The 72,089-nt window shown below is 51.5% G+C and overlaps 1 protein-coding gene across 1 annotated transcript; it reads right to left on the reverse strand.

Annotated features, from left to right (window-relative positions):
- Positions 1-11,197: 11,197 nt before the first annotated feature.
- On the reverse strand, positions 11,198-43,726 carry LOC137364566 (RAF proto-oncogene serine/threonine-protein kinase-like; the record flags this gene model as incomplete). Its single annotated transcript, XM_068027686.1, has 10 exons — positions 11,198-12,108; positions 14,101-14,235; positions 22,558-22,689; positions 24,711-24,829; positions 25,290-25,336; positions 27,927-28,103; positions 32,465-32,549; positions 36,179-36,296; positions 36,945-37,150; positions 43,702-43,726. Coding segments are annotated over 10 exons (1,185 nt in total), but the record flags the coding sequence as incomplete, so codon positions are not given.
- Positions 43,727-72,089: the final 28,363 nt, after the last annotated feature.

Genomic DNA, 72,089 nt, shown 5'->3' on the forward strand with positions numbered 1-72,089 from the left:
GAGGGAGCTTTACTCTGTATCTAACCCCCGTGCTGTACCTGTCCTGGGGAGTGTTTGATGGGGACAGTGGAGAGGGAGCTTTACTCTGTATCTAACCCCCGTGCTGTACCTGTCCTGGGAGTGTTTGATGGGCACAGTGTAGAGGGAGCTTTACTCTGTATCTAACCCCCGTACTGTACATGTCCTGGGGAGTGTTTGATGGGGACAGTGTAGAGGGAGCTTTACTCTGTATCTAACCCCCGTTTTTTTTTTTTTTTTTTTTTTTTTTTTTTTAGAGGGAGCTTTACTCTGTATCTAACCCCCATTTTTTTTTTTTTTTTTTCTCTTTTAGCAGCCAATCCCAGTTTTTTTTTTTTTTCTCTTTTACAAGGTGACCTTTATACCCCAGGCCCCTTTTATATTTTTCACATCGAGGGGGCCTTTATCCCTCAGGCCCCCTTTATGTACATATTTACAGTTTTAAAATAACTTTATTAAAACAGATAAATAAACAAAAAACTCAAATTAAAATGCCATTCTCGGCGTCGACGATGCACTCCAGTCCCTGCGGTGCCCACCGGTCGCGGAAGGCCTCAAGCATACCGGCGGACACCGCATGCTCCTTTTCCAGGGACACCCGGGCGCGAACGTAACCGCGGAAGAGGGGCAGGCAATCGGGGAGGACGGAACCCCCGACGGCCCGCAACCTGGACCTGTGAATTGCCACCTTGGCCAGGCCCAGGAGCAGACCGACGAGGAGATCCTCCTCCCGGCCCAAGCCCCTCCGCACCGGGTGCCCAAAGATCAGGAGCGTGGGACTGAAGTGCAGCCAGAATTTGAGGAGCAGCCCCTTCAGATACTCAAATAGGGGCTGCAACCTCGCACACTCCGTATAAATGTGGAACACGGACTCGTCCAGGCCGCAGAAAGTACAGCTGGCCTGGGAGTCCGTGAACCTACTTAAAAGCCTATTGCACGGGACTGCTCTGTGCAGCACCCTCCACCCCAGGTCCCCGATGTAAAGGGGGAAGACTCCCGCGTAGAGAGACCTCCATCGGGGTTTCCCCTCGCCGCCAGATGGCAACGCGGACCGCCAGGGCGTGTCCGGCCGGCTGACGAGGGCGAGGAAGTGGAAAGTGTGCAGGAGCAGCCCGTACAGGAAACCCCTCCGCGCCGATTGGAATGGCACGGAGGGCATTCCCAAGAGGCGGCTCGGGTTGTGCGGGACCGGCTCCCGAGGAGGGTTTCGGGGCCTGGGTCCGATGAGCAGTTCCGGCCCAGCGGGGGTCAGCTCGGCCGGGATCGCTCCGCACTCCCGAGCCCCCTCGCCACCCGCAGTGAGGGGCGTCCCGGGGGTTTCGGCTACTCCTCCGCCCGCCGGACCGTCCCGGGAGTCAGCCGCCCGGACAGCCGAGGCGCTCTCCTCCGCCGGCGGGGGAGCGCCCTGACTGGAGGCGACCATGTTCCAGACTCGGAAAAGATCCCGGTAAAAGACAGGCAACTCCCTCAGAGTGGCGCGGCTAACGGACTCCACCGGGAGCTGCGTGTCGTCTTGAAGGCAGTGACACTGGCGGAAAAAATACGTCGCCAGCGCACACCATCTGGGAGGACGCTCGACGTACAGGTATCTCTGCAGGGTCCGAAGGCGGAGAGTCGCAGCCTGGGTGCGGACGCACACCAGCGACTGACCGCCCTCCTCGATCGGGAGACTCAGGACCGCGGCAGAGACCCAGTGTTTCCTCTTGCCCCAGAAGAAATCGACGAGTTTCTTCTGGATCTTGGTGGCAAATACAGGGGGCGGGGCCAAAGTGACCAACCGGTACCACAACATGGAGGCCACCAGTTGGTTTATGACCAACGCTCGGCCCCTGTAGGAAAGCACTCGGAGCAGTCCTGTCCAGCGCCCCAGCCGAGCGGTGACTTTCGCCTCCAACTCCTGCCAGTTTGCCGGCCAGGCTTCCTCAGCGGGGCTAAGGTGGACTCCCAGATAGAGGAGGTGCGTGGTGCTCCACGCAAAAGGTGTCATCTCCTCCGGCAGGGAGTCCACCCGCCACTGACCAACCAGGAGTCCGGAACATTTCTCCCAATTGATCCTCGCGGAGGACGCGGCAGAAAAGGTCTGCTGGCAGTCGCGCATCCTCCGCAAGTCAACGGGATCTGTGATTGCGAGGAGCACGTCGTCGGCGTAAGCCGAGAGGACGACCCGCATGGCCGGCTCGCGCAGAGCCAATCCCGTCAACCTCCTGCGAAGCAGGCACAGGAAGGGCTCCACGCAGATGGTATACAGTTGGCCGGACATGGGGCACCCCTGACGCACTCCTCTCCCAAATCGAAGGGGCGCCGTCAAGGACCCGTTAACTTTGACTAGACACTCTGCGGCGGCGTATAAAAGTCGGACCCGGGCCACGAAATGCGGCCCGAGTCCGAAAGCGCGCAGAGTCCCGAAAAGGTAATCGTGATCCACCCTGTCGAACGCCTTCTCCTGATCGAGGGAGAGAAAGGCGACCGACTGACCAGTCCTCTGGGAAAGATGGATCAGGTCCCGGACCAGGTGGATGTTGTCCTGGATGGACCGGCCCGGGACCGTGTAGGACTGGTCGGGGTGGATCATGTGGGCCAGCACGGAGCCCAGGCGGGTAGACATAGCCCGGGCAAAGATCTTATAATCCGTGCTGAGGAGGGAGACCGGACGCCAGTTTTTAAGCAGGCGGAGATCGCCCCTCTTCGGCAGCAGGACGATGACCGCCCTGCGCCACGAGAGGGGCATCTCCCCGGTCGCCAGGCTTTCCCCCAGGACCCGCGCGTAATCGTCCCCCAGGACGTCCCAGAACGCCCTGAGGAACTCCACGGTCAACCCATCCAGCCCTGGGGATTTGCCCCTCGAGAGCTGGTGGAGGGCGCCAGTCAGCTCCGCCAACGTGAGCGGAGCCTCCAATCCTTCGGCGCCCTCCGGGCTGACCTGCGGCAGGTCCTCCCACAAAACTCTGCGCGCATCCTCGCTGGACGGATCCGGAGAGAACAACGCACTGTAATACGTCCGGACCAGGAGGCCCATTCCCTCCGGATCCGTGATGGAGGATCCGTCGTCGGCCAGCAGCTCGACGAGCTGCTTACGGACCCCCCGCCATTTTTCCAGCGAGTAGAAGAAGGGTGAGGCGCGGTCCAAATCTTCCAGGATCTGGATCCGCGACCTCACGTACGCGCCTCGGGACCCTATGAGCTGCAGGTTCCTCAGCGCGCCCTTCTTCTCTTTGTACGCCTGCCACAGGGCCGGGTCCGCGACGGCATGACCGAGGCGGGATTCCAAGTCGAGCACCTCCCTCTCAAGGCGCCCGACCTCGGCTTCCCGCCTCTTGGTCGACCCCTTCGCGTACTCCTGACAGAAGACGCGGATGTGAGTCTTGCCCACATCCCACCATAGCCTCAAGGAGGGGAAGCCCCCCTGCTTCCTTCTCCAGTCGGCCCAGAATCGACAGAACGAGTCCCGAAATCGTACGTCCTCCAGCAGCCGGTTGTTAAAGTGCCAGTACGCGGACCCCGCCCGCGTGCGGAGCGGAGTGAACTCCGCCCACACCAGGCGGTGGTCCGAGCACGGCACCAGCCGCATGGAGGCCGCCGAGACGCGGGAGACGTACGCCTGCGAAATGTAGAGGCGGTCGATTCGCGACCCCCCTCCTCCAGACCTCCACGTGAAGGCGCTGGAGTCGGGATGGAGATTCCGCCAGACGTCCACCAAGTTAAGGGAGCTGATCAGTCCCCTCAACTTCTCCACCGACGCTTGGCCGCGCTGGGGACCGGAGCGATCCCCCACCTCGAGGGTGCAGTTAAAATCCCCCCCGAGGATGATGCACTCGCCGCTATCGATGGAGCTCAAGAGAGCGGACACTTCTTCAAAGAAGCGCGCTTGCAAAGCGCCGGGCCTGGGCGCGTACACGTTCACAAAGTGGAGCGGCACGCTACCCAGGCGAACGGCGAGGTGGAGCAAGCGGCCCGGCACTAGCTCCTTGACCCCCAAGATCTCCGGCTGAAAAGTCGGGGCCAACAAGATAGCCACCCCACTAGAAATAGGGGTGAGGTGACTCATGTAGACCCCACCCTGCCACTCCAGGAGCCAGGTGGCTTCGTCTCCCGGAACGGTGTGGGTTTCCTGCAGAAAGCTCACCGCGTATCTCCCTTCCCTAAGGACTGAGAGATTGTGAAATCTGCGGTGAGCCCCTCTGCTGCCGTTGATGTTGAGGCTGGCTATGGTTATCTTCATGTCAAAGGTACGTAAAACCCGTCACCAACAGCTCACTGTGAGGAGGGAGTGGAAGTGCACCTGGCCCTCCACTCCCCCAGCAACCCATTGAGGAACACATTAAAACGGCGCCTCTCAACCAGTTTCACGTCCGCGCGCTTGCCCGCTATCTTAAGGGCGGCACGGACGGACTGGATGATCAGCGCCAGATTCGACCAACGGTCGAGGGCCAGCTGAACTTTATTGCGGCAACCTCTGCAAGCCGCGAGGAAATCCCGGAGTTCCGCCGTGGGGATGAGAGGAGATTCGGTGGGAGGCACGAGGGACTCCACCACCTCACTGGCGATGGAATCAAGATCATCCTCCGTGCCCCGCACCGAATCCCCATCCTCCTCCGGGTCGTCACCGCCAGCGGCCGACACATCCACCACACACTGTGGGGCGGACGTCCCGGCCGCGCCAGCTGGTCCCGCCTCCGTCACGATCCCACCCCCAGGATCGATGGCGGAGGAGTCCTCTCTGGGTTCTATTGTGAAACTGGAGCCTGTAGGCACCAGCGGTTCAGGACCCCCCTCCACCTCCATCCCCAGGCCAATGACTGGTCCAGGGGAGACAGAAGTTCCGGACTCCGGGAAACCAGCCGGAGCCGAGACTGGAGGCGGCGAGAGGAGGCCATCTCCCGCTCCGCCAGCACCCACAGGCCCAGCAGATGGGGCAGCATTCTCAGTTATAACTGGGTCGGGTGTCTCCTGGTTGGTGGTGGACTCCGGCTGGGAGGCCCGACCCTCTGGGGCCTCGCCCTCCCCTTCATTCAGGACACCCGACCCAGTAGCAGTGGCGGAATGGGCGGTTTCCCCAGGCTCCCCCACCACAAGCAGGGCCCCACTTACTCCTTCAGGAGGGGCCTCACGTACCGGGGCCATCCCCTCCCCTCCATCCTGAGGAATAGGGAGCACCTGCCCGGACTTAGCAGCCTTGGTGGTGGCGGTAGGGGGCACCTGAGGACCAGAAACAGGAGGCAGCTCCCCTCCAACAGATGGGCCCTGCACCTCAGGGCCCTGTGTTATTTCTGTGGAGGGGTGCCTTCGCCTCTTTTTCGCACTTGGGCGCGGAGACTCAGAGACCTCCATGTCATCAGAGGCCTCCGCCTCCGCACCCTTTTTTCCTTTTTTAGTCACCCTGGGCCTGAGCCCAGCCCTGGGACAGGTGGATTCCATGGGAATGGGCTTTGGGCTGAGCTCAGGCTCGGGTTGAGTCAAAGTGTCCAGGGGACGCGCCTCACGATGTTTCTTTTTTCCCCGCGTCTTCCTTCCGCTCGGACGGACGCTCCCCTCCCCGCCAGAGGCTGTGAAAACCACAGCCTCCGGAACCGACTGAGCGGTGTCTGTTGGATGTGCGGGGGGAGTGGGAGGAGGTGCTGTGGAACCACTCTGGGCCGCCGAGGTGGAGCTGGCGGCCGGGAGGTTGGGGCAGTTCTTCCGAACATGCCCCACCCCCTTGCAGACGTGGCACCGCGCCCCGTCCGAGGTCCAAAAGACGCGGTAGGCCGTCCCCTGGAACTCCACATTAAATTGGCCCTCCGTGTCCTCCTCCCGCGCCAGCTGCATAAATAACTGGCGGCGGAAGGAGTAGACATGTTGGAGGCTGTGCTCCCGAAGACCAAGCCGGACTGGGGTGATCCCCGACCTCACCTCCCCCAGATGGTGCAGGTGGTGGAGGAGGAGCTCACTGGGAATGAAGGGTGGGACGTTGGACAACATTATCCGATGCGCAGTGGCCCCCAGAGGGTCCACTGGCAGGAAGGTCCCCCCCACAGTGAGCCCTTTACTCAGGGCCAGGGACACCGCCCGCTCGGTCTTCAAAAAGAACACAGCCTTCCCATACATTTTTGAGGCCGCAACAATGGCCGAGGGGCCGACAACCACGGCCATTGCCTTAACGCAGGCCTCAATAGACATGTTGGGGTGGGGATAGCTCTTCACCCCATGGCTGCATGTCAATAATTTAAAGGGTGACGGGGCCACGTGGGCAGCCACAGAAGCTGCAGCTGCGTAGGTAGTAGAGGGCCCCGCCACCGGTGATGAAGGGCTTGCCATGGGTCCAAGAGCTAAACCCACCCCAAATTGTGGACTTGCACACTAAATAACAGATTCACAGAAAAATTTGAAAAGACAAACAAACAAACAAACAACAGGTTAGTGGAGAGGCTGAGGTAAGAGAGGAGAGGCAAAGGCAGGCTGGAAGGGATGACTTGCTTTCTGGAGGTGGTGCTCACAGTACACTTAAAACAAACAGTCTTTGAAGTTGGTCTTCCGGTCTTCTGGTTGGGGGAGTCGTCTTCACCTGGGTCAGCTGAAGCTGCCCAGGCACTATCTATCCCCTTCCGTCTGTTTAGCTGGGCAGCTTCAGCTGACCCAGGCTTGGCAATTGGGGTGGGGAGGGAGCTTTCCTGTGTGCTTTTGCAGCAGCACAGACTCCTGTTGAATTGGCAGCCCCACCCCTTGTTGTTCCAGCCACTTGTTCCTCCCCCAACAGTCCAAAGTAAATTACTGGTGTTCAGCACCCACCTCCAGACAAAGCCTTGTTTCCACAAAATGTCCCTTTCTTCTCTTTAATGGAGACTGTTGTTGGAGTTTTCCTCTGCTTGTTGGTAGCTGCTCTCCCTTGCTCAGTGCAGCTCCTCTCTCCACCTCTGCAACCTCCAACTGCCACCGGCACTGTCAGCTGCACCTCGTTGATGCACTCAGGCTCCCAAATCAGTGGGCAGCCAATCCCAGTGCTGTACCTGTCCTGGGAGGGTTTGATGGGGACAGTGTAGAGGGAGCTTTACTCTGTATCTAACCCCCGTACTGTACCCGTCTTGGGAGTGTTTGATGGGGGACAGTGTAGAGGGAGCTCTACTCTGTATCTCACCCCCGTTTTATTTTGAGCTTTACTCTGTATCTAACCCCCGTACTGTACCTGTCCTGGGGGTGTTTGATGGGGACAGTGTAGAGGGAGCTTTACTCTGTATCTAACCCCCGTACTGTACCTGTCCTGTGAGTGTTTGATGGGGACAGTGTAGAGGGAGCTTTACTCTGTATCTAACCCCCATACTGTACCTGTCCTGGGAGTGTTTGATGGGGACAGTGTAGAGGGAGCTCTACTCTGTATCTCACCCCCGTTTTTTTTTGAGCTTTACTCTGTATCAAACCCCCGTGCTGTACCTGTCCTGGGAGTTAGAATTAGAACATTACAGCGCAGTACAGGCCCTTCGGCCCTCGATGTTGCGCCGACCTGTGAAACCATCTGACCTACACTATTCCATTTTCATCCATATGTCTATCCAATGACCACTTAAATGCCCTTAAAGTTGGCGAGTCTACTACTGTTGCAGGCAGGGCGTTCCACGTCCCTACTACTCTCTGAGTAAAGAAACTACCTCTGACATCTGTCCTATATCTATCACCCCTCAACTTAAAGCTATGTCCCCTCGTGTTTGCCATCACCATCCGAGAAAAAAGACTCTCACTATCCACCCTATCTAACCCTCTGATTAACTTATATGTCTCTATTAAGTCACCTCGCCTTCTCCTTCTCTCCAACGAAAACAACCTCAAGTCCCTCAGCCTTTCCTCGTAAGACCTTCCCTCCATACCAGGCAACATCCTAGTAAATCTTCTCTGCACCCTTTCCATAGCTTCCACATCCTTCCTATAATGCGGTGACCAGAACTGCACGCAATACTCCAGGTGCGGTCTCACCAGAGTTTTGTACAGCTGCAGCATGACCTCGTGGCTCCGAAACTCAATCCCCCTACTAATAAAAGCTAACCCACCATATGCCTTCTTAACAGCCCTATTAACCTGGGTAGCAACCTTCAGGGATTTATGCACCTGGACACCAAGATCTCTCTGTTCATCTACACTACCAAGAATCTTCCCATTAGCCCAGTACTCTGCATTCCTGTTACTCCTTCCAAAGTGAATCACCTCGCACTTTTCCGCATTAAACTCCATTTGCCATCTCTCAGCCCAGCTCTGCAGCCTATCTATGTCCCTCTGTACCCTACAACATCCTTCGGCACTATCCACAACTCCACCGACCTTAGTGTCATCCGCAAATTTACTAACCCACCCTTCTACACCCTCTTCCAGGTCATTTATGAAAATGACAAACAGCAGTGGCCCCAAAACAGATCCTTGCGGTACACCACTAGTAACTAAACTCCAGGATGAACATTTGCCATCAACCACCACCCTCTGTCTTCTTTCAGCTCGCCAATTTCTGATCCAAAGCTCTAAATCACCTTCAACCCCATACCTCCGTATTTTCTGCAATAGCCTACCATGGGGAACCTTATCAAACGCCTTACTGAAATCCATATACACCACATCCACTGCTTTACCCTCATCCACCTGTTTGGTTACCTTCTCGAAAAACTCAATAAGGTTTGTGAGGCACGACCTACCCTTCACAAAACCGTGCTGACTATCGCTAATGAACTTATTCTTTTGAGTGTTTGATGGGGACAGTGTAGAGGGAGCTTTACTCTGTATCTAACCCCCGTGCTGTACCTGTCCTGGGGAATGTTTGATGGGGACAGTGGAGAGGGAGCTTTACTCTGTATCTAACCCCCGTGCTGTACCTGTCCTGGGAGTGTTTGATGGGCACAGTGTAGAGGGAGCTTTACTCTGTATCTAACCCCCGTACTGTACCTGTCCTGGGGAGTGTTTGATGGGGACAGTGTAGAGGGAGCTTTACTCTGTATCTAACCCCCGTGCTGTACCTGTCCTGGGAGTGTTTGATGGGGACAGTGTAGAGGGAGCTTTACTCTGTATCAAACCCCTGTGCTGTACCTGTCCTGGGGAGTGTTTGATGGGGGACAGTGTAGAGGGAGCTTTACTCTGTATCTAACCCCCGTACTGTACCTGTCCTGGGGAGCGTTTGATGGGGACAGTGTGGAGGGAGCTTTACTCTGTATCAAACCCCCGTACTGTACCTGTCCTGGGGAGCGTTTGATGGGGGACAGTGTAGAGGGAGCTTTACTCTGTATCTAACCCCCGTACTGTACCTGTCCTGGGGAGCGTTTGATGGGGACAGTGTGGAGGGAGCTTTACTCTGTATCTAACCCCGTACTGTACCTGTCCTGGGGAGCGTTTGATGGGGACAGTGTGGAGGGAGCTTTACTCTGTATCTAACCCCGTACTGTACCTGTCCTGGGGAGCGTTTGATGGGGACAGTGTGGAGGGAGCTTTACTCTGTATCTAACCCCCGTACTGTACCTGTCCTGGGAGTGTTTGATGGGGGACAGTGTAGAGGGAGCTTTACTCTGTATCTAACCCCCGTACTGTACCTGTCCTGGGGAGCGTTTGATGGGGACAGTGTGGAGGGAGCTTTACTCTGTATCAAACCCCTGTGCTGTACCTGTCCTGGGGAGTGTTTGATGGGGACAGTGTAGAGGGAGCTTTACTCTGTATCTAACCCCACGTACTGTACCTGTCCTGGGAGTGTTTGATGGGGGACAGTGTAGAGGGAGCTTTACTCTGTATCTAACCCCACGTACTGTACCTGTCCTGGGGAGTGTTTGATGGGGACAGTGTAGAGGGAGCTTTACTCTGTATCTAACCCCACGTACTGTACCTGTCCTGGGAGTGTTTGATGGGGGACAGTGTAGAGGGAGCTTTACTCTGTATCTAACCCCACGTACTGTACCTGTCCTGGGAGTGTTTGTCACTGACAGCTGATGCTAAAAGTGTGCACTACGCAAGAAAAATTGCGAGAATAAGTGAAAATGAACAGTCAAGCCAGGCAGCTGGATGCCAGCCCTGGGTCCAGCTGCCTGCCTCGAGTCACCCAGCACCTGTTGGTTAGGCTGGTACCAGTGTTTGCTGTGGAATGAGACAGGCCGCAGACATACAGGAACGTTCGTGCTGCTTCAACCATTAACTTTAAAATAGTTTTTTTTTTAATTCCCAACAATCGGGAACGAGAAAATTGTTATCCAAACTGACCCATGATAAAAAATAAACTGCCGGGGCATTTTCAAGCCAAGTCCCCATGTTTGAAGAGACATTACCTGCTGCGCGGGGATAGGGGATAGAGTCCCTGCTTCTGCTGTGGAATCAAGCGCTTTCAACACCAGGCACAGGAGAGCTGCAGAGGGCAGCCCTCAGGAGTACCCCAGGCTCGACAGATCACACCCTGAGGTACCTGGACCCCTGGTTCAGGAGATCCCGGGTGTACCTGGACCCCTGGTTCAGGAGATCCCGGGTGTACCTGGACCCCTGGTTCAGGAGATCCCGGGTGTACCTGGACCCCTGGTTCAGGAGATCCCGGGTGTACCTGGAGCCCTGGTTCAGGAGATCCCGGGTGTACCTGGAGCCCGATGTCAGGAGATCCCGGGTGTACCTGGACCCCTGGTTCAGGAGATCCCGGGTGAACCTGGACCCCTGGTTCAGGAGATCCCGGATGTACCTGGAGCCCGATGTCAGGAGATCCCGGGTGTACCTGGACCCCTGATTCAGGAGATCCCGGGTGTACCTGGAACCCGATGTCAGGAGATCCCGGGTGAACCTGGACCCCTGGTTCAGGAGATCCCGGGTGTGCCTGGACCCCGATGTCAGGAGATCCCGGGTGTACCTGGACCCCTGGTTCAGGAGATCCCGGGTGTACCTGGACCCCTGGTTCAGGAGATCCCGGGTGAACCTGGACCCCGATGTCAGGAGATCCCGGGTGAACCTGGACCCCGATGTCAGGAGATCCCGGGTGTACCTGGACCCCTGGTTCAGGAGATCCCGGGTGAACCTGGACCCCTGATTCAGGAGATCCCGGGTGTACCTGGAACCCGATGTCAGGAGATCCCGGGTGAACCTGGACCCCGATGTCAGGAGATCCCGGGTGAACCTGGACCCCGATGTCAGGAGATCCCGGGTGTACCTGGACCCCTGATTCAGGAGATCCCGGGTGTACCTGGAACCCGATTTCAGGAGATCCCGGGTGTACCTGGACCCCGATTTCAGGAGATCCCGGGTGTGCCTGGACCCCGATTTCAGGAGATCCCGGGTGTGCCTGGACCCCGATTTCAGGAGATCCCGGGTGTGCCTGGAGCCCGATGTCAGGAGATCCCGGGTGTACCTGGACCTGCCAGCCAGTCGATATGCAGGATGACGGGGCATTCCATTTAAGGAAACGCCAGGGCCTAAAGCAAATCCCCAGGCAGGAATTCAGTGAGCCAGAAACTGGCCACAACCACAGGCCAAGTCTCAAAGCCCAGCACACGTGGCCCCAGCGAGCACAGTCCCAGGGCTGAAACACAGCAGTGGTTTAAGAGATCCCCCACCCCACCCCCCCGGCCCCCAGCCACCAACGCCTTCACCCTTCCCACCATATCTCCAGCTACAGGCTAAGAGTTCCCACCCCGTCAAGGTACCTTCCATCGGACAGCTCGGAGGCTGGGTTTCCTCGCGAAAGGATGGCTGCGTCTTTGCCAAATCAAGGAAAATTTAAAGAAATAATTATATATAAAGGCGCTCCTGAAACCGCCTTCAGGGGCAGCGGTCTGACACGCACGCTGATGTCTGGTCCCCACGTCCATCGTCACTGATCAGAAAATTTACACGTGTGAGGTTCTGAGGCGGAAACATTTCTCAAGCGAAAGAAAATATTCTCCGGGTGAGGCTGCGCCGTACGTCGAGAGCAGTCCCCCCCACTGCGCTCCTGCCGAGGAGAGGAGGCGGCGGCAGCGGTGATGAGGCCGGCGGGTCACGGTCTTACGAAGGCATGAGCCGCGACGTGGTCAGCACAAAGGGGTTGACGTCCTCGGCCTGCACGGCCCGGTGCAGCGAGGGCTCGGAGGCACTCCGCTCGATCTTTGGGAGGGCGTGCTGTAGCATCTCGATGGAAGCCAGTATCTGCAGGGTTGGAGGAATTAGGAGGCACTCAAACACGCAGGACGGAAACAAAAAAAAAAAAAGAGAAGCGTCCCCTTTTAAACATTTACGTTAAACTCGCGCAGGACCCTGGTTCAGTCTGCCCTAAGCTCTATTAAAATGCTTTGATTTATTGTCTATAGCTAAACAGCAAAACTCATGGCAATCTGGCAACAGCAGAAGCAGAACTGACAGCAGGAGAGGTGCTTTTGCCCAGCACAGGCTGAGGAGCCAGGAATTGCTACAGTGCCACCACTGGCGGGAGGGTGTAATTACAGCGTGACGTGTTTACATAGGCGCTGCCCATTATAAAGGTGGTGTGGCAGAAATCCCACACGCCGAATTGAAAACATTAATTACGTCGTTTGGAACTTTGTCCGAGACGTTTTACTGGACATTATTACAAATAACTTTTAAAGAGCAGCTAGGATGGCCACACACAATTTGCATATGAGGCGCCAAAGGCCGGCTGGGAGTCAGAGGTGATTGCCCAGTCGAACCAGAACAATGGGGGTGCTCTTTGATTCAATTACCGAGAATGGTTTTGTCAATGTTGGTCGTCAAAAGCCATCGACACCCATTGACTTTGCAAGAGCCAACAGCCCGCCACCGACCCCATCCCACCCCATGTGTGTATGAACAGCCTTGAATTTCAAACGACCTCCCAGAAGGTGCTGTTTCAAACAAAGAGGTGGCCACATGACGTGACCACCTGTGTAACTCTGAGAGTTTGTGAATTGTGCCAGAGAAAGGTGACAGTAACTGAACTCCAATAGGAAGCACCTCCCTCTCTCGCCCTCTCCAGCAAAGTCCCAGGGGAGCCTTGGCTGCAGCTATCCCTAAAATCTGCAGATCCTCACGGTCAGCAAAAGAAGATGGATAAAGCCTCTCTTCAGCCTTCCAGAACCAGAGAAGCAAGCCCGAATTGTGCACGTGGCCCAGCGAGGACTTCAAGAGTTCAATTTCAACTAAGGACCACCGGGACTACACTTCTATATATAAATTTCATTGTTATGAAGGACCCTACTCTAACCTCCCAACTCTGTGTTTTCCCCTCTGTATCTATTTGTGTGTGAGAGTGCGTGCCTCTCATATGAATGGGAGCATGGATGCGCTGCGTATTTCAGTAATTTTAACCGGTTTAGAGTGATAAGGTTAATAAATTTACATCTTTCTTGTTTAAACTCAAGAAAACCTGTCTGACTGGTTCATTTACAATTATATATTACAGCAGCAGGAGGAAATGCTCACTGAGGTGGTAAGTTAAATCACTGTGTTTAAAATATAAACCCTGTTGGGGTCGAATCAGAGGAGGAGAAAAAGGGGAGCCTCAGACCCCTTCCTCACCTGGTCACAACAGTGGACATCGGGCTTTATAATGGCAGTGCCCACAGATGTAAGACTTTTAATGTCAAATATGGATATTTACCCCCTGCTTTCCTGATGGTGTACAGGCTCTGCGGGTGCTGCCCTGATCGTATAGCTGATGTGAACCTGCTTTGAGGCGACTGGCTTAAACCGGTGCCCATCATAAAATGCCTGCCCAGGTGGGTAGCAGCTGAGCCTGACCTGGTCCTCACCCGACGTACACCAACCTACTCAAATTACGTCGAGGCCGCGGCGCAGAAACAGGCCATTCGGCCCAACCGCTCCGTGCTGGCATTTATGCTCTGCCCGAGCCTCCCACCCCTCCTATTCCACCTCACCCTGTGAGCGTAACAGCAGAAACTGCGAGGGACGCATGCTCGCCATCGCCCGACGGGTCAAGAGGACGGGCCTTCGATCCCCGAACCAACGGCAGCTGCTCGGTGTGGGAACCCCCGACGTGGGAGGAGGGGAGGGATCTTTCTGCTCGGTGTGGGGCATATGAATTAGGAGCAGTGTCGGCGATTCGGCCCCTCGAGCCTCCCCACTGCGCAACGCGCGGCCATGTAGACTCCTAAATGCGCGTGAATGAGTCGGGCAAGCATTTACCTGTATAAACAGGGGGCGCTCATCCCGTTTCACTTTTATACAGTCCACAATCAGCCGCTTCATCGCCTTCGGACAGTTGCGGTACACCTTGCTGAGGTCAGGGGTCAGGTACCCACGGCCAACCATGAAGATAATCTGCAAGAGAGGGACTGAGTTTATGCCCCCACTCAACTCTCAGTCCTGCCACTGGCAACCTTTTAGCACCCTCCCCGTTGTCAAGGGCACAGAGGCTCCACTAACTGTGGGCTCTTGCGCCAGGCACCCGGTCCGTCACTGACACCCTCCCCGGTTTCTGGTCCGTCACCTACTCTCCTCCCCAGGATCCTGGCCCATCACTGACTCCTCCTTGGTTCCTGGTCCGTCACCCGCTCTGCTCCCCGGGCATCTGGCCTTTCACGAACGCTCTTCCTGTCATGGATTCCCTTCCCCAGGTTCCTGATCAATCACTGACTCCCTCCACTGGCTCAGGGAGCAGCCCTCTCGCCTCGGAGTCAGAAGACTGTGGGTTCCAGTCCCCACTCCACAGACTCAAGCCCCATAATCCAGGCCGACACGCCCCGTGCCAGTAGTGAGGGAGCGCGGCACTGTCGGAGGGTCAGTACTGAGGGAGAGCCGCACTGTCGGAGGGTCAGTACTGAGGGAGTGCCGCACTGTCGGAGGGTCAGTACTGAGGGAGCGCCGCACTGTCGGAGGGTCAGTACTGAGGGAGAGCCGCACTGTCGGAGGGTCAGTACTGAGGGAGCGCGGCACTGTCGGAGGGTCAGTACTGAGGGAGAGCCGCACTGTCGGAGGGTCAGTACTGAGGGAGAGCCGCACTGTCGGAGGGTCAGTACTGAGGGAGCACCGCACTGTCGGAGGGACAGTACTGAGGGAGCTCCGCACTGTCGGAGGGTCAGTACTGAGGGAGCGCGGCACTGTCGGAGGGTCAGTACTGAGGGAGCCCCGCACTGACGGAGGGTCAGTACTGAGGGAGCGCGGCACTGTCGGAGGGTCAGTACTGAGGGAGCTCCGCGCTGTCGGAGGGTCAGTACTGAGGGAGCGCCGCCCTGTCGGAGGGTCAGTACTGAGGGAGAGCCGCACTGTCGGAGGGTCAGTACTGAGGGAGAGCCGCACTGTCGGAGGGTCAGTACTGAGGGAGAGCCGCACTGTCGGAGGGTCAGTACTGAGGGAGAGCCACACTGTCGGAGGGTCAGTACTGAGGGAGCACCGCACTGTCGGAGGGACAGTACTGAGGGAGCTCCGCACTGTCGGAGGGTCAGTACTGAGGGAGCACCGCACTGTCGGAGGGTCAGTACTGAGGGAGCGCCGCAATGTCGGAGGGTCAGTACTGAGGGAGAGCCGCACTGTCGGAGGGTCAGTACTGAGGGAGCGCCGCAATGTCGGAGGGTCAGTACTGAGGGAGCGCCGCACTGTCGGAGGGTCAGCACTGAGGGAGCGCCGCACTGTCAGAGGGTCAGCACTGAGGGAGGGACGCACTGTCGGAGGGACAGCACTGAGGGAGCGCCACACTGTCGGAGGGTCAGTACTGAGGGAGCGCCGCACTGTCGGAGAGTCAGTACTGAGGGAGCGCCGCACTGTCGGAGGGACAGTACTGAGGGAGCGCCGCACTGTCGGAGGGTCAGTACTGAGGGAGCGCCGCACTGTCAGAGGGTCAGTACTGAGGGAGCGCCGCACTGTCGGAGGGTCAGTACTGAGGGAGCGCCGCACAGTCGGAGGGTCAGTACTGAGGGAGCTCCGCGCTGTCGGCGGGTCAGTACCAAGGGAGCGCCGCACTGTCGGAGGGTCAGTACTGAGGGAGCTCCGCGCTGTCGGCGGGTCAGTACTGAGGGAGCGCCACACTGTCGGAGGGTCAGCACTGAGGGAGCACCGCACTGTCGGAGGGTCAGTACCGAGGGAGCGCCGCACTGTCGGAGGGTCAGTACCGAGGGAGCTCCGCGCTGCCGGAGGGTCAGTACTGAGGGACTGCCGTACTGTCGGTCAGTACTGAGGGAGCTCAGCGCTGTCGGAGGGTCAGTACTGAGGGAGTGCCGCACTGTCGGTCAGTACTGAGGGAGCTCCGCACTGTCGGAGGGTCAGTACTGAGGGAGCTCCGCGCTGTCGGAGGGTCAGTACTGAGGGAGCGCCGCACTGTCGGAGGGTCAGTACTGAGGGAGTGCCGCACTGTCGGAGGGTCAGTACTGAGGGAGTGCCGCACTGTCGGAGGGTCAGTACTGAGTGAGCGCCACACTGTCGGAGGGTCAGTACTGAGGGACTGCCGCACTGTCGGTCAGTACTGAGGGAGCTCCGCGCTGTCGGAGCGTCAGTACTGAGGGAGCTCCGCGCTGTCGGAGGGTCAGTACTGAGGGAGTGCCGCACTGTCGGAGGGTCAGTACTGAGGGAGCGCCACACTGTCGGAGGGTCAGTACTGAGGGAGTTCCGCACTGTCGGAGGGTCAGTACTGAGGGAGCGGCGCACTGTCGGAGGGTCAGTACTGAGGGAGTGCCGCACTGTCGGAGGGTCAGTGCTGAGGGAGCGCCGCACTGTCGGAGGGTCAGCACTGAGGGAGCGCCGCACTGTCGGAGGGTCAGCACTGAGGGAGCGACGCACTGTCAGAGGGTCAGCACTGAGGTAGGGACGCACTGTCGGAGGGACAGCACTGAGGGAGCGCCACACTGTCGGAGGGTCAGTACTGAGGGAGCGCCGCACTGTCGGAGAGTCAGTACTGAGGGAGCGCCGCACTGTCGGAGGGACAGTACTGAGGGAGCGCCGCACTGTCGGAGGGTCAGTACTGAGGGAGCGCCGCACTGTCAGAGGGTCAGTACTGAGGGAGAACTGCACTGTCGGAGGGTCAGTACTGAGGGAGCGCCGCACTGTCGGAGAGTCAGTACTGAGGGAGCGCCGCACTGTCGGAGGGACAGTACTGAGGGAGCGCCGCACTGTCGGAGGGTCAGTACTGAGGGAGAACTGCACTGTCGGAGGGTCAGTACCAAGGGAGCGCCGCACTGTCGGAGGGTCAGTACTGAGGGAGCTCCGCGCTGTCGGCGGGTCAGTACTGAGGGAGCGCCACACTGTCGGAGGGTCAGCACTGAGGGAGCACCGCACTGTCGGAGGGTCAGTACCGAGGGAGCGCCGCACTGTCGGAGGGTCAGTACCGAGGGAGCTCCGCGCTGCCGGAGGGTCAGTACTGAGGGACTGCCGTACTGTCGGTCAGTACTGAGGGAGCTCAGCGCTGTCGGAGGGTCAGTACTGAGGGAGTGCCGCACTGTCGGAGGGTCAGTACTGAGGGAGCGCCGCACTGTCGGAGGGTCAGTACTGAGGGACTGCCGCACTGTCGGTCAGTACTGAGGGAGCTCCGCGCTGTCGGAGCGTCAGTACTGAGGGAGCTCCGCGCTGTCGGAGGGTCAGTACTGAGGGAGCGCCGCACTGTCGGAGGGTCAGTACTGAGGGAGCGCCACACTGTCGGAGGGTCAGTACTGAGGGAGTTCCGCACTGTCGGAGGGTCAGGACTGAGGGAGCGGCGCACTGTCGGAGGGTCAGTACTGAGGGAGTGCCGCACTGTCGGAGGGTCAGTGCTGAGGGAGCGCCGCACTGTCGGAGGGTCAGGACTGAGGGAGCGCCGCACTGTCGGAGGGTCAGTATTGAGGGAGCGCCGCACTGTCGGAGGGTCAGCACGGAGGGAGCGCCGCACTGTCGGAGGGTCAGCACGGAGGGAGCGCCGCACTGTCGGAGGGTCAGCACGGAGGGAGCGCCGCACTGTCGGACGGTCAGTACTGAGGGAGCGACGCACTGTCGGAGGGTCAGCACTGAGGGAGCGATGCACTGTCGGAGGGACAGCACTGAGGGAGCGCCACACTGTCGGAGGGTCAGTACAGAGGGAGTGCCGCACTGTCGGAGAGTCAGTACTGAGGGAGCGCCGCACTGTCGGAGGGTCAGTACTGAGGGAGCGCCGCACTGTCGGAGGGTCAGTACTGAGGGAGCGCCGCACTGTCGGAGGGTCAGTACTGAGGGACTGCCGCACTGTCGGTCAGTACTGAGGGAGCTCCGCGCTGTCGGAGGGTCAGTACTGAGGGAGCGCCGCACTGTCGGAGGGTCAGTACTGAGGGAGCGCCGCACTGTCGGAGGGTCAGTACTGAGGGAGCGCCGCACTGTCGGAGGGTCAGCACTGAGGGAGCGCCGCACTGTCGGAGGGTCAGCACTGAGGGAGCGACGCACTGTCGGAGGGTCAGCACTGAGGGAGCGACGCACTGTCGGAGGGTCAGCACTGAGGGAGCGATGCACTGTCGGAGGGTCAGTACTGAGGGAGCTCCGCGCTGTCGGAGGGTCAGTACTGAGGGAGCGCCGCACTGTCGGAGGGTCAGTACTGAGGGAGTGCCGCACTGTCGGAGGGTCAGTACTGAGGGAGTGCCGCACTGTCGGAGGTTCAGTACTGAGTGAGCGCCACACTGTCGGAGGGTCAGTACTGAGGGACTGCCGCACTGTCGGTCAGTACTGAGGGAGCTCCGCGCTGTCGGAGCGTCAGTACTGAGGGAGCTCCGCGCTGTCGGAGGGTCAGTACTGAGGGAGTGCCGCACTGTCGGAGGGTCAGTACTGAGGGAGCGCCACACTGTCGGAGGGTCAGTACTGAGGGAGTTCCGCACTGTCGGAGGGTCAGTACTGAGGGAGCGGCGCACTGTCGGAGGGTCAGTACTGAGGGAGTGCCGCACTGTCGGAGGGTCAGTGCTGAGGGAGCGCCGCACTGTCGGAGGGTCAGCACTGAGGGAGCGCCGCACTGTCGGAGGGTCAGCACTGAGGGAGCGACGCACTGTCAGAGGGTCAGCACTGAGGGAGGGACGCACTGTCGGAGGGACAGCACTGAGGGAGCGCCACACTGTCGGAGGGTCAGTACTGAGGGAGCGCCGCACTGTCGGAGAGTCAGTACTGAGGGAGCGCCGCACTGTCGGAGGGACAGTACTGAGGGAGCGCCGCACTGTCGGAGGGTCAGTACTGAGGGAGCGCCGCACTGTCAGAGGGTCAGTACTGAGGGAGAACTGCACTGTCGGAGGGTCAGTACTGAGGGAGCGCCGCACTGTCGGAGGGTCAGTACTGAGGGAGCTCCGCGCTGTCGGCGGGTCAGTACTGAGGGAGCGCCACACTGTCGGAGGGTCAGTACTGAGGGAGAACTGCACTGTCGGAGGGTCAGTACTGAGGGAGCTCCGCGCTGTCGGCGGGTCAGTACTGAGGGAGCGCCACACTGTCGGAGGGTCAGTACTGAGGGAGTGCCGCACTGTCGGAGGGTCAGTACTGAGGGAGCGCCACACTGTCGGAGGGTCAGCACTGAGGGAGCACCGCACTGTCGGAGGGTCAGTACTGAGGGAGCGCCGCCCTGTCGGAGGGTCAGTACTGAGGGAGCTCAGCGCTGTCGGAGGGTCAGTACTGAGGGAGTGCCGCACTGTCGGAGGGTCAGTACTGAGGGAGCGCCGCACTGTCGGAGGGTCAGTACTGAGGGACTGCCGCACTGTCGGTCAGTACTGAGGGAGCTCCGCGCTGTCGGAGCGCCAGTACTGAGGGAGCTCCGCGCTGTCGGAGGGTCAGTACTGAGGGAGTGCCGCACTGTCGGAGGGTCAGTACTGAGGGAGCGCCACACTGTCGGAGGGTCAGTACTGAGGGAGTTCCGCACTGTCGGAGGGTCAGTACTGAGGGAGCGGCGCACTGTCGGAGGGTCAGTACTGAGGGAGTGCCGCACTGTCGGAGGGTCAGTGCTGAGGGAGCGCCGCACTGTCGGAGGGTCAGTACTGAGGGAGCTCCGCACTGTCGGAAATTCAGGACTGAGGGAGCGCCGCACTGTCGGAGGGTCAGTATTGAGGGAGCGCCGCACTGTCGGAGGGTCAGCACGGAGGGAGCGCCGCACTGTCGGAGGGTCAGCACGGAGGGAGCGCCGCACTGTCGGAGGGTCAGCACGGAGGGAGCGCCGCACTGTCGGACGGTCAGTACTGAGGGAGCGACGCACTGTCGGAGGGTCAGCACTGAGGGAGCGACGCACTGTCGGAGGGACAGCACTGAGGGAGCGCCACACTGTCGGAGGGTCAGTAGAGAGGGAGTGCCGCACTGTCGGAGAGTCAGTACTGAGGGAGCGCCGCACTGTCGGAGGGTCAGTACTGAGGGAGCGCCGCACTGTCGGAGGGTCAGTACTGAGGGAGCGCCGCACTGTCGGAGGGTCAGTACTGAGGGACTGCCGCACTGTCGGTCAGTACTGAGGGAGCTCCGCGCTGTCGGAGGGTCAGTACTGAGGGAGCGCCGCACTGTCGGAGGGTCAGTACTGAGGGAGCGCCGCACTGTCGGAGGGTCAGTACTGAGGGAGCGCCGCACTGTCGGAGGGTCAGCACTGAGGGAGCGCCGCACTGTCGGAGGGTCAGCACTGAGGGAGCGCCGCACTGTCGGAGGGTCAGCACTGAGGGAGCGACGCACTGTCGGAGGGTCAGCACTGAGGGAGCGACGCACTGTCGGAGGGTCAGCACTGAGGGAGCGATGCACTGTCGGAGGGACAGCACTGAGGGAGCACCACACTGTCGGAGGGTCAGTACTGAGGGAGTGCCGCACTGTCGGAGAGTCAGAACTGAGGGAGCGCCGCACTGTCGGAGGGTCAGTACTGAGGGAGCGCCGCACTGTCGGAGGGTCAGTACTGAGGGAGAACTGCACTGTCGGAGGGTCAGTACTGAGGGAGCACCGCACTGTCGGAGGGTCAGTACCAGGGGAGCGCCGCACTGTCGGAGGGTCAGTACTGAGGGAGCTCCGCGCTGTCGGCGGGTCAGTCCTGAGGGAGCGCCACACTGTCAGAGGGTCAGTACCGAGGGAGCGCCGCTCTGTCGGAGGGTCAGTACTGAGGGAGCTCTGCGCTGTCGGAGGGTCAGTACTGAGGGACTGCCGTACTGTCGGTCAGTACTGAGGGAGCTCCGCGCTGTCGGAGGGTCAGTACTGAGGGAGTGCCGCACTGTCGGTCAGTACTGAGGGAGCTCCGCACTGTCGGAGGGTCAGTACTGAGGGAGCTCCGCGCTGTCGGAGGGTCAGTACTGAGGGAGCGCCGCACTGTCGCAGGGTCAGTACTGAGGGAGTGCCGCACTGTCGGAGGGTCAGTACTGAGGGAGTGCCGCACTGTCGGAGGGTCAGTACTGAGGGAGCGCCACACTGTCGGAGGGTCAGTACTGAGGGACTGCCGCACTGTCGGTCAGTACTGAGGGAGATCCGCGCTGTCGGAGGGTCAGTACTGAGGGAGCTCCGCGCTGTCGGAGGGTCAGTACTGAGGGAGTGCCGCACTGTCGGAGGGTCAGTACTGAGGGAGCGCCACACTGTCGGAGGGTCAGTACTGAGGGAGTTCCGCACTGTTGGAGGGTCAGTACTGAGGGAGCGCCGCACCGTCGGAGGGTCAGTACTGAGGGAGTGCCGCACTGTCGGAGGGTCAGTACTGAGGGAGCACCGCACTGTCTGAGGGTCAGTACTGAGGGAGCACCGCGCTGTCGGAGGGTCAGTACTGAGGGAGCGCCGCACTGTCGGAGGGTCAGTACTGAGGGAGCTCCGCGCTGTCGGAGGGTCAGTACTGAGGGAGTGCCACACTGTCGCAGGGTCAGTACTGAGGGAGCTCCGCGCTGTCGGAGGGTCAGTACTGAGGGAGCGCCGCGCTGTCGGAGGGTCAGTACTGAGGGAGCGCCGCACTGTCGGAGGGTCAGTACTGAGGGAGCGCCGCACTGTCGGAGGGTCAGTACGGAGGGAGCGCCGCACTGTCGGAGGGTCAGTACTGAGGGAGCTCCGCGCTGTCGGAGGGTCAGTACTGAGGGAGTGCCACACTGTCGCAGGGTCAGTACTGAGGGAGTGCTGCAATGTCAGAGGCACTGTCTTTCGGATGAGTTGTTAAACTGAGGCCACCGTCTGCCCTCTCAGGTGGGTGTAAAAGATCCCACGGCCACGAGGGAAAGGGGGGGGGGGGGGTTGGCAATACTTACCCCTCAATCAACGTGACTGAAAAACAGATGACCACAATGCTGTTTGCGGGATCTTGCTGTGTGTAAGATTGACTGCCATGTTTACTACATTACAACAGTGACAACGGTTCAAAAATATCTTACTGGCTCCTGAGGTAGTGAAAAGGGTCACGCCAGGTCTTTCTGGGTCACGCCAGGTCTTTCTGGGTCACGCCAGGTCTTTCTGGGTCACGCTAGGTCTTCCTGGGTCACGCCAGGTCCTCGTGCTTCCTGGACCCATCACCAACTCTTTCTGTTCGTCCTTGGATCTTGCCTTTCAGTCCCCGCAGCCACGTTTCCAGTCCGCCACCGACTCTCCCCCGATTGCTGACCCGTCACTGACTGACTAAACCCGTTTCCCAGTCCATCGGTGACTCCTGCCCGGTTACCAGCCCGTCACTTACTGACTGACCCCCACCTCCCTGCGATCCCGAGGTCTGATCAGACTCTCGAGCCGGGCCAGTCGCTGTGTTGGCGCGAACCGTACCTGGTCTCGGTTGTTGATGTATGAGTACGGCAGCGTCCCAGTCATGATCTCATAAAGCACGATTCCATAGGCATAAACGTCTGATTGGAAACTGTACGGGTTGTTGTCCTGCATCCTGATCACTTCTGGAGCCTGCAAAAGGAAAGAATAAAGGGCAATCATTGTGTAAAAAAAAAACAGGGGACAGGCTGGGATCTGTGTGAGAGAGTAACACACATACACAAACAAAGACAAACACACACACAGACACACAAAGACAAACAAATACACACACAAAGACAAACAAATACACACACACACAGACAAACAAATACACACACACACAGACAAACAAACACACACACACACACAGACAAACACACACACACACACACACAAAAACAAACACACACAAAGACAAACACACACACAGACACACTCACACACAAAGACAAACAAATACACACACAAAGACAAACAAACACACACACACAAAGACAAACAAACACACACAGACAAACAAATACACACAGACAAACAAATACACACAGACAAACAAATACACACACACACAGACAAACAAATACACACACACACAGACAAACAAATACACACACACAGACAAACAAACACACACACACAGACAAACAAACACACACACACAGACAAACACACAAAGGCAAACAAACACACACACAGACACACAAAAACACACACAAAGACAAACACACACACAGACACACTCACACACAAAGACAAACAAATACACACACAAAGACAAACAAACACACACAGACAAACAAACACACACACACAAAGACAAACAAACACACACACAAAGACAAACAAACACACACAGACAAACAAACACACACAGACAAACAAACACACACAGACAAACACACTCACAAAGACAAACAAACACCCACAAAGACACACACACTCACACAGACACACACAAAGACAAACACACACACACACAAAGGCAAACAAACACATACACAAAGGCAAACAAACACACACACAAAGACACACAAAGAAACACACACACAAAGACACACACACACAAAGACACACACACACACAAAGACAAACACACAAAGACAAACACACACACAAAGACAAACACACAAAGACAAACACACAAAGACAAACACACAAAGACAAACACACAAAGACAAACACACAAAGACAAACACACACACACACAGGCATACAAATGCACACGCACAAAGACAAACAAACACACACACACACAAACACACACACACACACACAAAGACAAACACACACACACAAAGACAAACACACACACACAAAGACAAACACACACACACACAAAGACAAACACACACAAAGACACACACACAAAGACACACACACAAAGACACACACACAAAGACACACACACAAAGACACACAAAGACACACACACACAAAGACAAACAAACACAAAGACAAACAAACACAAAGACAAACAAACACACACACACACAAAGACAAACACACAACAAAGACAGACAAAGACAAACACACACACACACACACACACAAAGACAAACACACACACACACACACACAAAGGCGAACAAACACACACACACAAAGGCGAACAAACACACACACACACACACAAAGGCGAACAAACACACACACACACAAAGGCAAACAAACACACACACACACAAAGGCAAACAAACACACACACACACAAAGGCAAACAAACACACACACACACAAAGGCAAACAAACACACACACACAGACACACAAAGACAAACACACACACAAAGACAAACACACACACAAAGACAAAATCACACACACACACAAAGACAAAATCACACACACACAAAGACAAAATCACACACACACACAAAGACAAAATCACACACACACACACAAAGGCAAACAAATACACACTCACAAAGACAAACACACACACAAAGACAAACACACACACACACAAAGACAAACACACACACACACAAACAAACACACACACAGACAAACAAACACACACACAGACAAACAAACACACACACAGACAAACACACACAAAGACAAACACACACAAAGACAAACACACACACACACACACAAAAACACTGTACCAGACACACAGCCTATCATGTGTGATATTCTGAACCAATCCCGGGTACAGACTGTGCTTACCATCCACAGGATAGATCCGCTCGGCTGCTCCACTTGTTGTGAGCCGCTCCATCGGGACTTCACCGTTGCCAGGCCGAAGTCCCCGATTTTCACCGTCAGTCCCTCGTGCAGGAAGATATCTGAAGGTCAGCCGTGAAGGAACTGTTTCAACTGCTTTCCCTCGACAGTAAAGCACAGGGCCGCTGGCAACCAGCAGTCCCCACCGCCCCCAGTGGTGCTGACCCATCACCCTCAACGTCCCCCCAGCCTCCCAGAGCGCTGACCCCTCACCCTCCACTGAACTCACTCCCACAGCGGTCAGCTCCTCCGACTCATGCCCACACCCCGACAACCACCGTCTCTGCCACCGGGGCTGGGGAGGAGGAGGCGGTGGCGGTTGGGGGGTGCGGGGGGGAAACAAAGAGAAACTTGGCCCACAACAGCTCAGGGTCTGGGCAGCGGGGTCGAGGGCCCACCCTGGGGTCAGGAGCGGGAGCACTCGCCTCCCCAGGCACAGCAGCCCTAGCTCAGGGTGTTGGGAGCGCGGAGGGGCAGAGGACCCGCTCTGGAGTCAGGGCACGCACATCCCCACAAGGATACTGTTTGATTTCAAGTCTCTGTGGATGATATTTTTTGCGTGAAGATAACTGAAAGAGAAAAGGACAAGATTAAAGGAGGAGTGTCGGAGGGGAACAGGGAGTTCAGACTGCGTTCCCTACCTTGTTTCTCCGTCTTTCCAAAAGGGGTTGAATAGCAGCACCTCTGGCAGAGAGCCAGCTGTGAACTGATGGTGAGGGGGCACCAGTTCCAACGGGCTCCATCTTCCCCACACTGGAAAATCCGGAACCCCTACTTGTACACGCTGATTCCAAACCCCACCCCCCGCTCCACAACCTCCGTCAGTAATCGGTGCCCTCCTCCCTGTCCTGTGTCATCTGTCGATTGGATACTGCCGTCATCACTCAGCTCTTTGCCAATTGGGCATTTACCCCATGCCCTGCACCGACTGGCGAACTGCTGCCTGCTCACTCACTCCACGCTTATGAACTGTTCTACAACCTCGTTCTACAATCCCTCCAGCCCCCTCGTCCCTTCCCCATCTCTGTAACCGCCTCCAGCTTCTATACCACTCCCTATCTCTGTAACCTCCTCCAGCCCCTACAACCCTCCCTATCTCTGTAACCTCCTCCAGCCACTACACCCCTCCCTATCTCTGTAACCTCCTCCAGCCCCTACAACCCTCCCTATCTCAGTAACCTCCTCCAGCCTCTACACCCCTCCCTATCTCAGTAACCTCCTTCAGCCTCTACACCCCTCCCTATCTCAGTAACCTCCTCCAGCCTCTACACCCCTCCCTATCTCTGTAACCTCCTCCAGCCCCTACACCCCTCCCTATCTCAGTAACCTCCTTCAGCCTCTACACCCCTCCCTATCTCAGTAACCTCCTCCAGCCCCTACAACCCTCCCTATCTCTGTAACCTCCTCCAGCCCCTACAACCCTCCCTATCTCAGTAACCTCCTTCAGCCTCTACACCCCTCCCTATCTCTGTAACCTCCTCCAGCCCCAACAACCCTCCCTATCTCTGTAACCTCCTCCAGCCCCTACAACCCTCCCTATCTCTGTAACCTCCTCCAGCCCCTACAACCCTCCCTATCTCTGTATCCTCCTCCAGCCCCTACAACCCTCCCCATCTCTGTATCCTCCTCCAGCCCCTACAACCCTCCCTATCTCTGTAACCTCCTCCAGCCCCTACAACCCTCCCAATCTCTGTAACCTCCTCCAGCCCCTACACCCCTCCCTATCTCTGTAACCTCCTCCAGCCCCTACAACCCTCCCTATCTCTGTAACCTCCTCCAGCCCCTACACCCCTCCCTATCTCTGTAACCTGCTCCAGCCCCTACAACCCTCCCTATCTCTGTAACCTCCTCCAGCCCCTACACCCCTCCCTATCTCTGTAACCTCCTCCAGCCCCTACAACCCTCCCTATCTCTGTAACCTGCTCCAGCCCCTACAACCCTCCCTATCACTGTAACCTCCTCCAGTCCCTACAACCCTATCTCTGTAACCTCCACCAGCTCCTACAACCCTCCCTCTCTCTGTAACCTCCTCCAGCCCCTACAACCCTCCAAGATCTCTGCGCTCCTCCAATTCCGGCCTCTTGACCATCCCCCGATTACCATCACTCCACCATTGGCGGCTGTGCCTTCAGCTGCCTGGGGCCCTAAGCTCTGGAATTCCCTCCCTAAACCACTCCGCCTCTCTCTCTCCTCCTTAAAACCGACCTCTTTGACCGAGCTTTTGGTCGCCCTGCACTGATTGGTTACTCACTCCATGCCCTGCGCTGATTGATTACTCACTCCATGCCCTGCGCTGATTGGTTACTCACTCCATGCCCTGCGCTGATTGATTACTCACTCCACGCCCTGCGCTGATTGGTTACTCACTCCACGCCCTGCGCTGATTGGTTACTCACTCCACGCCCTGCGCTGATTGGTTACTCACTCCACGCCCTGTGCTGACTGGTTACTCACTCCGTGCCAATTGGTTACTCACTCCATGCCCTGCACTGATTGGTTACTCACTCCACGCCCTGCGCTGATTGGTTACTCACTCCATGCCCTGCGCTGATTGGTTACTCACTCCACGCCCTGCGCTGATTGGTTACTCACTCCACGCCCTGCGCTAATTGGTTACTCACTCCACACCCTGCGCTGATTGGTTACTCACTCCATGCCCTGCACTGATTGGTTACTCACTCCATGCCCTGCACTGATTGGTTACTCACTCCATGCCCTGCACTGATTGGTTACTCACTCCACGCCCTGCGCTGATTGGTTACTCACTCCACACCCTGCGCTGATTGGTTACTCACTCCATGCCCTGTCATGCCATGCCCTGCGCTGATTGGTTACTCACTCCACGCCCTGCACTGATTGGTTACTCACTCCACGCCCTGCGCTGATTGGTTACTCACTCCACACCCTGCGCTGATTGGTTACTCACTCCATGCCCTGTCATGCCATGCCCTGCGCTGATTGGTTACTCACTCCACGCCCTGCGCTGATTGGTTACTCACTCCACGCCCTGCGCTGATTGGTTACTCACTCCATGCCCTGTCATGCCATGCCCTGCGCTGATTGGTTACTCACTCCACGCCCTGCGCTGATTGGTTACTCACTCCACACCCTGCGCTGATTGGTTACTCACTCCACGCCCTGCGCTGATTGGTTACTCACTCCATGCCCTGTGCAGTTTGCCGAGCGATGTCAATGAGCTGGAAGGTGTCGAATTTGGTCTCAAGGACGTGCAGGTGACGGTAAAGGCTGCTGCTCTCACACCACTGAGTGACGATGGCCATTTGCGGCTTTGTCATGAAGCCCATGAACAGCAGGATATTGACGTGTCTCGTTTTCCTGCAAGGAATGGAAAGGAAAACAGCTTGGCTCATCCTGACAGGAGCAAGAAGGCACAAACCACAGCATACAGCCAACCTCTGCTCCAAGCCTTCCCACACCTTACTGCCACATTCTCTCAGCTTTCCAGTCACTGATTCCAGCCCAAGGCATTTCACAAAGATATAACGCCCCAATGATCTCCATAACGCTCTCCCTCTCAACCCACTCTCTCTCTCCCTCTCCCTCCCTGACCCTCTCAGCCCACTCTCTCTCTCCCTCTCCCTCCCTGACCCTCTCAGCCCACTCTCTCTCTCCCTCTCAGCCCACTCTCTCTCTCCCCCTCAGCCCACTCTCTCTCTCCCCCTCAGCCCACTCTCTCTCTCCCCCTCAGCCCACTCTCTCTCTCCCCCTCAGCCCACTCTCTCTCTCCCCCTCAGCCCACTCTCTCTCTCCCCCTCAGCCCACTCTCTCTCTCCCCCTCAGCCCACTCTCTCTCTCCCCCTCAGCCCACTCTCTCTCTCCCTCTCAGCCCACTCTCTCTCTCTCCCTCTCCCTCCCTGACCCTCTCAGCCCACTCTCTCTCTCCCTCTCCCTCCCTGACCCTCTCAGCCCACTCTCTCTCTCCCTCTCCCTCTCTGACCCTCTCAGCCCACTCTCTCTCTCCCTCTCCCTCCCTGACCCTCTCAGCCCACTCTCCCTCTCCCTCCCTGACCCTCTCAGCCCACTCTCTCTCTCCCTCTCCCTCCCTGACCCTCTCAGCCCACTCTCTCTCTCCCTCTCAGCCCACTCTCTCTCTCCCTCTCCCTCCCTGACCCTCTCAGCCCACTCTCTCTCTCCCTCCCTGACCCTCTCAGCCCACTCTCTCTCTCCCTCTCCCTCCCTGACCCTCTCAGCCCACTCTCTCTCCCTCTCAGCCCACTCTCTCTCTCCCTCTCCCTCCCTGACCCTCTCAGCCCACTCTCTCTCTCCCTCTCAGCCCACTCTCTCTCTCCCTCTCCCTCCCTGACCCTCTCAGCCCACTCTCTCTCTCCCTCTCAGCCCACTCTCTCTCTCCCTCCCTGACCCTCTCAGCCCACTCTCTCTCTCCCTCTCAGCCCACTCTCTCTCTCCCTCTCCCTCCCTGACCCTCTCAGCCCACTCTCTCTCTCCCTCTCCCTCCCTGACCCTCTCAGCCCACTCTCTCTCTCCCTCTCAGCCCACTCTCCCTCTCCCTCCCTGACCCTCTCAGCCCACTCTCTCTCTCCCTCTCAGCCCACTCTCCCTCTCCCTCCCTGACCCTCTCAGCCCACTCTCTCTCTCCCTCTCTGACCCTCTCAGCCCACTCTCTCTCTCTCCCTCTCAGCCCACTCTCTCTCTCCCTCTCCCTCCCTGACCCTCTCAGCCCACTCTCTCTCTCCCTCTCAGCCCACTCTCTCTCTCCCTCTCCCTCCCTGACCCTCTCAGCCCACTCTCTCTCTCCCTCTCCCTCCCTGACCCTCTCAGCCCACTCTCCCTTTCCCTCCCTGACCCTCTCAGCCCACTCTCTCTCTCCCTCTCAGCCCACTCTCTCTCTCCCTCTCCCTCCCTGACCCTCTCAGCCCACTCTCTCTCTCCCTCTCCCTCCCTGACCCTCTCAGCCCACTCTCCCTCTCCCTCCCTGACCCTCTCAGCCCACTCTCTCTCTCCCTCTCTGACCCTCTCAGCCCACTCTCTCTCTCCCTCTCAGCCCACTCTCCCTCTCCCTCCCTGACCCTCCTCCCTCTCAGCCCACTCTCTCTCTCCCTCTCCCTCCCTGACCCTCTCAGCCCACTCTGTCTCTTGCTCTCCGTCCCTCACCCTCTCTCCCTCTGAGCCCACTCTCTCTCACCCTCTCCCTCTCTGACCTTCTCTCCCTCTCTGTCCCTGACCCTCTCTCCCTCTCAGCCCTCTCAGCCGACTCTCTCTCTCCCTCCCTGACCCTCTCAGCCCACTCTGTCTCTCGCTCTCTGTCCCTGACCCTCTCTCCCTCTGAGCCCACTCTCTCTCTCCCCTTCCCTGACCCTCTCTCCCTCTCAGCCGACTCTCTCTCTCCCTCTACCTCCCTGACCCTGTCAGCCCACTCTGTCTCTCGATCTCTGTCCCTGACCCTCTCTCCCTCTGAGCCCACTCTGTCTCTCGCTCTCTGTCCCTGACCCTCTCTCCCTCTGAGCCCACTCTCTCTCTCCCCTTCCCTGACCCTCTCTCCCTCTGAGCCCACTCTCTCTCTCCCTCCCCGTCCCCGGCCCGCTCTCCCTCCCCGTCCCCGGCCCGCTCTCCCTCCCCGTCCCCGGCCCGCTCTCCCTCCCCGTCCCCGGCCCGCTCTCCCTATCCGCCCCCGACCCGCTCTCCCTATCCGCCCCCGACCCGCTCTCCCTATCCGCCCCCGACCCGCTCTCCCTATCCGCCCCCGACCCGCTCTCCCTATCCGCCCCCGACCCGCTCTCCCTATCCGCCCCCGACCCGCTCTCCCTATCCGCCCCCGACCCGCTCTCCCTATCCGCCCCCGACCCGCTCTCCCTATCCGCCCCCGACCCGCTCTCCCTATCCGCCCCCGACCCGCTCTCCCTATCCGCCCCCGACCCGCTCTCCCTATCCGCCCCCGACCCGCTCTCCCTATCCGCCCCCGACCCGCTCTCCCTATCCGCCCCCGACCCGCTCTCCCTATCCGCCCCCGACCGACTCTCCCTATCCGCCCCCGACCGACTCTCCCTATACGCCCCCGACCGACTCTCCCTATACGCCCCCGACCGACTCTCCCTATACGCCCCCGACCGACTCTCCCTATACGCCCCCGACCGACTCTCCCTCCCCGTCCCCGACCGACTCTCCCTCCCCGTCCCCGACCGACTCTCCCTCCCCGTCCCCGACTCTCCCTCCCCGTCCCCCCCTCTCCCTCCCCGACTCCCCCTCTCCCTCCCCGACTCCCCCTCTCCGTCCCTGACCCTCTCTCCCTCCCCGTCCCCGACCCTCTCCCTCCCCGCCCCTGATCCACTCAGTCCCAGTCTCTCTTTCTGTCTGTCCCTGACCCTCCTCTCCCTGTCTGTCCTGACCCTCTCTCCCTATCTGCCCCGATCCTCTTTCCCTGTCTCTCTCTCTCCCTCTCTGTCTGTCCCTGACCCTCTCTCCCTATCTCTCTATATGCCCCGATCCTCTTTCCCTGTCTCTCTCTCTCTCTCTGTCCCTGACCCTCTCTCTCTATCTCTCTATATGCCCCGATCCTCTTTCCCTGTCTCTCTCTCTCTCTCTGTCTGTCCCTGACCCTCCTCTCTCTGTCTGTCCCTGACCCTCTCTCTCCATCTCTCTATCTGCCTCGATCCTCTTTCCCTGTCTCTCTCTCTCTCTGTCTGTCCCTGACCCTCCTCTCCCTGTCTGTCCTGACCCTATCTGCCCCGATCCTCTTTCCCTGTCTCTCTCTCTCTCTCTGTCTGTCCCTGACGCTCTCTCCCTGTCTCGCCATCCGTCTCTCTCTCTCAGTCTGTCTGTCTCTCTCTCCCCCTCATCCTCTCTCCCTGTCTTAGTCCCTGCCTCTCTCTTTGTGTCTGTCCCTGACACTCTCTCCTCGTCTTTCTCTCTCTATCCCTCATTCTCTCCCCGTCTTAGTCCCTGTCTCTCTCTCTCCCCCCCAACCCTCTCTCCCTTTCTCTCAGTCCGTGTCTCACTTTCTCTCCCTCTCCACCTGTCCCCCACCCCTCCAGTCCGTCTGTCTCTCTCCCTCTCTGTCCCTGACTCACTCTCCTCTCTCTTTGTTCGTCTTGTCTGTCTCTCCTTCTCTCTTTTTGTCCTCTCTTTCCCCCTAACTCTCTCTCTGTCCATCTCTCTCTCTTCCTTTATTCTTTCTCTCTTTCCCTGTGTGTGTCCCTCGCTCTCTGCTTCTGTCCCTTTCCTCACCTCTCCCTACTGCCCGCTCCTCGCTCTCTGACACTCGCTTGTGCGCACACACACACACACGCACACAACAATCCTGCAGTCAGACCTGTACACAAAACATGGACAAACACTCTCTCAACAACAGCACCGACACTGTTCACATGCCACGACAATAAGCCACCACATCCCCCACCCCACAATTACGGGCGAGGCGATGAGGAAGGGTGAACTCTGAAGGAAGCTGGTGAACACTGTGTCGCTGCCGACGTGTCCAGCAACCGTTTCGCCGTGTTGCTGTTGGAAGGTTTCGCTCCGGGACTGGGGCAGAATTTTGTTGAGAGCCTCCTTCCAAACGAGTCAAGGAGCTCGTTCTTTGTGGTGGCGAAGACGATGAATGCAGCATGCCGAGCGCGGAGAGACATTACTGAATCTGTCCGCTGGTGGTAGAAACACGTCACGGGGAGGGCAGTGGTTTCGGTTTCACCGACAGCGACACAGCTACACAGAATATTTACCTGAGAACAAGCACTTCATTCTTGAATGCCTGGAGCTGCTCAGGAGTTGGATAGGTCACTTTCAGAATCTTAATAGCAACATCACCTGTAACATAGGGAGAAGTTCACAAATATCAGAGGGACTGTCACGGGGGGACACGGACATGCAGCCAGAAGAGGGAACGGGGGATTATTTACTCCTGGAGGAGATAGGGAGGGAGAGAAGGGAGGAGGGGAGGTAAAGGCGGGCAGGGAGAGAGGGGCGAGAGGAGAACGAGAGGGAAAGAGCGAGGAGAGGGGGAGTGGGAAGGAAAGGGAGAGAAAGTGGGAGCAAGGAAGTGGGGGGTGGGTACAGAATATGAAAGTGATCATAAAGTGAGTCTTATACACTCACTGCAAGAGACAGGCAGACAGTCACAGAACACAGAGACAAACACACAGGAGAGAGAGTGGGGGGAGAGAGAGAGACACACACACACTGGAGATAGAGAGAGTTGGGGGAGAGAGAGAGAGACACACACACACACTGGAGATAGAGAGAGTGGGGAGAGAGAGAGAGACACACACACTGGAGATAGAGAGAGTGGGGAGAGAGAGAGAGACACACACACACACACTGGAGATAGAGAGAGTGGGGAGAGAGAGAGAGACACACACACACTGGAGATAGAGAGAGTGGGGAGAGAGAGAGAGACACACACACACACACTGGAGATAGAGAGAGTGGGGAGAGAGAGAGACACACACACACACTGGAGATAGAGAGAGTGGGGGGAGAGAGAGAGAGACACACACACACACACTGGAGATAGAGAGAGTGGGGAGAGAGAGAGAGACACACACACACACACTGGAGATAGAGAGAGTGGGGAGAGAGAGAGAGACACACACACACACTGGAGATAGAGAGAGTGGGGAGAGAGAGAGAGACACACACACACACTGGAGATAGAGAGAGTGGGGAGAGAGAGAGAGACACACACACACACACTGGAGATAGAGAGAGTGGGGAGAGAGAGAGAGACACACACACACTGGAGATAGAGAGAGTGGGGGGAGAGAGAGAGACACACACACACACACTGGAGATAGAGAGAGTGGGGAGAGAGAGAGAGACACACACACACACTGGAGATAGAGAGAGTGGGGAGAGAGAGACACACACACACACACACACACTGGAGATGGAGAGTGTGGGGCGAGAGAGAGAGAGACACACACACACACTGGAGATAGAGAGAGTGGGGAGAGAGAGAGAGACACACACATACTGGAGATAGAGAGAGTGGGGAGAGAGAGAGACACACACACACACTGGAGATAGAGAGAGTGGGGAGAGAGAGAGAGACACACACACACACTGGAGATAGAGAGAGTGGGGAGAGAGAGAGAGACACACACACACACTGGAGATAGAGAGTGTGGGGGGAGAGAGAGAGAGACACACACACACACTGGAGATAGAGAGAGTGGGGAGAGAGAGAGAGACACACACACACTGGAGATAGAGAGAGTGGGGAGAGAGAGACACACACACACACACACACTGGAGATAGAGAGTGTGGGGCGAGAGAGAGAGACACACACACACACACTGGAGATAGAGAGAGTGGGGAGAGAGAGAGACACACACACACACACTGGAGATAGAGAGAGTGGGGAGAGAGAGAGACACACACACACACACTGGAGATAGAGAGAGTGGGGAGAGAGAGAGAGACACACACACACACTGGAGATAGAGAGAGTGGCGAGAGAGAGAGACACACACACACACTGGAGATAGAGAGAGTGGGGGGAGAGAGAGAGAGACACACACACACACTGGAGATAGAGAGAGTGGGGGGAGAGAGAGAGAGACACACACACACACTGGAGATAGAGAGAGTGGGGAGAGAGAGAGAGACACACACACACACTGGAGATAGAGAGAGTGGGGAGAGAGAGACACACACACACACACACACTGGAGATAGAGAGTGTGGGGCGAGAGAGAGAGACACACACACACACACTGGAGATAGAGAGAGTGGGGAGAGAGAGAGACACACACACACACTGGAGATAGAGAGAGTGGGGAGAGAGAGAGAGACAGACACACAGGAGATAGAGAGAGTGGGGAGAGAGAGAGAGACACACACACACACACTGGAGATAGAGAGAGTGGGGAGAGAGAGAGAGACACACACACACACACTGGAGATAGAGAGAGTGGGGAGAGAGAGAGACACACACACACACTGGAGATAGAGAGAGTGGGGAGAGAGAGAGAGACAGACACACAGAAGATAGAGAGAGTGGGGAGAGAGAGAGAGACACACACACACACACTGGAGATAGAGAGAGTGGGGAGAGAGAGAGAGACACACACACACACACTGGAGATAGAGAGAGAGTGGGGAGAGAGAGAGACACACACACACAGGAGATAGAGAGAGTGGGGAGAGAGAGAGACACACACACACACACACTGGAGATAGAGAGAGTGGGGAGAGAGAGAGACACACACACACACTGGAGATAGAGAGAGTGGGGAGAGAGAGAGACACACACACACACTGGAGATAGAGAGAGTGGGGAGAGAGAGAGAGACAGACACACAGGAGATAGAGAGAGTGGGGAGAGAGAGAGAGACACACACACACACACTGGAGATAGAGAGAGTGGGGAGAGAGAGAGACACACACACACACACTGGAGATAGAGAGAGTGGGGAGAGAGAGAGACACATACACACACTGGAGATAGAGAGAGTGGGGAGAGAGAGAGACACACACACACACTGGAGATAGAGAGAGTGGGGAGAGAGAGAGAGACAGACACACAGGAGATAGAGAGAGTGGGGAGAGAGAGAGACACACACACACACACACTGGAGATAGAGAGAGTGGGGAGAGAGAGAGAGACACACACACACACACTGGAGATAGAGAGAGTGGGGAGAGAGAGAGACACACACACACAGGAGATAGAGAGAGTGGGGAGAGAGAGAGACACACACACACACTGGAGATAGAGAGAGTGGGGAGAGAGAGAGAGACACACACACACACTGGAGATAGAGAGAGTGGGGAGAGAGAGAGAGAGACACACACACACACTGGAGATAGAGAGAGTGGGGAGAGAGAGAGACACACACACACAGGAGATAGAGAGAGTGGGGAGAGAGAGAGACACACACACACACACACACTGGAGATAGAGAGAGTGGGGAGAGAGAGAGACACACACACACTGGAGATAGAGAGAGTGGAGAGACAGGCACACACACAGGAGATAGAGAGTGGAGAGACAGAGAGAGAGATAGAGACAGACACACAGGAGAGAGAGAGAGTGGAGAGAGAGGGAGACAGAGTGGTGAGAGAGACATGCAAGAGACAGGGGAGGGGGTGGGGGGGAGAGGGAGAGTGAGAGAGACAGACATACTGGAGACAGAGAGCGTGGAGAGAGAGAGGGAGAAAGGGTTGGGAGAGAGGCAAGGAGGGGAAGAGGGACAGACAGAGACAAACCAGGCAGACAGCGATGGGGAGAAGGAGCAGGCATTAAACTGAGGAAAGAGACAGCTCGAACCTGGGTGAGAAAGAGGTGCTAATATTAAATTCCCCACTGTCGAATCAGTCATTGCAAGAACCAGGAGAGGAGAGAGGTCAGCATTCTGAAAGGCAAGCAACCACGCTGCCCTGTGCTTAGCGTGCTCCTGTCCTCTCCCTGCCGCGTTCTTGCCCCTGTATTTACCATGCCACTTTGCTTTGTATACAGTCCCGAAAGACCCTGCTCCAATCCTTTTCAGTATGTTTATCTCGCTGCCTTGGATCTCCCAGTAGATGCTGGAATCTCTGTACGGCCGCGCCCTCTGGAAAACAAGCAAGACGGAGTTAATCACACACCGCAGAGTGGGCGGCCCCTCACTCACAGGGTGATCTCTCCGAAAGGACCCCCTCTCCCAGGGGGGGGGGGGAGGGGGGGGGGGGGGGGGGGGGGGGGGGGGGGGGGGGGGGGGGGGGGGGGGGGGGGGGGGGGGGGGGGGGGGGGGGGGGGGGGTGGGGGGGGGGGGGGGGGGGGGGGGGGGGGGGGGGGGGGGGGGGGGGGGGGGACCCCCTCTCCCATAGGGAGACCCTTCACTCAAAGGCCGATTACCACTCCCCCAATTCAGTTCCGACAGACTCAAAACAGTGGTGTGAAGTTAACGGAACACCCACAGACAGCGGCTGCGTTAGCTCATGCTGATACGCCCCGGGTCGTGTTCGCCTTCGTTTTGCACCCCGGGCCGCGTTAGCCTGTGTAATGCACTCCAGCCTGTGTTGTAGCCCGTAGACGTCGGCAATCGGAGCAGGATGAGGGCATACAGCCCCTCTAGCCTGCTCCTGCACTCCCCCACTAACCCCCCCTCCCCGTCCCCTACCCCTACCCTTGCCCGGCTGTTACCCTGTCACTGACTTTCTGCCACGTTACTCTTAGCGGGTCTTAAGGAGCTTCATCTCGAATAAGGTCGCGTGCATACCTGGAGTGCTGGGTACAGTTCTGGGTCCTGGTACCCGTGCCCGCCCGTGACCCGAGCACCCGCCGCTCTGCTCACCACTTTCCTCCTGTCGTCCGACGACGACAGTTTCCTCTCCCGGTTTGGCGTCACCGGCGACTTGGGCTGCGGAGTCGCTGGTCCCTGCGGTGAGGCCGAGTAGGGCGGGCTGGGTGACTGCTTGCAGGACCCTGGGGGGGGGGGGGGGGGGAGAGGGAAAATCAGAGGTCACAGCGTCACGCTCCCACGAGAGGTGTCAAACACCCACCCCGCCTCAAGTACCGCCGTACAGCCACCCCGGTGAACTGCACGCCTGCCCCGACCCGCGTGTACTGTCCTTTTCTTCCCCATGTAGTACACACCCACCCATTCCGTAATCCGGGCCCCTGCGTTCTGTACCCCGGGCCCCTGTGTGTGTTATACCCTGAGCCCCTGTGTGTTATACCCTGGACCCCTGTGTGTGTTATACCCTGAGCCCCTGTGTGTTATACCCTGGACCCCTGTGTGTGTTATACCCTGAGCCCCTGTGTGTTATACCCTGGACCCCTGTGTGCGTTATACCCTGGGCCCCTGTGTGTGTTATACCCTGGGTCCCTGTGTGTGTTATACCCTGGGCCCCTGTGTGTGTTATACCCTGGGTCCCTGTGTGTGTTATACCCTGGGCACCTGTGTGTGTTATACCCTGGTCCCTGTGTGTGTTATACCCTGGGTCCCTGTGTGCGTTATACCCTGGACCCCTGTGTGTGTTATACCCTGAGCCCCTGTGTGTTATACCCTGGACCCCTGTGTGTGTTATACCCTGAGCCCCTGTGTGTTATACCCTGGACCCCTGTGTGTGTTATACCCTGGGTCCCTGTGTGTGTTATACCCTGGGTCCCTGTGTGTGTTATACCCTGGGCCCCTGTGTGTGTTACACCCTGGGTCCCTGTGTGTGTTATACCCTGGGTCCCTGTGTGTGTTATACCCTGGTCCCTGTGTGTGTTATACCCTGAGCCCCTGTGTGTTATACCCTGGTCCCTGTGTGTGTTATACCCTGAGCCCCTGTGTGTGTTATACCCTGGTCCCTGTGTGTGTTATACCCTGAGCCCCTGTGTGTTATACCCTGGTCCCTGTGTGTGTTATACCCTGAGCCCCTGTGTGTGTTATACCCTGGTCCCTGTGTGTGTTATACCCTGAGCCCCTGTGTGTGTTATTCCCTGGGCCCCTGTGTGTGTTATATCCTGGGCCCCTGTGTGTGTTATTCCCTGGGCCCCTGTGTGCGTTATACCCTGGTCCCTGTGTGTGTTATACCCTGAGCCCCTGTGTGTGTTATTCCCTGGGCCCCTGTGTGCGTTATATCCTGGGCCCCTGTGTGTGTTATACCCTGGGCCCCTGTGTGTGTTATACCCTGGGTCCCTGTGTGTGTTATACCCTGGTCCCTGTGTGTGTTATACCCTGAGCCCCTGTGTGTGTTATACCCTGGGCTCCTGGTCCCTGTGTGTGTTATACCCTGGGTCCCTGTGTGCGTTATTCCCTGGGCCCTTGTGTGTGTTATACCCTGGGTCCCTGTGTGCGTTATACCCTGGTCCCTGTGTGTGTTATACCCTGGGCTCCTGGTCCCTGTGTGTGTTATACCCTGGTCCCTGTGTGTGTTATACCCTGGGTCCCCTGTGTGTGTTATACCCTGGGTCCCCGTGTGTGTTACACCCTGGGTCCCTGTGTGTGTTATACCCTGGGTCCCTGTGTGTGTTACACCCTGGGTCCCTGTGTGTGTTATACCCTGGGTCCCTGTGTGCGTTATACCCTGGGCCCCTGTGTGTGTTGTACCCTGGGTCCCCGTGTGTGTTACACCCTGGGTCCCTGTGTGTGTTATACCCTGAGCCCCTGTGTGTGTTATACCCTGGGTCCCCGTGTGTGTTATATCCTGGGTCCCTGTGTGTGTTATACCCTGGGCCCCTGTGTGTGTTATACCCTGGGCCCTTGTGTGTGTTACACCCTGGGTCCCTGTGTGTGTTATACCCTGGGTCCCTGTGTGTGTTATACCCTGGGCCCTTGTGTGTGTTACACCCTGGGCCCTTGTGTGTGTTATACCCTGGGCCCCTGCGTTCTGTACCCCGGGTCCCTGTGTGTGTTATACCCTGGGCCCCTGTGTGTGTTACACCCTGGGCCCTTGTGTGTGTTATACCCTGGGCCCCTGTGTTCTGTATCCTGGGTCCCTGTGTGTGTTATACCCTGGGCCCCTGTGTGTGTTACACCCTGGGTCCCTGTGTGTGTTATACCCTGGGCCCCTGTGTTCTGTACCCTGGGTCCCTGTGTGTGTTATACCCTGGGCCCCTGTGTGTGTTATACCCTGGGCCCTTGTGTGTGTTATACCCTGGGCCCCTGCGTTCTGTACCCTGGGTCCCTGTGTGTGTTATACCCTGGGCCCCTGTGTTCTGTACCCTGGGTCCCTGTGTGTGTTACACCCTGGGTCCCTGTGTGTGTTATACCCTGGGCCCCTGTGTTCTGTACCCTGGGTCCCTGTGTGTGTTATACCCTGGGCCCCTGTGTGTGTTATACCCTGGGCCCTTGTGTGTGTTATACCCTGGGCCCCTGCGTTCTGTACCCTGGGTCCCTGTGTGTGTTATACCCTGGGCCCCTGTGTTCTGTACCCTGGGTCCCTGTGTGTGTTATACCCTGGGTCCCTGTGTGTGTTATACCCTGGGCCCCTGTGTTCTGTACCCTGGGTCCCTGTGTGTGTTATACCCTGGGCCCCTGTGTGTGTTATACCCTGGGCCCTTGTGTGTGTTATACCCTGGGCCCCTGCGTTCTGTACCCTGGGTCCCTGTGTGTGTTATACCCTGGGCCCCTGTGTTCTGTACCCTGGGTCCCTGTGTGTGTTATACCCTGGGCCCCTGTGTGTGTTATACCCTGGGCCCCTGTGTGCGTTATACCCTGGGCCCCTGTGTTCTGTACCCTGGGCCCCTGTGTGTGTTACACCCTGCGCCCTTGTGTGTGTTATACCCTGGGCCCCTGCGTTCTGTACCCCGGGTCCCTGTGTGTGTTATACCCTGGGCCCCTGTGTGTTACACCCTGGGCCGCTGTGTTCTGTACCCTGGGTCCCTGTGTGTGTTATACCCTGGGCCCCTGTGTGTGTTATACCCTGGGCCCCTGTGTGTGTTATACCCTGGGCCCCTGCGTTCTGTACCCCAGGTCCCTGTGTGTGTTATACCCTGGGCCCCTGTGTGTGTTACACCCTGGGCCCCTGTGTGTGTTACACCCTGGGCCCTTGTGTGTGTTATACCCTGGGCCCCTGCGTTCTGTACCCCAGGTCCCTGTGTGTGTTATACCCTGGGTCCCTGTGTGTGTTATACCCTGGGCCCCTGTGTGCGTTATACCCTGGGCCCCTGTGTTCTGTACCCTGGGTCCCTGTGTGTGTTATACCCTGGGCCCCTGTGTGTGTTATACCCTGGGCCCCTGTGTGTGTTATACCCTGGGTCCCTGTGTGTGTTATACCCTGGGCCCCTGTGTGTGTTACACCCTGGGCCCCTGTGTGTGTTATACCCTGGGCCCCTGCGTTCTGTACCCCAGGTCCCTGTGTGTGTTATACCCTGGGTCCCTGTGTGCGTTATACCCTGGGCCCCTGTGTGCGTTATACCCTGGGCCCCTGTGTGCGTTATACCCTGGGCCCCTGTGTGTGTTATACCCTGTGCCCCTGTGTTCTGTACCCCGGTTCCCTGTGTGTGTTATACCCTAGGTCCCTGTGTGTGTTACACCCTGGTCCCTGTGTGTGTTATACCCTGTGCCCCTGTGTTCTGTACCCCGGTTCCCTGTGTGTGTTACACCCTGGGCCCCTGTGTTCTGTACCCTGGGTCCCTGTGTGTGTTACACCCTGGGCCCCTGTGTTCTGTACCCTGGGTCCCTGTGTGTGTTACACCCTGGGTCCCTGTGTGTGTTATACCCTGTGCCCCTGTGTTCTGTACCCCGGTTCCCTGTGTGTGTTATACCCTGGGCCCCTGTGTGTGTTATACCCTGGGCCCCTGTGTGTGTTACACCCTGGGCCCCTGTGTGTGTTATACCCTGGGCCCCTGTGTGTGTTATACCCTGGGCCCCTGTGTGTGTTACACCCTGGGCCCTTGTGTGTGTTACACCCTGGGCCCCTGCGTTCTGTACCCCGGGTCCCTGTGTGTGTTATACCCTGGGCCCCTGTGAGTGTTACACCCTGGGTCCCTGTGTGCGTTATACCCTGGGCCCCTGTGTGTGTTACACCCTGGGTCCCTGTGTGTGTTATACCCTGGGCCCCTGTGTGTGTTATACCCTGGGTCCCTGTGTGTGTTATACCCTGGGCCCCTGTGTGTGTTATACCCTGGGCCCCTGTGTGTGTTACACCCTGGGCCCTTGTGTGTGTTATACCCTGGGCCCCTGCGTTCTGTACCCCAGGTCCCTGTGTGTGTTATACCCTGGGCCCCTGTGTGTGTTACACCCTGGGTCCCTGTGTGCGTTATACCCTGGGCCCCTGTGTTCTGTACCCTAGGTCCCTGTGTGTGTTACACCCTGGGTCCCTGTGTGTGTTACACCCTCGGCCCCTGTGTGTGTTATACCCTGGGTCCCTGTGTGTGTTATACCCTGGGCCCCTGTGTTCTGTACCCTGGGTCCCTGTGTGTGTTATACCCTGGGTCCCTGTGTTCTGTACCCTGGGCCCCCGTGTGTGTTATACCCTGGGTCCGTGTGTGTGTTACACCTTGGGCCCCTGTGTGTGTTATTCCCTGGGGCCCTGTGTCTGTTACACCCTGGGGCCCTGTGTGTGTTACACCCTGGGTCCCTGTGTGTGTTATTCCCTGGGTCCCTGTGTGTGTTATACCCTGGGCCCCTGTGTGTGTTATACCCTGGGCCCCTGTGTGTGTTACACCCTCGGCCCCTGTGTGTGTTATACCCTGGGTCCCTGTGTGTGTTATACCCTGGGCCCCTGTGTTCTGTACCCTAGGTCCCTGTGTGTGTTACACCCTGGGTCCCTGTGTGTGTTACACCCTCGGCCCCTGTGTGTGTTATACCCTGGGTCCCTGTGTGTGTTATACCCTGGGCCCCTGTGTTCTGTACCCTGGGTCCCTGTGTGCGTTATACCCTGGGCCCCTGTGTTCTGTACCCTAGGTCCCTGTGTGTGTTACACCCTGGGTCCCTGTGTGTGTTACACCCTCGGCCCCTGTGTGTGTTATACCCTGGGTCCCTGTGTGTGTTATACCCTGGGCCCCTGTGTTCTGTACCCTGGGTCCCTGTGTGTGTTATACCCTGGGTCCCTGTGTTCTGTACCCTGGGCCCCCGTGTGTGTTATACCCTGGGTCCGTGTGTGTGTTACACCTTGGGCCCCTGTGTGTGTTATTCCCTGGGGCCCTGTGTCTGTTACACCCTGGGGCCCTGTGTGTGTTACACCCTGGGTCCCTGTGTGTGTTACACCCTGGGTCCCTGTGTGTGTTATTCCCTGGGTCCCTGTGTGTGTTATACCCTGGGCCCCTGTGTGTGTTATACCCTGGGCCCCTGTGTGTGTTATACCCTGGGCCCCTGTGTGTGTTACACCCTGGGCCCTTGTGTGTGTTATACCCTGGGCCCCTGCGTTCTGTACCCCGGGTCCCTGTGTGTGTTATACCCTGGGCCCCTGTGTGTGTTACACCCTGGGTCCCTGTGTGCGTTATACCCTGGGCCCCTGTGTGCGTTACACCCTGGGCCCTTATGTGTGTTACACCCTGGGCCCCTGCGTTCTGTACCCCGGGTCCCTGTGTGTGTTATACCCTGGGCCCCTGTGTTCTGTACCCTGGGTCCCTGTGTGTGTTACACCCTGGGTCCCTGTGTGTGTTATTCCCTGGGTCCCTGTGTGTGTTATACCCTGGGCCATTGTGTTCTGTACCCTGGGTCCCTGTGTGTGTTATTCCCTGGGTCCCTGTGTGTGTTATTCCCTGGGTCCCTGTGTGTGTTATACCCTGGGCCATTGTGTTCTGTACCCTGGGTCCCTGTGTGTGTTATACCCTGGGCCATTGTGTTCTGTACCCTGGGTCCCTGTGTGTGTTATACCCTGGGCCATTGTGTTCTGTACCCTGGGTCCCTGTGTGTGTTATACCCTGGGTCCCTGTGTGTGTCATACCCTGGGCCCCTGTGTTCTGTACCCTGGGTCCCTGTGTGTGTTATACCCTGGGTCCCTGTGTGTGTTATACCCTGGGCCCCTGTGTTCTGTACCCTGGGTCCCTGTGTGTGTTATACCCTGGGCCCCTGTGTTCTGTACCCTGGGTCCCTGTGTGTATTATACCCTGGGCCCTTGTGTTCTGTACACTGGACCCGGTGTTCTGGAACATATCGAGTTCTCCATCAGCTTCCTCTTGGGACCCGGTCCGGAGGAAACACGGTCAGTTAAACCTAGAAACATAGGCCTATCCACCATTCAAAAAAGATCATGGTTGATGGTCTAATTCAGTACCCTATTCCCGCTTTCACCCCATATCCATTTGGCATGAAGAAATATATCTATCTCCTTGAATATATTTAATGACTTAGCCTCCACTGCCTCCTGCGGTAGAGAATTCCACAGGATCACCACCCTCTGAGTGAAGAAATTTCTCCTCATCCCGATTCTAAATGGCATACCCCATATCCTGAAACTGTGACCCCTGGTTCTGGACTCCTCAGCCATCGGGAACATCCTCCCTGCATCGGGCCTGTCTAGTCCTGTTCGAATTTTATAGGTTTCTATCAGATGCCGTCTCAAGAAAGTGAAACAGGAAACAACGAATAAACTTACCAACGACATGAGATTTCAGTGCATCCTGCAACATAGAAAACATGAAACCATCAGCCCAAGAGAAACAGCTCAGCAATGAAGAAGAAACTTGAAACAAATGTGTTCAGCACCATGACATCAAACACAGGAAGACAGTAAACACCAATACTCAGTAACACAGAGTCTCACTGTCCGATAAATCCCAATACTCAGTAACACAGAGTCTCACTGTCCTATAAACCCCAATACTCAGTAACACAGAGTCTCACTGTCCTATAAACACCAATACTCAGTAACACAGAGTCTCACTGTCCGATAAACACCAATACTCAGTTACACAGAGTCTCACTGTCCTATAAACACCAATACTCAGTAACACAGAGTCTCACTGTCCTATAAACACCAATACTCAGTAACACAGAGTCTCACTGTCCTATAAACACCAATACTCAGTAACACAGAGTCTCACTGTCCGATAAACACCAATACTCAGTAACACAGAGTCTCACTGTCCTATAAACACCAATACTCAGTAACAGAGTCTCACTGTCCTGTAAACACCAATACTCAGTAACACAGAGTCTCACTGTCCTATAAACACCAATACTCAGTAACACAGAGTCTCACTGTCCTGTAAACACCAATACTCAGTAACACAGAGTCTCACTGTCCGATAAACACCAATACTCAGTAACACAGAGTCTCACTGTCCTGGAAACACCAATACTCAGTAACACAGAGTCTCACTGTCCTGTAAACACCAATACTCAGTAACACAGAGTCTCACTGTCCTATAAACACCAATACTCAGTAACACAGAGTCTCACTGTCCTATAAACACCAATACTCAGTAACACAGAGTCTCACTGTCCTATAAACACCAATACTCAGTAACACAGAGTCTCACTGTCCTATAAACACCAATACTCAGTAACACAGAGTCTCACTGTCCTGTAAACACCAATACTCAGTAACACAGAGTCTCACTGTCCTGTAAACACCAATACTCAGTAACACAGAGTCTCACTGTCCTATAAACACCAATACTCAGTAACACAGAGTCTCACTGTCCTATAAACACCAATACTCAGTAACACAGAGTCTCACTGTCCTGAAAACACCAATACTCAGTAACACAGAGTCTCACTGTCCTGTAAACACCAATACTCAGTAACACAGAGTCTCACTGTCCTATAAACACCAATACTCAGTAACACAGAGTCTCACTGTCCTATAAACACCAATACTCAGTAACACAGAGTCTCACTGTCCTATAAACACCAATACTCAGTAACACAGAGTCTCACTGTCCGATAAACACCAATACTCAGTAACACAGAGTCTCACTGTCCTGTAAACACCAATACTCAGTAACACAGAGTCTCACTGTCCGATAAACACCAATACTCAGTAACACAGAGTCTCACTGTCCGATAAACACCAATACTCAGTAACACAGAGTCTCACTGTCCGATAAACACCAATACTCAGTAACACAGAGTCTCACTGTCCTGTAAACCCCAATACTCAGTAACAGAGTCTCACTGTCCAATAAACACCAATACTCAGTAACACAGAGTCTCACTGTCCTATAAACCCCAATACTCAGTAACACAGAGTCTCACTGTCCTATAAACACCAATACTCAGTAACACAGAGTCTCACTGTCCGATAAACACCAATACTCAGTTACACAGAGTCTCACTGTCCTATAAACACCAATACTCAGTAACACAGAGTCTCACTATCCTATAAACACCAATACTCAGTAACACAGAGTCTCACTGTCCTATAAACACCAATACTCAGTAACACAGAGTCTCACTGTCCGATAAACACCAATACTCAGTAACACAGAGTCTCACTGTCCTATAAACACCAATACTCAGTAACAGAGTCTCACTGTCCTGTAAACACCAATACTCAGTAACACAGAGTCTCACTGTCCTATAAACACCAATACTCAGTAACAGAGAGTCTCACTGTCCTGTAAACACCAATACTCAGTAACACAGAGTCTCACTGTCCGATAAACACCAATACTCAGTAACACAGAGTCTCACTGTCCTGGAAACACCAATACTCAGTAACACAGAGTCTCACTGTCCTGTAAACACCAATACTCAGTAACACAGAGTCTCACTGTCCTATAAACACCAATACTCAGTAACACAGAGTCTCACTGTCCTATAAACACCAATACTCAGTAACACAGAGTCTCACTGTCCTATAAACACCAATACTCAGTAACACAGAGTCTCACTGTCCTATAAACACCAATACTCAGTAACACAGAGTCTCACTGTCCTATAAACACCAATACTCAGTAACACAGAGTCTCACTGTCCTGTAAACACCAATACTCAGTAACACAGAGTCTCACTGTCCTGTAAACACCAATACTCAGTAACACAGAGTCTCACTGTCCTATAAACACCAATACTCAGTAACACAGAGTCTCACTGTCCTATAAACACCAATACTCAGTAACACAGAGTCTCACTGTCCTGTAAACACCAATACTCAGTAACACAGAGTCTCACTGTCCTGTAAACACCAATACTCAGTAACACAGAGTCTCACTGTCCTATAAACACCAATACTCAGTAACACAGAGTCTCACTGTCCTATAAACACCAATACTCAGTAACACAGAGTCTCACTGTCCTATAAACACCAATACTCAGTAACACAGAGTCTCACTGTCCGATAAACACCAATACTCAGTAACACAGAGTCTCACTGTCCTGTAAACACCAATACTCAGTAACACAGAGTCTCACTGTCCGATAAACACCAATACTCAGTAACACAGAGTCTCACTGTCCGATAAACACCAATACTCAGTAACACAGAGTCTCACTGTCCGATAAACACCAATACTCAGTAACACAGAGTCTCACTGTCCTGTAAACCCCAATACTCAGTAACAGAGTCTCACTGTCCGATAAACACCAATACTCAGAAACACAGAGTCTCACTGTCCGATAAACACCGATACTCAGTAACACAGAGTCTCACTGTCCGATAAACACCGATACTCAGTAACACAGAGTCTCACTGTCCTGTAAACACCAATACTCAGTAACACAGAGTCTCACTGTATAGAAACCCCAGTGCGCAGTAACACAGAGTCTCACTGTCCGATAAACACCAATACTCAGTAACACAGAGTCTCACTGTCCGATAAACACCAATACTCAGAAACACAGAGTCTCACTGTCCGATAAACACCGATACTCAGTAACACAGAGTCTCACTGTCCTGTAAACACCAATACTCAGTAACACAGAGTCTCACTGTATATAAACCCCAGTGCGCAGTAACACAGAGTCTCACTGTCCGATAAACACCAATACTCAGAAACACAGAGTCTCACTGTCCGATAAACACCGATACTCAGTAACACAGAGTCTCACTGTCCGATAAACACCGATACTCAGTAACACAGAGTCTCACTGTCCTGTAAACACCAATACTCAGTAACACAGAGTCTCACTGTATATAAACCCCAGTGCGCAGTAACACAGAGTCTCACTGTCCGATAAACACCAATACTCAGTAACACAGAGTCTCACTGTCCGATAAACACCAATACTCAGAAACACAGAGTCTCACTGTCCGATAAACACCGATACTCAGTAACACGGAGTCTCACTGTCCTGTAAACACCAATACTCAGTAACACAGAGTCTCACTGTATATAAACCCCAGTGCGCAGTAACACAGAGTCTCACTGTCCGATAAACACCAATACTCAGAAACACAGAGTCTCACTGTCCGATAAACACCAATACTCAGAAACACAGAGTCTCACTGTCCTATAAACACCAATACTCAGTAACACAGAGTCTCACTGTCCTGCAAACACCAATACTCAGTAACACAGAGTCTCACTGTCCTGTAAACACCAATACTCAGTAACACAGAGTCTCACTGTCCTGCAAACACCAATACTCAGTAACACAGAGTCTCACTGTCCTGTAAACACCAATACTCACTAACACAGAGTCTCACTGTCCTGCAAACACCAATACTCAGTAACACAGAGTCTCACTGTCCTATAAACACCGATACTCAGTAACACAGAGTCTCACTGTCCTATAAACACCAATACTCAGTAACACAGAGTCTCACTGTCCTATAAACACCAATACTCAGTAACACAGAGTCTCACTGTCCTGTAAACCCCAATACTCAGTAACACAGAGTCTCACTGTCCTATAAACACCAATACTCACTAACACAGAGTCTCACTGTCCTATAAACACCAATACTCAGTAACACAGAGTCTCACTGTCCTATAAACACCAATACTCAGTAACAGAGTCTCACTGTCCGATAAACCCCAATACTCAGTAACACAGAGTCTCACTGTCCTATAAACACCAATACTCACTAACACAGAGTCTCACTGTCCTATAAACACCAATACTCAGTAACACAGAGTCTCACTGTCCTATAAACACCAATACTCAGTAACACAGAGTCTCACTGTCCGATAAACACCAATACTCAGTAACACAGAGTCTCACTGTCCTATAAACACCAATACTCAGTAACAGAGTTTCACTGTCCGATAAACCCCAATACTCACTAACACAGAGTCTCACTGTCCGATAAACACCAATACTCAGTAACACAGAGTCTCACTGTCCTGTAAACACCAATACTCAGTAACAGAGTCTCACTGTCCTATAAACACCAATACTCAGGAACACAGATCTCACTGTCCTGTAAACACCAATACTCAGTAACACAGAGTCTCACTGTCCTGTAAACACCAATACTCAGTAACACAGAGTCTCACTGTCCTATAAACCCCAATACTCAGTAACACAGAGTCTCACTGTCCTATAAACACCAATACTCAGTAACACAGAGTCTCACTGTCCGATAAACACCAATACTCAGTAACACAGAGTCTCACTGTCCGATAAACACCAATACTCAGTAACACAGAGTCTCACTGTCCTATAAACACCAATACTCAGGAACACAGATCTCACTGTCCTGTAAACACCAATACTCAGTAACACAGAGTCTCACTGTCCTGTAAACACCAATACTCAGTAACACAGAGTCTCACTGTCCTATAAACCCCAATACTCAGTAACACAGAGTCTCACTGTCCTATAAACACCAATACTCAGTAACACAGAGTCTCACTGTCCTATAAACACCAATACTCAGTAACACAGAGTCTCACTGTCCGATAAACACCAATACTCAGTAACACAGAGTCTCACTGTCCTATAAACACCAATACTCAGTAACACAGAGTCTCACTGTCCTATAAACACCAATACTCAGTAACACAGAGTCTCACTGTCCGATAAACACCAATACTCAGTAACACAGAGTCTCACTGTCCTATAAACACCAATACTCAGTAACACAGAGTCTCACTGTCCTATAAACACCAATACTCACTAACACAGAGTCTCACTGTCCTATAAACACCAATACTCAGTAACACAGAGTCTCACTGTCCTATAAACACCAATACTCAGTAACACAGAGTCTCACTGTCCTGTAAACACCAATACTCAGTAACACAGAGTCTCACTGTCCTATAAACACCAATACTCAGTAACAGAGTCTCACTGTCCGATAAACACCAATACTCAGTAACACAGAGTCTCACTGTCCTGTAAACCCCAATACTCAGTAACACAGAGTCTCACTGTCCTATAAACACCAATACTCAGTAACACAGAGTCTCACTGTCCGATAAACACCGATACTCAGTAACACAGAGTCTCACTGTCCTGTAAACACCAATACTCAGTAACACAGAGTCTCACTGTCCTATAAACACCGATACTCAGTAACACAGAGTCTCACTGTCCTGTAAACACCAACACTCACTAACACAGAGTCTCACTGTCCTATAAACACCAATACTCAGTAACACAGAGTCTCACTGTCCGATAAACACCGATACTCAGTAACAGAGTCTCACCGACCTGTAAACACCAATACTCAGTAACACAGAGTCTCACTGTCCTGTAAACACCAATACTCAGTAACACAGAGTCTCACTGTCCTGTAAACACCAATACTCAGTAACACAGAGTCTCACTGTCCTGTAAACACCAATACTCAGTAACACAGAGTCTCACCGACCTGTAAACACCAATACTCAGTAACACAGAGTCTCACTGTCCTGTAAACACCAATACTCAGTAACACAGAGTCTCACTGTCCTGTAAACACCAATACTCAGTAACACAGAGTCTCACTGTCCTGTAAACACCAATACTCAGTAACACAGTGTCTCACTGTCCTATAAACACCAATACTCAGTAACACAGATCTCACTGTCCTGTAAACACCAATACTCAGTAACACAGAGTCTCACTGTCCGATAAACACCAATACTCAGTAACACAGATCTCACTGTCCTGTAAATCCCAATACTCAGTAACACAGAGTCTCACTGTCCTGTAAACACCAATACTCAGTAACACAGAGTCTCACTGTCCTATAAACACCAATACTCAGTAACACAGATCTCACTGTCCTGTAAATCCCAATACTCAGTAACACAGAGTCTCACTGTCCTATAAACACCAATACTCAGTAACACAGATCTCACTGTCCTGTAAACACCAATACTCAGTAACACAGAGTCTCACTGTCCTGTAAACACCAATACTCAGTAACAGAGTCTCACTGTCCGATAAACACCAATACTCAGTAACACAGAGTCTCACTGTCCTGTAAACACCAATACTCAGTAACACAGAGTCTCACTGTCCTGTAAACACCAATACTCAGTAACACAGAGTCTCACTGTCCGATAAACACCAATACTCAGTAACACAGAGTCTCACTGTCCTATAAACACCAATACTCAGGAACACAGATCTCACTGTCCTGTAAACACCAATACTCAGTAACACAGAGTCTCACTGTCCTGTAAACACCAATACTCAGTAACACAGAGTCTCACTGTCCTATAAACCCCAATACTCAGTAACACAGAGTCTCACTGTCCTATAAACACCAATACTCAGTAACACAGAGTCTCACTGTCCGATAAACACCAATACTCAGTTACACAGAGTCTCACTGTCCTATAAACACCAATACTCAGTAACACAGAGTCTCACTGTCCTATAAACACCAATACTCAGTAACACAGAGTCTCACTGTCCTATAAACACCAATACTCAGTAACACAGAGTCTCACTGTCCGATAAACACCAATACTCAGTAACACAGAGTCTCACTGTCCTATAAACACCAATACTCAGTAACAGAGTCTCACTGTCCTGTAAACACCAATACTCAGTAACACAGAGTCTCACTGTCCTATAAACACCAATACTCAGTAACACAGAGTCTCACTGTCCTGTAAACACCAATACTCAGTAACACAGAGTCTCACTGTCCGATAAACACCAATACTCAGTAACACAGAGTCTCACTGTCCTGGAAACACCAATACTCAGTAACACAGAGTCTCACTGTCCTGTAAACACCAATACTCAGTAACACAGAGTCTCACTGTCCTATAAACACCAATACTCAGTAACACAGAGTCTCACTGTCCTATAAACACCAATACTCAGTAACACAGAGTCTCACTGTCCTGAAAACACCAATACTCAGTAACACAGAGTCTCACTGTCCTGTAAACACCAATACTCAGTAACACAGAGTCTCACTGTCCTATAAACACCAATACTCAGTAACACAGAGTCTCACTGTCCTATAAACACCAATACTCAGTAACACAGAGTCTCACTGTCCTATAAACACCAATACTCAGTAACACAGAGTCTCACTGTCCGATAAACACCAATACTCAGTAACACAGAGTCTCACTGTCCTGTAAACACCAATACTCAGTAACACAGAGTCTCACTGTCCGATAAACACCAATACTCAGTAACACAGAGTCTCACTGTCCGATAAACACCAATACTCAGTAACACAGAGTCTCACTGTCCGATAAACACCAATACTCAGTAACACAGAGTCTCACTGTCCTGTAAACCCCAATACTCAGTAACAGAGTCTCACTGTCCAATAAACACCAATACTCAGTAACACAGAGTCTCACTGTCCTATAAACCCCAATACTCAGTAACACAGAGTCTCACTGTCCTATAAACACCAATACTCAGTAACACAGAGTCTCACTGTCCGATAAACACCAATACTCAGTTACACAGAGTCTCACTGTCCTATAAACACCAATACTCAGTAACACAGAGTCTCACTATCCTATAAACACCAATACTCAGTAACACAGAGTCTCACTGTCCTATAAACACCAATACTCAGTAACACAGAGTCTCACTGTCCGATAAACACCAATACTCAGTAACACAGAGTCTCACTGTCCTATAAACACCAATACTCAGTAACAGAGTCTCACTGTCCTGTAAACACCAATACTCAGTAACACAGAGTCTCACTGTCCTATAAACACCAATACTCAGTAACAGAGAGTCTCACTGTCCTGTAAACACCAATACTCAGTAACACAGAGTCTCACTGTCCGATAAACACCAATACTCAGTAACACAGAGTCTCACTGTCCTATAAACACCAATACTCAGTAACACAGAGTCTCACTGTCCTGTAAACACCAATACTCAGTAACACAGAGTCTCACTGTCCTATAAACACCAATACTCAGTAACACAGAGTCTCACTGTCCTATAAACACCAATACTCAGTAACACAGAGTCTCACTGTCCTATAAACACCAATACTCAGTAACACAGAGTCTCACTGTCCTATAAACACCAATACTCAGTAACACAGAGTCTCACTGTCCGATAAACACCAATACTCAGTAACACAGAGTCTCACTGTCCTGTAAACACCAATACTCAGTAACACAGAGTCTCACTGTCCGATAAACACCAATACTCAGTAACACAGAGTCTCACTGTCCGATAAACACCAATACTCAGTAACACAGAGTCTCACTGTCCGATAAACACCAATACTCAGTAACACAGAGTCTCACTGTCCTGTAAACCCCAATACTCAGTAACAGAGTCTCACTGTCCGATAAACACCAATACTCAGAAACACAGAGTCTCACTGTCCGATAAACACCGATACTCAGTAACACAGAGTCTCACTGTCCGATAAACACCGATACTCAGTAACACAGAGTCTCACTGTCCTGTAAACACCAATACTCAGTAACACAGAGTCTCACTGTATAGAAACCCCAGTGCGCAGTAACACAGAGTCTCACTGTCCGATAAACACCAATACTCAGTAACACAGAGTCTCACTGTCCGATAAACACCAATACTCAGAAACACAGAGTCTCACTGTCCGATAAACACCGATACTCAGTAACACAGAGTCTCACTGTCCTGTAAACACCAATACTCAGTAACACAGAGTCTCACTGTATATAAACCCCAGTGCGCAGTAACACAGAGTCTCACTGTCCGATAAACACCAATACTCAGAAACACAGAGTCTCACTGTCCGATAAACACCGATACTCAGTAACACAGAGTCTCACTGTCCGATAAACACCGATACTCAGTAACACAGAGTCTCACTGTCCTGTAAACACCAATACTCAGTAACACAGAGTCTCACTGTATATAAACCCCAGTGCGCAGTAACACAGAGTCTCACTGTCCGATAAACACCAATACTCAGTAACACAGAGTCTCACTGTCCGATAAACACCAATACTCAGAAACACAGAGTCTCACTGTCCGATAAACACCGATACTCAGTAACACGGAGTCTCACTGTCCTGTAAACACCAATACTCAGTAACACAGAGTCTCACTGTATATAAACCCCAGTGCGCAGTAACACAGAGTCTCACTGTCCGATAAACACCAATACTCAGAAACACAGAGTCTCACTGTCCGATAAACACCAATACTCAGAAACACAGAGTCTCACTGTCCTATAAACACCAATACTCAGTAACACAGAGTCTCACTGTCCTGCAAACACCAATACTCAGTAACACAGAGTCTCACTGTCCTGTAAACACCAATACTCAGTAACACAGAGTCTCACTGTCCTGCAAACACCAATACTCAGTAACACAGAGTCTCACTGTCCTGTAAACACCAATACTCACTAACACAGAGTCTCACTGTCCTGCAAACACCGATACTCAGTAACACAGAGTCTCACTGTCCTATAAACACCGATACTCAGTAACACAGAGTCTCACTGTCCTATAAACACCAATACTCAGTAACACAGAGTCTCACTGTCCTATAAACACCAATACTCAGTAACACAGAGTCTCACTGTCCTGTAAACCCCAATACTCAGTAACACAGAGTCTCACTGTCCTATAAACACCAATACTCACTAACACAGAGTCTCACTGTCCTATAAACACCAATACTCAGTAACACAGAGTCTCACTGTCCTATAAACACCAATACTCAGTAACAGAGTCTCACTGTCCGATAAACCCCAATACTCAGTAACACAGAGTCTCACTGTCCTATAAACACCAATACTCACTAACACAGAGTCTCACTGTCCGATAAACACCAATACTCAGTAACACAGAGTCTCACTGTCCTGTAAACACCAATACTCAGTAACAGAGTCTCACTGTCCTATAAACACCAATACTCAGGAACACAGATCTCACTGTCCTGTAAACACCAATACTCAGTAACACAGAGTCTCACTGTCCTGTAAACACCAATACTCAGTAACACAGAGTCTCACTGTCCTATAAACCCCAATACTCAGTAACACAGAGTCTCACTGTCCTATAAACACCAATACTCAGTAACACAGAGTCTCACTGTCCGATAAACACCAATACTCAGTAACACAGAGTCTCACTGTCCGATAAACACCAATACTCAGTAACACAGAGTCTCACTGTCCTATAAACACCAATACTCAGTAACACAGAGTCTCACTGTCCTATAAACACCAATACTCAGTAACACAGAGTCTCACTGTCCGATAAACACCAATACTCAGTAACACAGAGTCTCACTGTCCTATAAACACCAATACTCAGTAACACAGAGTCTCACTGTCCTATAAACACCAATACTCACTAACACAGAGTCTCACTGTCCTATAAACACCAATACTCAGTAACACAGAGTCTCACTGTCCTATAAACACCAATACTCAGTAACAGAGTCTCACTGTCCGATAAACACCAATACTCAGTAACACAGAGTCTCACTGTCCTGTAAACCCCAATACTCAGTAACACAGAGTCTCACTGTCCTATAAACACCAATACTCAGTAACACAGAGTCTCACTGTCCGATAAACACCGATACTCAGTAACACAGAGTCTCACTGTCCTGTAAACACCAATACTCAGTAACACAGAGTCTCACTGTCCTATAAACACCGATACTCAGTAACACAGAGTCTCACTGTCCTGTAAACACCAACACTCACTAACACAGAGTCTCACTGTCCTATAAACACCAATACTCAGTAACACAGAGTCTCACTGTCCGATAAACACCGATACTCAGTAACAGAGTCTCACCGACCTGTAAACACCAATACTCAGTAACACAGAGTCTCACTGTCCTGTAAACACCAATACTCAGTAACACAGAGTTTCACTGTCCTGTAAACACCAATACTCAGTAACACAGAGTCTCACTGTCCTGTAAACACCAATACTCAGTAACACAGAGTCTCACCGACCTGTAAACACCAATACTCAGTAACACAGAGTCTCACTGTCCTGTAAACACCAATACTCAGTAACACAGAGTCTCACTGTCCTGTAAACACCAATACTCAGTAACACAGAGTCTCACTGTCCTGTAAACACCAATACTCAGTAACACAGTGTCTCACTGTCCTATAAACACCAATACTCAGTAACACAGATCTCACTGTCCTGTAAACACCAATACTCAGTAACACAGAGTCTCACTGTCCGATAAACACCAATACTCAGTAACACAGATCTCACTGTCCTGTAAATCCCAATACTCAGTAACACAGAGTCTCACTGTCCTGTAAACACCAATACTCAGTAACACAGAGTCTCACTGTCCTATAAACACCAATACTCAGTAACACAGATCTCACTGTCCTGTAAATCCCAATACTCAGTAACACAGAGTCTCACTGTCCTATAAACACCAATACTCAGTAACACAGATCTCACTGTCCTGTAAACACCAATACTCAGTAACACAGAGTCTCACTGTCCTGTAAACACCAATACTCAGTAACAGAGTCTCACTGTCCGATAAACACCAATACTCAGTAACACAGAGTCTCACTGTCCTGTAAACACCAATACTCAGTAACACAGAGTCTCACTGTCCTGTAAACACCAATACTCAGTAACACAGAGTCTCACTGTCCGATAAACACCAATACTCAGTAACACAGAGTCTCACTGTCCTATAAACACCAATACTCAGGAACACAGATCTCACTGTCCTGTAAACACCAATACTCAGTAACACAGAGTCTCACTGTCCTGTAAACACCAATACTCAGTAACACAGAGTCTCACTGTCCTATAAACCCCAATACTCAGTAACACAGAGTCTCACTGTCCTATAAACACCAATACTCAGTAACACAGAGTCTCACTGTCCGATAAACACCAATACTCAGTTACACAGAGTCTCACTGTCCTATAAACACCAATACTCAGTAACACAGAGTCTCACTGTCCTATAAACACCAATACTCAGTAACACAGAGTCTCACTGTCCTATAAACACCAATACTCAGTAACACAGAGTCTCACTGTCCGATAAACACCAATACTCAGTAACACAGAGTCTCACTGTCCTATAAACACCAATACTCAGTAACAGAGTCTCACTGTCCTGTAAACACCAATACTCAGTAACACAGAGTCTCACTGTCCTATAAACACCAATACTCAGTAACACAGAGTCTCACTGTCCTGTAAACACCAATACTCAGTAACACAGAGTCTCACTGTCCGATAAACACCAATACTCAGTAACACAGAGTCTCACTGTCCTGGAAACACCAATACTCAGTAACACAGAGTCTCACTGTCCTGTAAACACCAATACTCAGTAACACAGAGTCTCACTGTCCTATAAACACCAGTGCGCAGTAACACAGAGTCTCACTGTCCGATAAACACCGATACTCAGTAACACAGAGTCTCACTGTCCTATAAACACCGATACTCAGTAACACAGAGTCTCACTGTCCTATAAACACCGATACTCAGTAACACAGAGTCTCACTGTCCTATAAACACCAATACTCAGAAACACAGAGTCTCACTGTCCGATAAACACCAATACTCAGTAACACAGAGTCTCACTGTCCTATAAACACCAATACTCAGAAACACAGAGTCTCACTGTCCTATAAACACCGATACGCAGTAACACAGAGTCTCACTGTCCTGTAAACCCCAATACTCAGTAACACAGAGTCTCACTGTCCTATAAACACCAATACTCAGTAACAGAGTCTCACTGTCCGATAAACACCAATACTCAGTAACACAGAGTCTCACTGTCCTGTAAACCCCAATACTCAGTAACACAGAGTCTCACTGTCCTATAAACACCAATACTCAGTAACACAGAGTCACACTGTCCTGTAAACCCCAATACTCAGTAACACAGAGTCTCACTGTCCTATAAACCCCAATACTCAGTAACACAGAGTCTCACTGTCCTATAAACACCAATACTCAGTAACACAGAGTCTCACTGTCCTATAAACACCAATACTCAGTAACACAGAGTCTCACTGTCCTGTTAACACCAATACTCAGAAACACAGAGTCTCACTGTCCTGTAAACCCCAATACTCAGTAACAGAGTCTCACTGTCCGATAAACACCAATACTCAGTAACACAGAGTCTCACTGTCCGATAAACACCAATACTCAGTAACACAGAGTCTCACTGTCCTATAAACACCAATACTCAGTAACACAGAGTCTCACTGTCCTATAAACACCAATACTCAGTAACACAGAGTCTCACTGTCCTATAAACACCAATACTCAGTAACACAGAGTCTCACTGTCCTATAAACACCAATACTCAGTAACACAGAGTCTCACTGTCCTGTAAACACCAATACTCAGTAACACAGAGTCTCACTGTCCTATAAACACCAATACTCAGAAACACAGAGTCTCACTGTCCTGTAAACCCCAATACTCAGTAACAGAGTCTCACTGTCCGATAAACACCAATACTCAGTAACACAGAGTCTCACTGTCCTGTAAACCCCAATACTCAGTAACACAGAGTCTCACTGTCCTGTAAACCCCAATACTCAGTAACACAGAGTCTCACTGTCCTGTAAACACCAATACTCAGTAACACAGAGTCTCACTGTCCGATAAACACCAATACTCAGTAACACAGAGTCTCACTGTCCTGTAAACCCCAATACTCAGTAACACAGAGTCACACTGTCCTATAAACACCAATACTCAGTAACACAGAGTCTCACTGTCCTGTAAACCCCAATACTCAGTAACACAGAGTCTCACTGTCCTATAAACACCAATACTCAGTAACACAGAGTCTCACTGTCCTATAAACACCAATACTCAGTAACACAGAGTCTCACCGTCCTATAAACACCAATACTCAGTAACACAGAGTCTCACTGTCCTATAAACACCAATACTCAGTAACACAGAGTCTCACTGTCCTATAAACACCAATACTCAGTAACACAGAGTCTCACTGTCCTGTAAACCCCAATACTCAGTAACACAGAGTCTCACTGTCCGATAAACCCCAATACTCAGTAACACAGAGTCTCACTGTCCTGTAAACCCCAATACTCAGTAACACAGAGTCTCACTGTCCTATAAACACCAATACTCAGTAACACAGAGTCTCACTGTCCGATAAACACCAATACTCAGTAACACAGAGTCTCACTGTCCTGTAAACCCCAATACTCAGTAACACAGAGTCTCACTGTCCTATAAACACAAATACTCAGTAACACAGAGTCTCACTGTCCTATAAACACCAATACTCAGTAACACAGAGTCTCACTGTCCTGTAAACCCCAATACTCAGTAACACAGAGTCTCACTGTCCGATAAACACCAATACTCAGAAACACAGAGTCTCACTGTCCGATAAACACCGATACTCAGTAACACAGAGTCTCACTGTCCTATAAACACCAATACTCAGTAACACAGAGTCTCACTGTATATAAACCCCAGTGCGCAGTAACACAGAGTCTCACTGTCCTATAAACACCAATACTCAGTAACACAGAGTCTCACTGTCCTGTAAACACCAATACTCAGTAACACAGAGTCTCACTGTATATAAACCCCAGTGCGCAGTAACACAGAGTCTCACTGTCCTATAAACACCAATACTCAGTAACACAGAGTCTCACTGTCCTGTAAACACCAATACTCAGTAACACAGAGTCTCACTGTCCTATAAACACCAATACTCAGTAACACAGAGTCTCACTGTCCTGTAAACCCCAATACTCAGTAACACAGAGTCTCACTGTCCTATAAACCCCAATACTCAGTAACACAGAGTCTCACTGTCCTATAAACACCAATACTCAGTAACACAGAGTCTCACTGTCCTATAAACACCAATACTCAGTAACACAGAGTCTCACTGTCCGATAAACACCAATACTCAGAAACACAGAGTCTCACTGTCCTATAAACACCAATACTCAGTAACACAGAGTCTCACTGTCCTATAAACACCAATACTCAGAAACACAGAGTCTCACTGTCCGATAAACACCAATACTCAGTAACACAGAGTCTCACTGTCCTATAAACACCGATACTCAGTAACACAGAGTCTCACTGTCCTGTAAACCCCAATACTCAGTAACACAGAGTCTCACTGTCCTATAAACACCAATACTCAGTAACAGAGTCTCACTGTCCGATAAACACCAATACTCAGTAACACAGAGTCTCACTGTCCTGTAAACCCCAATACTCAGTAACACAGAGTCTCACTGTCCTATAAACACCAATACTCAGTAACACAGAGTCTCACTGTCCGATAAACACCGATACTCAGTAACACAGAGTCTCACTGTCCTGTAAACACCAATACTCAGTAACACAGAGTCTCACTGTCCTATAAACACCGATACTCAGTAACACAGAGTCTCACTGTCCTATAAACACCAATACTCAGTAACACAGATCTCACTGTCCTGTAAACACCAATACTCAGTAACACAGAGTCTCACTGTCCTGTAAACACCAATACTCAGTAACACAGAGTCTCACTGGCCGATAAACACCAATACTCAGTAACACAGAGTCTCACTGTCCTGTAAACACCAATACTCAGTAACAGAGTCTTACTGTCCTATAAACACCAATACTCAGTAACACAGAGTCTCACTGTCCTATAAACACCAATACTCAGTAAAACAGAGTCTCACTGTCCTGTAAACACCAATACTCAGTAACACAGATCTCACTGTCCTGTAAACACCAATACTCAGTAACACAGAGTCTCACTGTCCGATAAACACCAATACTCAGTAACACATAGTCTCACTGTCCGATAAACACCAATACTCAGAAACACAGAGTCTCACTGTCCTATAAACACCAATACTCAGTAACACAGAGTCTCACTGTCCTATAAACACCAATACTCAGTAACACAGAGTCTCACTGTCCGATAAACACCAATACTCAGTAACACAGAGTCTCACTGTCCGATAAACACCAATACTCAGTAACACAGAGTCTCACTGTCCTATAAACACCAATACTCAGTAACACAGAGTCTCACTGTCCTATAAACACCAATACTCAGTAACACAGATCTCACTGTCCTGTAAACACCAATACTCAGTAACACAGAGTCTCACTGTCCTATAAACACCAATACTCAGTAACACAGAGTCTCACTGTCCGATAAACACCAATACTCAGTAACACAGAGTCTCACTGTCCTATAAACACCAATACTCAGTAACACAGAGTCTCACTGTCCTGTAAACACCAATACTCAGTAACACAGAGTCTCACTGTCCTGTAAACCCCAATACTCAGTAACACAGAGTCTCACTGTCCTATAAACACCAATACTCAGTAACACAGATCTCACTGTCCTGCAAAAAACCAATACTCAGTAACACAGAGTCTCACTGTCCTATAGACACCAATACTCAGTAACACAGAGTCTCACTGTCCGATAAACACCAATACTCAGTAACACAGAGTCTCACTGTCCTATAAACACCAATACTCAGTAACACAGAGTCTCACTGTCCTATAAACACCAATACTCAGTAACACAGAGTCTCACTGTCCTATAAACACCAATACTCAGTAACACAGATCTCACTGTCCTGTAAACACCAATACTCAGTAACACAGAGTCTCACTGTCCTATAAACACCAATACTCAGTAACACAGAGTCTCACTGTCCTATAAACACCAATACTCAGTAACACAGAGTCTCACTGTCCGATAAACACCAATACTCAGTAACACAGAGTCTCACTGTCCGATAAACACCAATACTCAGTAACACAGAGTCTCACTGTCCTGTAAACACCAATACTCAGTAACACAGAGTCTCACTGTCCTATAAACACCAATACTCAGTAACACAGAGTCTCACTGTCCGATAAACACCAATACTCAGTAACACAGAGTCTCACTGTCCGATAAACACCAATACTCAGTAACACAGAGTCTCACTGTCCTGTAAACACCAATACTCAGTAACACAGAGTCTCACTGTCCGATAAACACCAATACTCAGTAACACAGAGTCTCACTGTCCGATAAACACCAATACTCAGTAACACAGAGTCTCACTGTCCGATAAACACCAATACTCAGTAACACAGAGTCTCACTGTCCTGTAAACACCAATACTCAGTAACACAGAGTCTCACTGTCCTATAAACACCAATACTCAGTAACACAGATCTCACTGTCCTGTAAACACCAATACTCAGTAACACAGAGTCTCACTGTCCTGTAAACACCAATACTCAGTAACACAGAGTCTCACTGTCCTATAAACACCAATACTCAGTAACACAGAGTCTCACTGTCCGGTAAACACCAATACTCAGTAACACAGATCTCACTGTCCTGTAAACACCAATACTCAGTAACACAGAGTCTCACTGTCCTGTAAACACCAATACTCAGTAACACAGAGTCTCACTGTCCAATAAACACCAATACTCAGTAACACAGAGTCTCACTGTCCTGCAAACACCAATACTCAGTAACAGAGTCTTACTGTCCTATAAACACCAATACTCAGTAACACAGAGTCTCACTGTCCTATAAACACCAATACTCAGTAAAACAGAGTCTCACTGTCCTGTAAACACCAATACTCAGTAACACAGATCTCACTGTCCTGTAAACACCAATACTCAGTAACACAGAGTCTCACTGTCCGATAAACACCAATACTCAGTAACACAGAGTCTCACTGTCCAGTAAACACCAATACTCAGTAACACAGAGTCTCACTGTCCTGTAAACACCAATACTCAGTAACACAGAGTCTCACTGTCCAGTAAACCCCAATACTCAGTAACACAGAGTCTCACTGTCCTATAAACACCAATACTCAGTAACACAGAGTCTCACTGTCCTATAAACACCAATACTCAGTAACACAGAGTCTCACTGTCCGATAAACACCAATACTCAGAAACACAGAGTCTCACTGTCCTATAAACACCAATACTCAGTAACACAGAGTCTCACTGTCCTATAAACACCAATACTCAGAAACACAGAGTCTCACTGTCCGATAAACACCAATACTCAGTAACACAGAGTCTCACTGTCCTATAAACACCGATACTCAGTAACACAGAGTCTCACTGTCCTGTAAACCTCAATACTCAGTAACACAGAGTCTCACTGTCCTATAAACACCAATACTCAGTAACAGAGTCTCACTGTCCGATAAACACCAATACTCAGTAACACAGAGTCTCACTGTCCTGTAAACCCCAATACTCAGTAACACAGAGTCTCACTGTCCTATAAACACCAATACTCAGTAACACAGAGTCTCACTGTCCGATAAACACCGATACTCAGTAACACAGAGTCTCACTGTCCTGTAAACACCAATACTCAGTAACACAGAGTCTCACTGTCCTATAAACACCGATACTCAGTAACACAGAGTCTCACTGTCCTATAAACACCAATACTCAGTAACACAGATCTCACTGTCCTGTAAACACCAATACTCAGTAACACAGAGTCTCACTGTCCTGTAAACACCAATACTCAGTAACACAGAGTCTCACTGTCCGATAAACACCAATACTCAGTAACACAGAGTCTCACTGTCCTGTAAACACCAATACTCAGTAACAGAGTCTTACTGTCCTATAAACACCAATACTCAGTAACACAGAGTCTCACTGTCCTATAAACACCGATACTCAGTAACACAGAGTCTCACTGTCCTGTAAACCCCAATACTCAGTAACACAGAGTCTCACTGTCCTATAAACACCAATACTCAGTAACAGAGTCTCACTGTCCGATAAACACCAATACTCAGTAACACAGAGTCTCACTGTCCTGTAAACCCCAATACTCAGTAACACAGAGTCTCACTGTCCTATAAACACCAATACTCAGTAACACAGAGTCTCACTGTCCGATAAACACCGATACTCAGTAACACAGAGTCTCACTGTCCTGTAAACACCAATACTCAGTAACACAGAGTCTCACTGTCCTATAAACACCGATACTCAGTAACACAGAGTCTCACTGTCCGATAAACACCAATACTCAGTAACACAGATCTCACTGTCCTGTAAACACCAATACTCAGTAACACAGAGTCTCACTGTCCTGTAAACACCAATACTCAGTAACACAGAGTCTCACTGTCCGATAAACACCAATACTCAGTAACACAGAGTCTCACTGTCCTGTAAACACCAATACTCAGTAACAGAGTCTTACTGTCCTATAAACACCAATACTCAGTAACACAGAGTCTCACTGTCCTATAAACACCAATACTCAGTAAAACAGAGTCTCACTGTCCTGTAAACACCAATACTCAGTAACACAGATCTCACTGTCCTGTAAACACCAATACTCAGTAACACAGAGTCTCACTGTCCGATAAACACCAATACTCAGTAACACATAGTCTCACTGTCCGATAAACACCAATACTCAGAAACACAGAGTCTCACTGTCCTATAAACACCAATACTCAGTAACACAGAGTCTCACTGTCCTATAAACACCAATACTCAGTAACACAGAGTCTCACTGTCCGATAAACACCAATACTCAGTAACACAGAGTCTCACTGTCCGATAAACACCAATACTCAGTAACACAGAGTCTCACTGTCCTATAAACACCAATACTCAGTAACACAGAGTCTCACTGTCCGATAAACACCAATACTCAGTAACACAGAGTCTCACTGTCCGATAAACACCAATACTCAGTAACACAGAGTCTCACTGTCCTGTAAACACCAATACTCAGTAACACAGAGTCTCACTGTCCGATAAACACCAATACTCAGTAACACAGAGTCTCACTGTCCTGTAAACACCAATACTCAGTAACACAGAGTCTCACTGTCCAATAAACACCAATACTCAGTAACACAGAGTCTCACTGTCCTGCAAACACCAATACTCAGTAACAGAGTCTTACTGTCCTATAAACACCAATACTCAGTAACACAGAGTCTCACTGTCCTATAAACACCAATACTCAGTAAAACAGAGTCTCACTGTCCTGTAAACACCAATACTCAGTAACACAGATCTCACTGTCCTGTAAACACCAATACTCAGTAACACAGAGTCTCACTGTCCGATAAACACCAATACTCAGTAACACAGAGTCTCACTGTCCAGTAAACACCAATACTCAGTAACACAGAGTCTCACTGTCCTGTAAACACCAATACTCAGTAACACAGAGTCTCACTGTCCAGTAAACCCCAATACTCAGTAACACAGAGTCTCACTGTCCTATAAACACCAATACTCAGTAACACAGAGTCTCACTGTCCTATAAACACCAATACTCAGTAACACAGAGTCTCACTGTCCGATAAACACCAATACTCAGAAACACAGAGTCTCACTGTCCTATAAACACCAATACTCAGTAACACAGAGTCTCACTGTCCTATAAACACCAATACTCAGAAACACAGAGTCTCACTGTCCGATAAACACCAATACTCAGTAACACAGAGTCTCACTGTCCTATAAACACCGATACTCAGTAACACAGAGTCTCACTGTCCTGTAAACCTCAATACTCAGTAACACAGAGTCTCACTGTCCTATAAACACCAATACTCAGTAACAGAGTCTCACTGTCCGATAAACACCAATACTCAGTAACACAGAGTCTCACTGTCCTGTAAACCCCAATACTCAGTAACACAGAGTCTCACTGTCCTATAAACACCAATACTCAGTAACACAGAGTCTCACTGTCCGATAAACACCGATACTCAGTAACACAGAGTCTCACTGTCCTGTAAACACCAATACTCAGTAACACAGAGTCTCACTGTCCTATAAACACCGATACTCAGTAACACAGAGTCTCACTGTCCTATAAACACCAATACTCAGTAACACAGATCTCACTGTCCTGTAAACACCAATACTCAGTAACACAGAGTCTCACTGTCCTGTAAACACCAATACTCAGTAACACAGAGTCTCACTGTCCGATAAACACCAATACTCAGTAACACAGAGTCTCACTGTCCTGTAAACACCAATACTCAGTAACAGAGTCTTACTGTCCTATAAACACCAATACTCAGTAACACAGAGTCTCACTGTCCTATAAACACCGATACTCAGTAACACAGAGTCTCACTGTCCTGTAAACCCCAATACTCAGTAACACAGAGTCTCACTGTCCTATAAACACCAATACTCAGTAACAGAGTCTCACTGTCCGATAAACACCAATACTCAGTAACACAGAGTCTCACTGTCCTGTAAACCCCAATACTCAGTAACACAGAGTCTCACTGTCCTATAAACACCAATACTCAGTAACACAGAGTCTCACTGTCCGATAAACACCGATACTCAGTAACACAGAGTCTCACTGTCCTGTAAACACCAATACTCAGTAACACAGAGTCTCACTGTCCTATAAACACCAATACTCAGTAACACAGAGTCTCACTGTCCTATAAACACCGATACTCAGTAACACAGAGTCTCACTGTCCGATAAACACCAATACTCAGTAACACAGATCTCACTGTCCTGTAAACACCAATACTCAGTAACACAGAGTCTCACTGTCCTGTAAACACCAATACTCAGTAACACAGAGTCTCACTGTCCGATAAACACCAATACTCAGTAACACAGAGTCTCACTGTCCTGTAAACACCAATACTCAGTAACAGAGTCTTACTGTCCTATAAACACCAATACTCAGTAACACAGAGTCTCACTGTCCTATAAACACCAATACTCAGTAAAACAGAGTCTCACTGTCCTGTAAACACCAATACTCAGTAACACAGATCTCACTGTCCTGTAAACACCAATACTCAGTAACACAGAGTCTCACTGTCCGATAAACACCAATACTCAGTAACACATAGTCTCACTGTCCGATAAACACCAATACTCAGAAACACAGAGTCTCACTGTCCTATAAACACCAATACTCAGTAACACAGAGTCTCACTGTCCTATAAACACCAATACTCAGTAACACAGAGTCTCACTGTCCGATAAACACCAATACTCAGTAACACAGAGTCTCACTGTCCGATAAACACCAATACTCAGTAACACAGAGTCTCACTGTCCTATAAACACCAATACTCAGTAACACAGAGTCTCACTGTCCGATAAACACCAATACTCAGTAACACAGAGTCTCACTGTCCGATAAACACCAATACTCAGTAACACAGAGTCTCACTGTCCTGTAAACACCAATACTCAGTAACACAGAGTCTCACTGTCCGATAAACACCAATACTCAGTAACACAGAGTCTCACTGTCCTGTAAACACCAATACTCAGTAACACAGAGTCTCACTGTCCTGTAAACACCAATACTCAGTAACACAGAGTCTCACTGTCCTATAAACACCAATACTCAGTAACACAGATCTCACTGTCCTGTAAACACCAATACTCAGTAACACAGAGTCTCACTGTCCTGTAAACACCAATACTCAGTAACACAGAGTCTCACTGTCCTATAAACACCAATACTCAGTAACACAGAGTCTCACTGTCCTGCAAACACCAATACTCAGTAACAGAGTCTTACTGTCCTATAAACACCAATACTCAGTAACACAGAGTCTCACTGTCCTATAAACACCAATACTCAGTAAAACAGAGTCTCACTGTCCTGTAAACACCAATACTCAGTAACACAGATCTCACTGTCCTGTAAACACCAATACTCAGTAACACAGAGTCTCACTGTCCGATAAACACCAATACTCAGTAACACAGAGTCTCACTGTCCAGTAAACACCAATACTCAGTAACACAGAGTCTCACTGTCCTGTAAACACCAATACTCAGTAACACAGAGTCTCACTGTCCAGTAAACACCAATACTCAGTAACACAGAGTCTCACTGTCCAGTAAACACCAATACTCAGTAACACAGAGTCTCACTGTCCAGTAAACACCAATACTCAGTAACACAGAGTCTCACTGTCCGATAAACACCAATACTCAGTAACACAGAGTCTCACTGTCCAGTAAACACCAATACTCAGTAACACAGAGTCTCACTGTCCAGTAAACACCAATACTCAGTAACACAGAGTCTCACTGTCCGATAAACACCAATACTCAGTAACACAGAGTCTCACTGTCCTATAAACACCAATACTCAGTAACACAGAGTCTCACTGTCCGATAAACACCAATACTCAGTAACACAGAGTCTCACTGTCCTATAAACACCAATACTCAGTAACACAGAGTCTCACTGTCCTGTAAACACCAATACTCAGTAACACAGAGTCTCACTGTCCGATAAACACCAATACTCAGTAACACAGAGTCTCACTGTCCTATAAACACCAATACTCAGTAACACAGAGTCTCACTGTCCTGTAAACACCAATACTCAGTAACACAGAGTCTCACTGTCCTGTAAACACCAATACTCAGTAACACAGAGTCTCACTGTCCGATAAACACCAATACTCAGTAACACAGAGTCTCACTGTCCGATAAACACCAATACTCAGTAACACAGAGTCTCACTGACCTGTAAACACCAATACTCAGTAACACAGAGTCTCACTGTCCTGTAAACACCAATACTCAGTAACACAGAGTCTCACTGTCCGATAAACACCAATACTCAGTAACACAGAGTCTCACTGTCCGATAAACACCAATACTCAGTAACACAGAGTCTCACTGTCCTATAAACACCAATACTCAGTAACACAGAGTCTCACTGTCCGATAAACACCAATACTCAGTAACACAGAGTCTCACTGTCCGATAAACACCAATACTCAGTAACACAGAGTCTCACTGTCCAGTAAACACCAATACTCAGTAACACAGAGTCTCACTGTCCGATAAACACCAATACTCAGTAACACAGAGTCTCACTGTCCAGTAAACACCAATACTCAGTAACACAGAGTCTCACTGTCCAGTAAACACCAATACTCAGTAACACAGAGTCTCACTGTCCGATAAACACCAATACTCAGTAACACAGAGTCTCACTGTCCTATAAACACCAATACTCAGTAACACAGAGTCTCACTGTCCGATAAACACCAATACTCAGTAACACAGAGTCTCACTGTCCTATAAACACCAATACTCAGTAACACAGAGTCTCACTGTCCTGTAAACACCAATACTCAGTAACACAGAGTCTCACTGTCCGATAAACACCAATACTCAGTAACACAGAGTCTCACTGTCCTATAAACACCAATACTCAGTAACACAGAGTCTCACTGTCCTGTAAACACCAATACTCAGTAACACAGAGTCTCACTGTCCTGTAAACACCAATACTCAGTAACACAGAGTCTCACTGTCCGATAAACACCAATACTCAGTAACACAGAGTCTCACTGTCCGATAAACACCAATACTCAGTAACACAGAGTCTCACTGTCCTGTAAACACCAATACTCAGTAACACAGAGTCTCACTGTCCTGTAAACACCAATACTCAGTAACACAGAGTCTCACTGTCCGATAAACACCAATACTCAGTAACACAGAGTGTCACTGTCCTATAAACACCAATACTCAGTAACACAGAGTCTCACTGTCCTATAAACACCAATACTCAGTAACACAGAGTCTCACTGTCCTGTAAACACCAATACTCAGTAACACAGAGGCTCACTGTCCGATAAACACCAATACTCAGTAACACAGAGTCTCACTGTCCGATAAACACCAATACTCAGTAACACAGAGTCTCACTGTCCTATAAACACCAATACTCAGTAACACAGAGTCTCACTGTCCGATAAACACCAATACTCAGTAACACAGAGTCTCACTGTCCGATAAACACCAATACTCAGTAACACAGAGTCTCACTGTCCTGTAAACACCAATACTCAGTAACACAGAGTCTCACTGTCCTAAAACACCAATACTCAGTAACACAGAGTCTCACTGTCCTATAAACACCAATACTCAGTAACACAGAGTCTCACTGTCCTATAAACACGAATACTCAGTAACACAGAGTCTCACTGTCCTATAAACACCAATACTCAGTAACACAGAGTCTCACTGTCCTATAAACACGAATACTCTGTAACACAGAGTCTCACTGTCCGATAAACACCAATACTCAGTAACACAGAGTCTCACTGTCCGATAAACACCAATACTCAGTAACACAGAGTCTCACTGTCCGATAAACACCAATACTCAGTAACACAGAGTCTCACTGTCCTATAAACACCAATACTCAGTAACACAGAGTCTCACTGTCCGATAAACACCAATACTCAGTAACACAGAGTCTCACTGTCCGATAAACACCAATACTCAGTAACACAGAGTCTCACTGTCCTATAAACACCAATACTCAGTAACACAGAGTCTCACTGTCCTGTAAACACCAATACTCAGTAACACAGAGTCTCACTGTCCTATAAACACCAATACTCTGTAACACAGAGTCTCACTGTCCTATAAACACCAATACTCAGTAACACAGAGTCTCACTGTCCGATAAACACCAATACTCAGTAACACAGAGTCTCACTGTCCGATAAACACCAATACTCAGTAACACAGAGTCTCACTGTCCTATAAACACCAATACTCAGTAACACAGAGTCTCACTGTCCGATAAACACCAATACTCAGTAACACAGAGTCTCACTGTCCTATAAACACCAATACTCAGTAACACAGAGTCTCACTGTCCGATAAACACCAATACTCAGTAACACAGAGTCTCACTGTCCTGTAAACACCAATACTCAGTAACACAGAGTCTCACTGTCCTATAAACACCAATACTCAGTAACACAGAGTCTCACTGTCCTATAAACACCAATACTCAGTAACACAGAGTCTCACTGTCCGATAAACACCAATACTCAGTAACACAGAGTCTCACTGTCCGATAAACACCAATACTCAGTAACACAGAGTCTCACTGTCCTATAAACACCAATACTCAGTAACACAGAGTCTCACTGTCCTATAAACACCAATACTCAGTAACACAGAGTCTCACTGTCCGATAAACACCAATACTCAGTAACACAGAGTCTCACTGTCCGATAAACACCAATACTCAGTAACACAGAGTCTCACTGTCCTATAAACACCAATACTCAGTAACACAGAGTCTCACTGTCCTATAAACACCAATACTCAGTAACACAGAGTCTCACTGTCCGATAAACACCAATACTCAGTAACACAGAGTCTCACTGTCCTATAAACACCAATACTCAGTAACACAGAGTCTCACTGTCCGATAAACACCAATACTCAGTAACACAGAGTCTCACTGTCCGATAAACACCAATACTCAGTAACACAGAGTCTCACTGTCCTGTAAACACCAATACTCAGCAACACAGAGTCTCACTGTCCTGTAAACACCAATACTCAGTAACACAGAGTCTCACTGTCCTATAAACACCAATACTCAGTAACACAGAGTCTCACTGTCCGATAAACACCAATACTCAGTAACACAGAGTCTCACTGTCCGATAAACACCAATACTCAGTAACACAGAGTCTCACTGTCCTGTAAACACCAATACTCAGTAACACAGAGTCTCACTGTCCGATAAACACCAATACTCAGTAACACAGAGTCTCACTGTCCGATAAACACCAATACTCAGTAACACAGAGTCTCACTGTCCTGTAAACACCAATACTCAGTAACACAGAGTCTCACTGTCCGATAAACACCAATACTCAGTAACACAGAGTCTCACTGTCCGATAAACACCAATACTCAGTAACACAGAGTCTCACTGTCCTGTAAACACCAATACTCAGTAACACAGAGTCTCACTGTCCTGTAAACACCAATACTCAGTAACACAGAGTCTCACTGTCCGATAAACACCAATACTCAGTAACACAGAGTGTCACTGTCCTATAAACACCAATACTCAGTAACACAGAGTCTCACTGTCCTGTAAACACCAATACTCAGTAACACAGAGTCTCACTGTCCGGTAAACACCAATACTCAGTAACACAGAGTCTCACTGTCCGATAAACACCAATACTCAGTAACACAGAGTCTCACTGTCCTATAAACACCAATACTCAGTAACACAGAGTCTCACTGTCCTATAAACACCAATACTCAGTAACACAGAGTCTCACTGTCCGATAAACACCAATACTCAGTAACACAGAGTCTCACTGTCCGATAAACACCAATACTCAGTAACACAGAGTCTCACTGTCCTGTAAACACCAATACTCAGTAACACAGAGTCTCACTGTCCTATAAACACCAATACTCAGTAACACAGAGTCTCACTGTCCTATAAACACCAATACTCAGTAACACAGAGTCTCACTGTCCTATAAACACGAATACTCAGTAACACAGAGTCTCACTGCCCTATAAACACCAATACTCAGTAACAGAGTCTCACTGTCCTATAAACACGAATACTCTGTAACACAGAGTCTCACTGTCCGATAAACACCAATACTCAGTAACACAGAGTCTCACTGTCCGATAAACACCAATACTCAGTAACACAGAGTCTCACTGTCCGATAAACACCAATACTCAGTAACACAGAGTCTCACTGTCCTATAAACACCAATACTCAGTAACACAGAGTCTCACTGTCCTATAAACACCAATACTCAGTAACACAGAGTCTCACTGTCCTATAAACACGAATACTCAGTAACACAGAGTCTCACTGTCCTATAAACAC

The sequence above is a fragment of the Heterodontus francisci genome, unplaced genomic scaffold, assembly GCF_036365525.1.
Source record: "Heterodontus francisci isolate sHetFra1 unplaced genomic scaffold, sHetFra1.hap1 HAP1_SCAFFOLD_906, whole genome shotgun sequence".
In the NCBI taxonomy this organism is placed as follows: Eukaryota; Metazoa; Chordata; class Chondrichthyes; order Heterodontiformes; family Heterodontidae; genus Heterodontus; species Heterodontus francisci.